This window comes from Calonectris borealis, chromosome 1, assembly GCF_964195595.1.
Source record: "Calonectris borealis chromosome 1, bCalBor7.hap1.2, whole genome shotgun sequence".
NCBI lineage: Eukaryota > Metazoa > Chordata > Aves > Procellariiformes > Procellariidae > Calonectris > Calonectris borealis.
In genome coordinates, this window is record NC_134312.1 from 185,895,973 (window position 1) to 185,959,770 (window position 63,798).

The 63,798-nt window shown below is 48.8% G+C and overlaps 2 protein-coding genes across 2 annotated transcripts; both read left to right on the plus strand.

The window, feature by feature from the left end:
• Positions 1-20,382: 20,382 nt before the first annotated feature.
• PCDH8 (protocadherin 8) lies at positions 20,383-25,793 on the plus strand. Its single transcript, XM_075139811.1, has 3 exons — positions 20,383-23,861; positions 23,992-24,202; positions 24,652-25,793. The coding sequence occupies exons 1-3, from the start codon at positions 21,450-21,452 to the stop codon at positions 25,023-25,025; spliced, it is 2,997 nt and encodes a 998-aa protein (XP_074995912.1). The 5' UTR covers positions 20,383-21,449; the 3' UTR covers positions 25,026-25,793.
• Positions 25,794-47,154: 21,361 nt separating this feature from the next.
• On the plus strand, positions 47,155-60,516 carry CNMD (chondromodulin). The gene is made up of 7 exons (XM_075139148.1): positions 47,155-47,277; positions 47,854-47,991; positions 50,409-50,549; positions 53,184-53,297; positions 56,056-56,209; positions 57,455-57,657; positions 60,080-60,516. Exons 1-7 carry the CDS (start codon positions 47,206-47,208, stop codon positions 60,293-60,295), a joined length of 1,038 nt encoding a protein of 345 aa, XP_074995249.1. The 5' UTR covers positions 47,155-47,205; the 3' UTR covers positions 60,296-60,516.
• The last annotated feature ends 3,282 nt before the right edge of the window (positions 60,517-63,798 follow it).

Genomic DNA, 63,798 nt, shown 5'->3' on the forward strand with positions numbered 1-63,798 from the left:
ACTGCTGAACACAAAAATAAAATTATAAAAAAAAGGTTGAAACACAAAAGCAAGAAACTAATGAACACAGCTGCCTGGCTTGGCTCAAGGGCCTCTTTGAACCAGTTAGAAACCCTTCAGCATTTGGAAATCTGACCAAATTGATGCAAATATCAAGAAGCATAAAATACAGCAAGCGATAGGTAAGGAGTGAATGAGAAGAGGCTGAAAGGATTTCACAGAGAAGCAATACCTAAAAGTCATAGAAGCTGCTTATAAACAAGAAGACTGTTTGGGAAAGTGCAATGTCCATTGGATTGTCAGGGATTAAAAAGTGGTTGTTAGGCAGAGCCAGAGAGAGCAGGAGCCGTACAAGGGATCTCTAAGTTATCGCATGGCTGATTTCCTTCGTAGATGGATACTTTTAGCATTTCAAGGAACAGTCTGTCATTGTCATTTTTCCAGCATGTTTTAAATGGCTTTACGGATTACATGCCCAACTCCAAATGCTTGGGCAAGATTTACAGAAACCAGTTATTAGTTATTATTATTGTTACATACACCTATTTCCAAGCCACTAAATAATTACCATCAGGTTTCAGTGAAGAATATTTCTTTACAATCTGAAAACATAATGGCACCAGACACACTGAATAGAGAAATGTATTTTTGATTATGTCATGGTAATAATTGCCTTCACTGCTTTATATGAACTGAATATTTAAAATATCATCATAAAAATAGCAATCCTTTAATAGGTATTATCCTCTCCCATAATGGAAGCACAGGTCACAGAACACCTTCCTTTCCTCGTTACTGACGCTGCAAGAAACCAGGCTAACAACTTCATTGTCAACGCAACATTTCTGCAAGGTTTTGCATGTGTCTAAAATGCAGATATTAACCCCTGCTTTAAACATTCATTCACCAGCATACGACTGGTGTCTGCCCTGAAATAAAAGAGCTTTTCCAGTTTCTTGGTAGGAGAGAAAAAGGGAGTTCTTTATCAAAAGCATATTAGCATATTTTGCCTCATTAATAACTTCACTGCAGCATTAATTTGCTTAATTATTGCACTTAGAATTCAACATGGTAGCTAATTAATTCAAAGGCTGAAAAAAAAAAAAAATTTGGAATCATAAAACATACACACATAGCCCTGCTTTGTGAGCACACTTTTTTGGAAAATCATTCTTTTTTGTTCTATTCCATGAAACACTAAGTCTGTGGACACAGTAAGTCAAAAGTTATCTTTTCAATGATTTATTTTAATACATTTTCCCAGGTTTGCCCATTTAGGCTTCTCTCCTGATGAATCTCCCTATAATAAATGGGGTTAATGCATCTCAACAGCCTGCTATCAGGACTTCCAGCTCCATTACCCACTATTAAGATCTTGTTCTCTTTCCTCTGCAAATCTTTCTTTCTATTTTACTGGCAATGGCCAACAGGCACACTAAATTCTTAGCAGGTCATTTGAAAGCAGGAGTTCACTTCTCTCTAAACAGCCCCAGAATTACCTTCTTATAGCCAAAAAGAGACAAAAAGAGACAAAAAAAAAAACCAAAACACCAATCCCAAAACACTACTCTCCGTTTCATAAAGGCTTTCATTGTAACTGAAAAAGAAAATCTTGAGGTATTTGGGTCACCCCTAAAATTCTCACTATCAGAATTGGGAATGATATTCCAATACAGCATCTTCTTAACTGCTTGCTTACCAGGCTTACGTCTTAGCAAGACAAAACCAATGCTCCAGGGCTAGTCTGAGCCAACTGTCTCTCACAGGGTGCTACAAAGGCTGCCCAGTAACGCAGGGGATGCTCACAGTGATGCTCCAGTGATGCTCACAGAGGCAGATGGTCCATAGCTGTGTTAACAGAAAACCTTAACTGAATACAGCCACAGCAGAAAACAACTATTTCCAGCCCTGCTACTCAAGCTGAAAAATATTGGTAAGAGGCTGGTGTAGCTGGACTGGTTGCCACGCTCTATTTGGTTGCCGGGGCAGCTTACTTCCCACTACGAGCATTTTGCTGGTTTAGTCTCTCGGTGTCCTCATCCATTTATGCTTTGGTATGTACCAGCTTGGTGAGACAATGGAGGATTTCAAGGTGCTGGCCTCCACTGTCCACAATTTTATTCTCTTGGGTTGTTTCTATTTATACAACAAGCTTGCTTACCCTCAGCTGCACTTTTGAAAGAGAAATACCAGGAATGGGGATTGACAGAATCTGCTGTAGATGGCCTAAACTTTTTCAAGCTCAGTGTTATAACTCACGTTACTTTGCAAGAGAATTGTGTTTAATGAGTCTCTCTGCTTTTATTGGCAATATTTAAACACGGACCAGAGAAGTCCATCAATACAGTGGTCATTTTCTTAGGGCTTTGCATATCTAAAATGGGACTTCAGTGAAACTGAAGCGCTTAGATCCAAATCACCCCATTCAAAAGCTATTTAGCCCTGGAAATACCTAAATACAGTAGGCATTCTCTTTCCAGTTGAAAACATTAAAAACCATTCTAAAAATTAGAGTTCTGCTTCCTGGCAAGCCTAGATCTGCTCCGGGCAGGGAGCTCAGCCTTACAGACTGTCAGGATGCAGAAACGAAATATACGAAAAACTAGGTTGCCTGCACAGCCCTCTCCAAGACGTATTCTCAGAGCACACCTAACACTGATTCAGTTCAAGTCCTCACAAAATGCACCCTGAGGCCTCTTACTTTTAAAAAGGGTCTGGAAAACAAGATGCTGAGGGTACCATTCTTCTATATAACAGCCTGAAGAGGCTTTTATAGAGGTTCACACAATTATCTTGCCTCTTACATTCCTGTTCCTTCTTCCGTCCCTTCTCCCTGGAGTCATGTATAAGGCATTTTTTTCCCGCACAGTGTCCCTCCCCACCTCATGAGCCCACCACCTGGTAGTTGTGTCTTTTGTGACCTGTGGATTCAAACCCTCTCCAACAGAGCAGAGAACAAACCTGGGTCTTTAACTGCTTGGATGACTGCCCTAACCAGGAGGCAACCATGCAAGAGACAGACTCCATCACATTCCAGATGTCTCTTGCAGCAAAAGAATGAGCCTTGTGCCATCCTTTAAGAAAAATTTAAATTAATGTTTGGAAAGGTCCTACCGTGAGGTAAGAGATGCTCCTCACTACAGCCAGGAGGTGGAAACCTCGGGGCTGCAGGGTGGGAGGATTTTGGACACCGTGCAATCCTCTGCCACCCATTCCTAGCTCACAGGTCTGGTCAGCCCTCCATGCCACAGACATGCCTCAAGCCCGTAGCTGTGCTTGAGAGCTCTGGCTGGGCAAGTGAAAGATGGGATTTGAGAATGTCTTCCAGATCTTGCCTCTGGTTTTGGTGCACTGCAGTGCCCCGGGCTGGAAATTCTGTAGCAGCGACACATTCATTACAAAAATGAAGGATGTTGTTCAATTAAATATGAGGATGAATAATGAGAGCACACACTCTGTTATTTATCTGACTTTTTAAATCATTTTACATATTTTATATATCAGACCACTTCCAGAACAGAATGAGCCATAAATTTTTGTGCAGCTAACTCAGTGTTTGCATCACCAGAATTGCCAATGCACCTTCCTGTGGGATAAACCGGTATCCAGGAAAGAACGGCGTAAATTTGCTACTACCTGGATGTCTCTGCTAAGAAGTAAGCATCAAAAAGAGACAGTTTTGCCATGTGAAATGTTAACTTTCAGTTGCTGCATTGATCCAGTGTGTGAATGAAGCCATTCAAATCCCTTTAAATGAAAACTATGGCTTGAGGCTATCTGCAGTCACTTAGAGATAGTCTACTTTTTGGGGGCCTTCCTTTTTGGCTGTTTGTGAGGGAAGCTAAAGTCCCTGGTCACAGTTCTGGGCCAAGTTGTAGCATCCCCAGCAGCGGAATTACAGACCGGACACCCGGAGCAAGCAGAGAGCCAACGCTGAGCTGAATTAGCAAAAGATCTATTTAAGGAAACACGCTTAGTATCGTTTTATCGAGCATATGTACTCTGCTCATTGCTGTGCACCATTAACACTTTTCATGCAGAGATCATAAGACACACGTGAGCATTGCAGAAGCTAGGAGACTGCTATTTTTTTCCTTCTTTACTTTGCCTCATCAAGACTTCATTCAGGACCACTTTAGCCTAAATCACCCCAGTGGTGAAAAATTAAATCCTCCTGCCAATGATCTGAAGGACAAGGGGGCATCAAATACAGAGGGAATTTTCAGATTGATTAATAGACATCAGGGACATGACCTTATTTCACCTACAGGAGTCTGGATAACCGAGGACAGACGTACTGCGTTATACATGAAAACACAAGTTTAACCACTGTTAGTAATGACAGGATCCAACAAGACAGGATGCTCTGTCCTCTGGCTGTGTTGATCCCGGCAGGCGAACGCCCTGAGCCAGCTTGCCCTCCCAGGGTCCGAGGGAGGACAGTCAGTGGGAGAGCAGTCACCTCTTCCACCATCCCACGTCCCCTGGACAGCTGTACTCGGGAGCCCCTTCACCAAACACAGAGCCTCTTCCCCATCCTTCCAGCTGTGGTGGATGGGACAGAGGAAACCCTGTGGAGCAGCCCTCTGGTCCCCGGTTCCCCAAGCTGGGAGGACCCGGCAAGGAGCCTTTCTCCGGGCTTTCTCCCAGACTAAAGCATCCCAGCTAGAATATGTGGAGTCTGAACCACCTGAAGACAGTGGGTAGGTGAATGCACTACAAGGGCAAAAACAACCCTGCTCAAGCATTGCACAGCCTCATTTCTGGTCTGGAGACCCCAAAAGGCACCCAAAAGGCCAGAAGGTTAATCTAAAATAACTGGAATATTCAGAAGCTGACGGATGGATCTCCTTGGGGCTCACAAGGGGCAGATCAGCGTCTCGTTGCTTTCATTATCTGGATTACAATGAAAAGAGAGGAAAGAGGGTAGAGGCAGATGCTTCCCTGCAGACTCCTTGCCCAGATGTTAAACCAGCTGGCTGTGAACCCCACACAGAGGCTTTGATGCCAAAGCATCAAAGCTGACGACAGGAGATGGAGACATGGCCTCTACCTTTCCCCTTCATGCCAAAACAGACCGAATGATGCGTAGCACAGCCCAAATTCCCCACAGCAAACGCCACCCAGGATACCGCTCTGCAGAGTCCCACATCTCCGCTGGTACCATGTCCCTCAGGGTTTGGAGAAGACCTTCGTCACCTGCACCAGCTCTTGCCAGTGGACCTGGAGGGGCAGTCCCATAAGGACCACAAGCTGTGGGGCCGTGGTGCCCATACCTTGCATTGCCTTTACCTTGAACCTCTGCAGCACCTTGCCCGCCCCCATCCCCATTCACATCTCACAACTCCTAACTCCCCACGCCGCTGCTTCAAGCTGTCGCGGTGACCCGCCTCCAAAGATTTTTCATCCTCCTTCTGTTAAATCTTCTCCTTCCCTTTAGCCCAGCGCACATTTCTAATTTGTATTTAAAGTTCGCTTCTCATCAGAAATGCACTTAATCCACCAGGCAGGGCAGGAGAGGTAGCTCAGATAGACACCTGCATTGGAGAGAGAATAGCTCTGTCTTCTGGTAATCCATCATGTTCTGGGCCACATGCAGGGAATTCAGCAAATCCTCCTTAGGAGAAGTCCCTCGTGTCTCTGAACTGAACGGCTGGCACTCCGCACCCTGCTCATCCACAACATGCTGGCATTTGTAACAGGTAAATAAAAACATTATTGCCAAATGCTTCTCCCTTCTCGTTTCCAAAAAAACAGCAATCTGTTGATAGAAAATTTTGATTTACATAACCAGCAACTATCAAACTGATAACACGGAGCAGCCAACACTGATAAGCAGAAATTAGGACATTTACTAGCTTCAGCATGCTTAAAATACCGTGTTGTCTCTTTAAACACAATGAAAAACCATTCTGGATGAAATCTTTCAGAATGTTTTATTTCCTCAAGAGAACGGATCTCTCTTCTTAAAAAAAAAAGACTCACTAATATTAAAATATACTGAACCTGATAGAACAGAACGTCTCCTTTGAAGTTGTTTCAATCTTTTTAAATATCTAAAGGACCTAACCCACACAGGGCTTGCACGTTTTCAGCCTGAAAAAAAAAAATCAAAGCTTTCTCCCCTTTTTTCCCCCATGTACACCCGCTTGCCAATTATGGGAATTGGAAAAAAATCAGTGTCTGAAAGAGGTAGAGTTTTTTACACTTTTGTAATTATGCACAGGATTTAATCATTTGGGGAGACGGACTGCTTGGGGGGAGAGGAGGGTTTTATTCCAAGAGTTATACACGCACTTTCATCCTGGATCAAGTGTCAACCACCAGGTGATTTTTCATAGGGATCGCCACGCTCCTCTGCTTAACAGCTCATCTCCGATTTGCTCAGACGATCAACAGCTCCTCATCTTCTTTATTAGTCTCTCTGATTATCTGCCCAGCAATGAGCTCCAGCTCCCGCAGCCAGAGAACAAGCCAAGAATAGCCAGATCCAGAGCTGTGAAAGATATTCTTCCAGCGTCATCTGGCTCCTTGGCAGAGTCCGTGGGCAGCTGCACTCACAGCCCCGTGCCTGCCGCTGGGTATGTCGTGTGGCCGCGCCGAAGCGGTACTGGCGGAGCGTCTCTGTCCTCCTGGACACAATTTTCCTTTGATTCACCTTGAATCCCAGAAACCCATTATACGACCATTGTCTCAGATTTGATAAATAAGGGCTTTTTTTAATGACTGCCCGTAAAAGATAGCCAACGCATCTTATTTCTGCTGTCATACTTTATAAATCTATGTACTGCCTTTAAGGACCATTCCCTTTGCCGTACAGGGCACACTTTGGCAGCACTTTTTCACAGCACACGAGCAGGATCTTTTCCAGCTGATTTGTAGCACAGGGGCTGGACTTCTTCTCTGATGGATAAACAAAAAGCCTGAAAAAAAGGCATGGAGCAAAGGACAGGAGGGCTACCTCAGGACTGCTCTGCATATTAAGGCTACATCAGCCAGTCTATAATTTCCAAAATGTATTTGCTTATTTTTTTCAGGAAAAACACACCAAAAAAAAATAAAGTGAGCAAAATGTTATCCCTGGTATAAAGGATGCAATCCTACATGGCTATTGCCTTGTGCTTTTCTCTTCCTTCCTTCCTTCTTCCTCCTTTTCTTCCTTTCACAAGAAAGATCAGTAAAAGCTCTGTGTATATTAGCTACAAGCATCATCTATAAAAAGCCTGTCTTAAAATATTACTCATATCACACTGTTGCACAGTCAAATTTCATAGGAAACAAAGCACTAAATGCAACATAAATTACATCAGCATTACAACTTGGGCATAAATTATCTGAACTAAACAAAATTTGACCGTGCTTCTACTGGTTTGGCCAGTGTCTCCATTTTAGATGCTGCAGGTCATCCTTAAACATGTTTGTCCTTTCAGTTGATTTTTACATTTAAATTGGTTTAATAATTCATGACATAACAAGCATTAAAATATAAGCATTTTCTACCTAAGGAACTAACAGTCTGTCAGCCTCAGCAAGAGATGTGACACAGCTGAACACTTGAATGAAAAAAAGAGAATATTTCCATGTACTGCGACTGATGCAATTGTATACAGGCGTTTATTTGTCTGCTCAAAGTTTCAACCTCGATAGTTTTTTTCTTTCTTACTGTATTTGTCTAAATCCAATTGTAAGTTCTTCAGGGCAGCAATCTGTCTCCTCGTATGTTCGTAAAGCACCATGTACACCTATGGCACTCTGTAATAAGTAATTTCCTATCTGCTTATGATTAAAGAGGGATTTCAGGTGAAATATTGTAAATTGAAATGGACAGGCTAGGAGGGCAGCTTACATTACCAACATCATTAGGTCGGACATTGTGCTTCAACACAGGATGGCAGCCAACGTGCTATGCACGGTTTGAGCTTGCCTATCTGCAGCTCTAAATGCTTTTCAGAGCCGTCCTACAAACATTCCCCATGTCCTGACCTATGCCCCTAAAACAACACATTGTGCAGCGTAAGAGAGCTCTCCATTAAATGCTTTGTACTGCGGTACACATTTGTTTGTAAGGGTATTTATTGCTTTTTCCAGGGTTACCCTCTGAGAGCAAGCTAGGCACACCTTGGAGCGACTGGAAAGACAGGAGTGCGCCGTCCCGGAGGTGAAAAGAAAGTGGGATAAGCCACACACGGGGGAGCAGAGAGAGAAAGTGAGAATTTGTTATATTAATAGGATCGCTCAGTGACTCACTCAAGGCATGGACACATCCAGACAGGCCTGCTCCCCACTTAATGGTAATTGATTTGTGCAGGTGATGTAGCAAACATGAGAGTCCAGCTGCATGATGCATGCATGGATGAGGTTCCCAGCATGCTTAGGATTACCATATTTTTGACAGCAAAAAGGCATGCGATAGCCTTCTGGAAGCAGTCGCCAGCTCATGACCTTGCCTGCACCCCAGGACACTACGATGCCTATTGGTGGCCATCCCAAAATCCCTCCTCTTCCAGAAACTCAGCCCTACATATGCCCTTGCTGTCCTCTAAAAGCAAAGCCCCTTTCCCCCAGCCTTTCCCGCTCCAGATCCCTCAGCTTCCCACAAAGTGCCTGTACTCAACCTCTGCTGACCCAGACCTCCTAAACCATCTCAGAGCTCAAATTCCCCAGCTACTCACAGACCACAGCTCCCAGCCTCCCCCAATCCAGCTGCTGGCCCCAAAGCCTCTGGGACCCCAGGATTCCCACCATGTCTCCCCCATCACCTTCACCTCAAGCCCTCAGCTCCCCTGGCTTCCTCAAACCCCCTAACACTCCCCAGCCCTGCACCCCTGACTTTCCCATCTCACATCCCCCTTTCCTCCCTCTAGGGTCTACCCACATTTCCCCCTGATTCTTTCCCTTTCAAATCCTCCCACCAACTCCCTTCACCACCCAGTCCCCCCACTTTCTCCCCCTCTCCCACCTTTGCTCACTCACCCCAAGTTTTCCCACCCCACCATCTCCCCGATATGTTCTCGCTATACAGACAGTCCTACCTGCCTCCATCCCTGCCACTCATATCTGCCACGTCGCTGACAGCCCTGACGTCCCACGGGGACAGACCTTCAGCTTCCCCCACAGGTTGAAACCCCACGGCCCCCTTTCCCTACCTGCATTCTCTCCGAAAGAGTCATTCTGGATGAAATTCCCATCAGTAGTGACTTCACTGAGACTTTAGGTATCTGGAAGGGGTTTAGAAAAATAAAATCAGTAGCTTTGATTTTTTTTCACTGCAGCGTTTCTAAGGGACCTAACCATAGACTGCCCTCTGTGGAGTATTATTTCAACTGTAAGACAAGGAACTGTCTCGCCCAAGAACACACAGAGAGGCCATGGCATGGCAGTATAACCCAGATCTTCCAACTCACGAGGCACACCTTAAACAAACTGTGCCTGAGCATCATTTTTGGCTGCCCAGAATGAGTTCCTCACAGCCTCAAGGTTCACCTGGGTCTTCAGCCTTTGACCACCTTAAAAGCCCAGCTTCCTCCTCAAAAAGCTGCATCCCTCTACAATGCTTCGGTGCTATTTACTCTCAAACACCACGTTCCTGAGTCAGCACAAGGAGGGACCCCATGCAGCTACCTCACCAAGGGGAGAGCGGAGAAGGTTTACAGCTGCAGGGAAAAGGAAGCTGAGAAGGTCACTGCGTACCTGGAGGACAGTCAACAAAGAAGTCACCACCTGGGCAGCCAAAGTTTGTTGCTTAATGAGCAATCACTGATCTAAACCCCCATCACGCCACAGGCAACTTGCGTGATTACAGGGCATACAGGACAGGGTTTTCCCTCCACAGACCTATATATTTCAATGGCTATGACACCCAAGGGAACTGCACTGGAAGTACGTTAGTAAGACTGCAAAGTCGGTCACTTAAACTAGGAAATATGTCACGCTGTGATACAATCCTTATTTGCACAGTGAAGTGTTATTTCTCCACCGGCCTCCTGCTCTGCTCCATAGACGAGAGCCCTCGTTCCCTTCAGTGGCGTGTCCTGGGTCCTTGCTTCTCGCTGCAGTTTCCTCACACCACTTGATTCCTGCTCGGGATGGAAGCAATCATTTTCTCACAGACTTTTCTTTGGCCTTTCCCAGTCTTAAATTAGAGTGATTCACAGATGTTAATTATCTTATTTCCATAATGAACCCATGGAAGGAGGGTGTATCATTAACTCCGCTTACAGCTGGTGAGCTGAGACACAGAGGGATGCAGGTTAGTAGATTAATATCCACTAATTTTGCACAACTAAGCTGAAACACTCAAGGCCTGCTTTCCCCTCACTCTGAAGGGCCTGACATTGCAAACCCCATGATGCTTTATGCATATCTCCCTAGACTTTAAGGTACAGATACTGGAGAAGCATAACTTCACCACCAGCTCTCCAGCAGTTGTCCCCAGAGTTGCAAGCCTTAAGTCCATCGCACAGACCGTGCCCCGTTTGAGGAAGCACAGAGCCAAGACCAGCGTTGGGCTACCACCGACAACCTTCCTGAAATCAAGAGGGTAAGGGGTGTTTCACTAGTGGGTTTTGACGGCTGTTGCCTGAGAGCAGAGGAATAGTTGGCTCTGTCTCACAAAAACCCGGAATAGCAATCCAAGTTTGTGGCAGACCAGGAAAAAAGGTGCTATGATTGGCACAAACTCTTCTGACTTTTCTCTCCCCAGACCTTCATCCCTGCTTCATTCAAACCCAGCCCCACCTGCCTGAGACCACAGAGAGATGCAGACTGCTTTCAGGCCTCTGCATCTGCCCAGCCTGTACTTAAAACAAAAGCCAGTCCCAGCTAGGGTCATGGTGTACTCACTGCAGGTAGAACCCTGGGTGGGGATTTACCTGCTTAATCTCTACTCTACTTAACGCCTGCAGGCTACAGCATTTCAAATGTATGGCCCAGTTTGCTTGAATGCTCATAAAAATGGTACAAGTCACTTGCCTGCTTTAGCAGAGGCATCTTCTTCCAAAATTTAAAGTCCTCAAATGAAACCATGAAAACTCCACGGTTTAAAAAAAAAACAGCAAACAAACCAGAAAAGAAAAAGAAGAGAGCCTGGATATTTATCCCACAGGCAAAACAACCATAAAAAAGCCTAGGATAAATTTATCCTAGCCTCCTTTCTGGAGATAACTGAACTGCTTCAGCTGAAACTTTCTCTTCGAAAGAACCAACAGCCTGAAGCAGATACCCAGCACGGAAAATTTCAGCTTAACCAGTTAATACTTGCTAAAGAATAAGCTCCTGGAGACAGTCTTCTATACCATGTAAGTATTGTTATTACAGGACTCCCTATAGGACACAGAGAGCCCTGAGTGCCTTTCCCCAGCGCACCCGCTACCTCTGCCCCTGCTCCCCTTGCCAGCCCAGCTCTGCCAGCACCCGACTCACATTGCCACCCGTATGAGCCAGCCCAACACCCATTTCTCACCCCGGCTGCTCTCTCCAGGGTAAGATAGCACAGCAAACCCGATACTGGGGAGTCACTAATCCAGCACCTTCAATCCAAGCTGCAGGTCTCCTATACATACTTGCAGTTCCTCATATTTTGTACTTTTTGCTGTCCTTATCTCCTGTGGGTCTGCCACATGGTTTTTAACTGGTTAATGCCTTTATCCCCTGAGCTGAGCACACAGTCTCCAGTCATTAGTGAGCATCATGTGTTCGTGTTGTGTTATGTGTCTTGCAAAGTTGCATCTGGATACAGTATATCTTCCTCTTTGCAATGCCAGGGGTGTCTTGCACAAGCCTCCCTTACTCTTTTGATGGACTGTAGACAGCTTGCTCATTAGCCTGGTATCTAATTGCTTATCAGTCACACTCTCAAGCTCCTCATTACTTCACCTACACAAGCTACAGTAATTAGATTTCACATTTCTTTAGACTCTCATGGCATTGTTTTAGCCTACTGAGGAGGCACTCATATATAATACACATATATTATAAATTATATCTCCTATAATTATCATATTCATTATAATATATAACACACACATACACATACATAATGCTGCTGAGGCAAACTCAAACCTTTCCAGTTCTAAGTGTTCAGGATGCTCCAGGAGCATCTCCGAATGCTTGTTTGTCAGTTTTAACTTCTGTGAGGCTTTCCCCCGTGACCCTTCGCTTACAAGCTGTGCCTGACTGCATCATTTTCTACCTCTCACCCAGCACCACATACCTCTCCCGCAAAACAAAGCTTTCAGATCTGCTCACTGCAGAGATGCAAATTCTTTTAGGCAGAAACATGAATTTGATGTTTAGTACAGCAGCAAACAGAAAAGTCACTTGAGCCATCAGCCCTTATTTTTTGGGGAAACATAGATTTTATGCCTCTTTTTTGGTCTAATTGGATGCATTTCTTTAGCACCTATTTTCTAAGCCTCAAGCTTTTTTGCGAGATCATTCCATACATTTATTACAGCACTTAAGAAGCGACAACAATTTATTTAACTTTTCAGAACAGAATTCTGCAGACTTTGGGGCCAGATGAATTTTTTTCCTGGGGATCACGTGTGAAATTCATGCTGGTGTCTGTATTTCCAGATGCAAAAACCACAGACACTAGGTGGCATGTGAAATTGTGCACCTCTTTTTAAAGTGAATTAAATAAGTGAATGCACCAGATGGTTAAACTTGAAAAGGCAAACAGGTGATTCCCCCCAAATTGGAAAGGGGCCATATCATCATAGACTACATCTGCAGAAATAAACTAAGCAGAGCTGGAGTATGGAGTGTTTTACTCAGTGTTACAGATGTAGCCATAGAGACTGCAGTGGTTTCCAAATCGCCTCCTCATCCTGCCGTGGTGCACATTTACAGGTGCAGGAGGGACAGGTGACATTTGGGGACTGACTGGCTATCTCCTAAAGACGGACAAACACCACGCTCTGGATGACAGCGCGGATGTGTCCCTCAGCCATGGCAAACAGCTCTGCTCCTCTCCACTCTGCCACCAGCTCCAGTCCCAGGTCACATCACCCAGAGCCAGCATTGTGCCTCCTCAGCTAGATCCCTTCAGCGAGGCGTACGTGGAGAATGAGCAAACACCGTGCATGAAAGACAGGCGGTGAGTACAGGAACATTTTGTAGCTCTGGAGGTCAAAATCCTGGGGACGTCAAAGAATGGCAGGTTCGGACAAAAAAAAAGGAGGGAAAAGTCTTCCCATGGCCTCGTAAAGCAGTCTGATGTAATCCTGACCAACTCCCCAAACTCATGAAACGCAGCAAAATGCGGGAGTAGAAAACCTTAAAGCAAAAATCCTGGGTGAAATACTCAAGAGTACCTAAATGATTTAGGAACCAAATTTCCACTAGTCCCCAAGCTTCTGAAAAGTTTACTTCTCGTCGACTCGGTATGAATAGCTAAAGCCTTTCCAAATTGCTTGTAATGGGATGTGTTTGCTCTCCATCCACCTCTTTACTGTTGTGTGTCATTTCCCTGCCTTGCTCTGCCCAGAGCCGGCTGCATGTCAGGCAGCAACACGCTGGCAGTTATCGAAGCTAAAATCGGTCCTTATGAGAAATGCAGCACGTTAAAGGTGGAGACAGAAAGGGGTGTTGTCCTGGTTTCAGCTGGGATGGAGTTGATTTTCTTCCTATTAAGGTAGAGTGCTGTGGTTTGGATTTAGTATGAGAATAACGTTGGTAACACACTGATGTTTTAGTTGTTGCTAAGTAGTGCTTACACTGGTCAAGGACTTTTCAGCTTCCTGTGCTCTGCCGGGTGCGCAGGGGGCCGGGAGGGAGCATGGCCGGGACAGCTGGCCCAGCTGGCCAGTGGGCTATTCCATACCATATGACGTCATGCTCAGCATATAAGGCTGGGCAAAGAAGAAGGAAGGGGGGGGATGTTCAGAGTGATGGCGTTTGTCTTCCCAAGTCACCGTTACATGAGATAGAGCCCTGCTTTCCTGGAGATGGCTGAACACCTGCCTGCCGATGGGAAGCAGTGAATGGATTCCTTGGTTTGCTTTGCTTACGTGCACGGCTTTTGCTTTCCCTATTAAACTGTCTTTATCTCAACCCACGAGTTTTCTCACTTTTACCCTTCCAATTCTCTCCCCCATCCCACCAGTGGGGAGTGAGCGAGCGGCTGCGAGGGGCTTAGTTGCCGGCTGGGGTTAAACCACGACAGGTGTTTAACTCTGAGCCCCACCTGCAGATAGGAAAGGGCGATGATCCCAAACTCAGGAGGAAGGAGAGCGGCCTGATCGAACGTACCAATGCTCCCCCCCGCTGCCTTCGGTCCCGGGGGGGCTTCTCGCCATGCCGAAATAAAACCTCGGGCTGGGCAGACTGCGGGCCCCTGGAGGCGGCCGGCTGAGGGAGGATGCTCGCCCGCTCCCCGGGAGTGAATAGCGTTCCTGCCCTGGCAGGCGGCCAAGCGCGGCAGCCGCCTGCGTCTGGGCTCTTCCCCTGCTCTCACAGCCTCTTCAACAGAAGTGACACGAGGCACACTCTTGCTCGCAGCCTGCTGCCGCTCAGGAGGTTGGGAGAAGAAGAGACTTAGTCCCTCACAGCTGGGGGGCTCTGACTTTGCAAGCTGAGGCACGATTAAGATGGAGGATGAGGGAGGGGAGAGGGGGGGAGAAGGAGAGGTGAGATGGAGGAAGGACTCTCCTCTGACTCGCAGCACAAGGCTGAGTCCCTGCCTCTCCATCGCGTTTTTCCCCCATGCCGCCCCTCACCGTAATCCTCCAGGAAACAACAAGGAGCAGTTTGGGGCACGAACCTGCAAAGCCCCCGCAGCCTGGGAATCAGAAGCTGTGGTGCTGTGCCCAAGCTCATTAACCCCGCTGTGACACGGGGCTAATTAGCTCGAGCATGGCATCACGCTAATGCAACTTCTCTGTTTCCAGGACCTCAAGGAGGATGGCTTCCCAGTGTCCTCTCCTGCCCCGTGGATGTATCAGCGGGGGGGGGGCAAGAAACCACATGTGTGGGGTAAGACTGAAAATATAGAGACAGCAGAAAAATGGGGAGGATATTTTTATCGGCATAGTAACAATATATTGGCATGTATGTAACTATCCTTGTGCTTATATAAGGATATTATCTTACTGGGAAGGACTTCAGAAATGGTAGGAAAGAGGCAGAGCCTAAGGAGTGATGTGGTCGTGCTTGTTTAGTGCGGCACTGGGTGGGTGGCACTGGGTGGGTGGCGCTGGGTGGGTGGCACTGGCTGGCCAGGGGCAGCAGAAGGCCATTCAGAAAGGGACCTTGCATGCCAAATAGCAAGGGAGCTGCCTCTCAGAGAAATCAGTGGAGCCCATCACAACCGCCACACGTAAGTATTCACAGAGGACCGTACATCTTCATGGTAGCTGAGAGATGGATTTCTTCTGCCCATTCATCATTCATAAGAGTCTGAAATCCCAAACAGTCCTTCAAGGAGGAGAGTGTGAACGAGGCCCAGGAGGAAACAAGGAGCTGCTGGAGGAAAGCCAAATATACCAGCCTGGACACCTTCAAAGTGGTATGAAAGACATCCCAGCCAGGTGTACAGCAGCAGCCACGGACGGGGAGCACCAATTCACAACAGCCAGGGAGAGAAGCCATGCACCTTCCCTCTTTAACATCCCAGCGATCTGACCAGACCCCAAGCTATGGAGAGGGTAGGCATTTCCTCAGGTCTACATCAGAGCCTGGCGTGAATAACTACTCTGTTACCTGCACCCCCTAAAACCAAAGGCACCGAGGTAAAATAGCCAGAAAGGACCTGCACAATAAAGGTTGTTCCTTCCAGGGGCATCTCTGACCTCCTAATGGTCCTGATGGTGGGCAAACAGAAGGACTTGGGCTGTCATCTGTCCAACACACCCGCAGTCTGCAGTGCATTTGTCTTCACAACACCGCTGTGAGGTACAGAAGTGCTCTGTGGACATGAGGGGCTGAGTCTGAGAGAGCCTCAAGCCCTCATCCAGGCTAAAATATGTCCAACTCCCATTGCATTCAATGGCAATTGAGCACCTAAACGCCCCAGACCTTGGTGGGCCTGAGCCTCATTAGCTTGCTCCAGATGACAGAGACAAGAACTGAACCTGGGCACCTGCCTAGAGGTTTAACAGCTGAAAAGCCTATGTCTTCTGTGGCAGAAAAGGTAGAGAGTAAAGAGAGCTGGAAAAGGGGGGGCAGAAGAGGGGAGGGACACCAAGCGGTAAGGTTATGTGGAACCACAAGCCGGGTTGTGGAATAGGAGGGAAAAACTCACATCTAGCCACCCCACCTTGCAGGCAAGCCACACTAGGGAGCACCCCAAAAAGCCCACAGTAGACCCCGGCTGAGGGCCACATGGGGGGGACCTTTAGGAATGCACAGCTCCAGGGATACCTCCGGGCAGCGTGCACGAGGCCCACGCTGTGTGGGAAATGCGAAGAACTGGTCTTTTGTTTCACACCCCTTTGTTTTAACCTCTTGAATCAAAGACCCCAGCTGCTACTTCGGGAGAGGCTAGAAATTAATCCAATTAAAAAATAAATTCCCTGTGGAATCAAAACTGCTTGCCGGGTGGGGGGTATGGGCATGCGATTTCTTTCTTCTGCAAAACAAACTCTTTCTTCTAACCCACATTTCACAGAGGGGAGATACAGGCAGGGAAGCATTTGGAGCAAACATAACAAACAAATGATCGGGGTGATTTATAACCCTGGTACCAACCCGCAGCTCACGGGAAGGATCACAGCCTCTGTCTTCTATAGCCTGCATGGCCAGAGACAGAAGCACAATGCTGCGTGCTACCCTCCAACACAAACAGTCATAGAGCAACAAAACCCTTTGCCGCTTCGTTCCACTCTTTTGTTTTCCAGGGTTTTTGGTCAGCCGGGGCTTGTGGAGCTTGACAGGTTAACCCACACTTCCTTGGTTGTGGCAGAAATGATTAAACAGGGGGGGATTGTTTAGGCCGTGAAGCAGAAGGAATTCCTTTGTTTTTGCAGATCACTCCAAGGCAGGCGAGCCCGCCGGGATGCCCAAGAAGAAAGAGGCAGGGGCTGAGTGTGGAGACGGGTTTCCAGGGAGGGAGGTCATGCCAGCTCTCTGCAGGCTCAGAGATGAGGACATGTTGCATCCCAACTTCACGGCTGGAGAGAAGTCAGCCAGACCCTCTGGCTGTGTGGGTGAGCAGGACCAGCTGGAGACCGTGCCCAGATAGCCTGGCTTCTCCCTGCCAGCCTCAGCAAAGCGCCGGCAAAGTTGTACCACCCAGGGCTTACGCTACAAGGGGATCCCACCCCACCGCCCCGAGAGCATGCAGGCACCATGCAGCATATGTTGAGGGGAACCAGGGCCAAGGGGAGAGGGGGACTTTCAATAGCCAGGGCTTGGTGCCCCTAAGATCTCCTGGGAAAGGGGAAGCACATGTAACACACCCACCTCTTCTTAAAGCCTGGCTTGCTTCCACCACCCCGTGCGTTCATTAAGCTGCACATCCTCCCTCAAGGTCTATGTGGTCCTGAGGTACTGGGCTGGATCTCTATGGGAGCCTTACCTGCTCTCGCAGCCCTAAAATGTACCACCTCCTGGCTTATCCCCATCGACAGAGATCCCTGAAGAGAATCCCAGGCACCTGCTGAGAGGAGGAAAGTCTTACCCTGTTGCACCAGGGACACCAACACCTTGGGACATATGCAAACTCATTGTGCTGTAGGTGATGGTGAAAAGGGCCAGAGCCGTAAGTGCCTGTGCTCAGCTGGAGGAGTGAAGGGAAGAGGAGATCCTGGTTTTTTGCTACCCTCCGTGAGCCAATAACTATCCTGGGAGAGGGGAAGAGCACCCACAAGCTTTATTTCTAAGAGCTGGATCAGAATCGGGGGAAAAGTAAATTTAAAGCTAAAAAAAAAGTACCTGGAGTCATTTGCTGGCCATCACTGACTTGGTTGCTGTTGGCCTCAGGCTGGTGTCCTGGGGGTGCTTTCACTCCTTGGGAGCAACACATTACCCAGGGATTCGAGTTCACAGGGACGGGTGGGGGAGTCTTGCTTTTTCCTTTGCCTGACACCCACCTCTTCGAGCAGCTTTGATTTCTGTGTCTAAGAGGAACAGGAAGGAGCTTGGCAGCAGAGATCAGACCTCCGGACACTGAGAAACACCTCCTTCTTAGCAGGCTCTGAGTCTCGGCAACAACGCTAAGTGCAAGAGAGCCGGTAAATTATTAAAACAACCTTGCAACAGCTCCGGAGAAACCACCAGTGCCTCAGATTCAAAGGAAAGGCTGTGGTGTGAGAATCCCCATTAGTAACAATACGCACAGTTTGCAAGAACATATGTCCCCGCATGGAGCAATCAACCAATCTGGGCTGTTTAACCACAATATTTCAAAGAAGTGCTTTTAATGCAGCTGATCCGTATGTTTATTTTTGAGCTGTAAAACGGGATTCTTCACTAGCCTTTCAGAACATTTCTGTAATGGACTCTATCCAAACTATCGGGGAGAAGGCTTTGCTCCAGCAGAGTGACTGATAGGTTTTTTTTTTTTAAATCAAAGTCTCGACTGTGGAAAAAGAATAACCCAGGCAGACAGAAGTGCATTTGCCCTCTAAGAAAAAGGCAAGAGGAGCAAGACCCCACTGGGACCCTCTTAAGAATGGGTTTGGATCGAAAGTGCGTGAGACGGGGACCGGGTGAATGGGAAAGGGGAAGGATTTCCAAGCCTCTTCTGATGCAGATACTTGAGCACACATTGAAAATACAGCCCTTTGCACCCTTTTCTCCTGCAAAGTGCGTGGGAGGTGAACGCAGGTCCTGTTTTATCGATTGATTGATTTTTTTATAAAGAATAAGAACTCCTCGTGGAATAGCTATGCCTTTGCAGGGAGGGGGAGGTGAGGGAGGAGGAAAGGTCTGGTCTCCTTCCCTGCTCGATCTAATCCTAATTAAAAATAAATTACATGCTGTATGGAACTTGAAATGGCAAAGATAATCCTGTTACACACGAGGGGCCGCCCCGCTGCCCGCTGCCCGCTCCCGGCCGGCGGCCCCGTTCCCAGGCGCGCAGCCCGCCCCCGGACCCCAGACCCCGGACCCCGGCCCGGTCCGGACCCCGGCCCGGCCCAAGGCGGCCCGGCCCAGCCCGGTTGCTCCCCGCCCCGCCAGACAGCCGTCTGCGGAGCCCCTGCGGGCGGGAGAGAAGAGCCGCGCGGAGGCTTTTCGTATGGAAACCAGGCGTTTGGGGAGCTTTTGTTGGCGGCAGAGCGTGCTCCCCTCCCCGCGCCCCCGCAGGCAGCGCCCAGGCGCGATTTAAATCCCATTTCCATAAGCCGGCGCTGCGGGCAGCCCGCCGCCCCCCGCTCGCGTGCCGCCCCGCGCAGCGCCCCGCGCAACGACCCGCGCAGCGCCCCGCGCAGCCCCCCAGTAGCCCTGCTGGGAGGAGCGGCCCCGCACGGAGCCGGGGATGGAGCCCCCCGCGGTGCTGCGTGGCTTGGTGTGCGCAGCGGAGCCGAGCGCTTGTACCCGACGCTTCCGAAGGAAACCGGGGCGGGGGGAACGGGACACGCGCCATTCAGTTTGTCCCCCCTCTTCCTGTAAAACGCATCCCTTGGGTTCCCGGACACATGGAAAGAGGGAAGGAGGAAAGGGAAGGAGGGAGGGAAGGAAGGAACCAAGGAAGAGGGAAAGGAGGCAAGGAAAGAGGGAAAGGAAGGAGGAAAAGAAAGCGAGAGGAAAGAAAGATGAAAGGAAAGAGGGAGAGGAAAGAGGAAAGGAAGGAAGGAAGGAAGGAAGGAAGGAAGGAAGGAAGGAAGGAAGGAAGAAGGAAAGGGAAGAGGACAGAAGGGAAAGGAGGAAGGAAAAGAGGGAACGAAGAGGAAAGGAGGGAAGGAAGAAGGAAAGGAAAGGGAAGAGGGAAGAAGGGAAAGGAGGAAGGAAAAGAGGGAGAGAAGAGGGAAGAAGAGAAAGGAGGAAGGAAAAGAGGGAAGGAAGAGGGAAGGAGGGAAGGAAAGGCATACAGTTTCCCGGAGAGTCCCATGCTCATCAGGACCCCCAGCTTCCCCCCACATCGGGCCTCCTCCCTGCGGGCCGGGGCCGGCGGCCGCCCTCCCCACGGCCGCCCAGGCACCGCGGGGCCGGGAGGCTGCGCCGGGCTGCGCGCGGGGCCTTGGTGCCTTGCGGGGCAGATGGTTTCGTTCCCCCCAGTTCGTGCCAGGTTTCAGCCTCATGCTGTTATTTTGTTCTTCTGGAACGAGACTGGTGTTGCTTCCCAGAGAGGCCCTATTAGGACAAAAAGAAAATCCTGTGAATAGGCGTAACAGGGCACCAGGAGGGATAGGTCTTAAATGTATTTTAATATGAGCAGGGCATTGTGTGTAATTCAGCGCTCATCATCGTTTAGTCAAAGAGTTATGGCAGTGATTGGGAATGAATAGAGGGACATAATGGATACATGTGGCGTTTGCTCATTATATTCAACTTAGTCCAACTCCTCTGTGGAAACTGTTCAACTTTCTCTCCCTTTAGCCTGTCATAGTGAAATAATACAGACATTGGTTCCTCGAATGGGATAGCCTGCCATGCTATTATATTTCTACAGCTAACGAGGGCTTCATAAGCCTTTGATACAGCCTGATCTTTGAAACCTTTCCAAATCTCCTCAAGCTTATGCTAAATCCTATTTGGAACTTTTTTCCCTTTCTTTTTTTTTTTTTTTCCCCTCGCCTGCTAGTGCCCCAGGCTTAAGAAACCCGGGCGGTGACATGCATACTAAAGCATGCGGGGACACCTCCTGAAAGGCGACTTACGGCGCTGATCACAGGCTCTCACGCGAGTAACACACCACTCCGGGCGCGCAGCTGAATGCCGCCACCCGCCCCCGCACCCCGCTAATCCGCGCCCGCCGCCGCCCCGCGCCCGCGCACCCACCCGCGCCCGCGCGGCACGCCACGACACGGCGCGACATGCCACGCCACGACATGCCACGGCACGACACGCCACGGCATGCCGCCACGCGGCACCTGTCCGACCTGTGGCACAATTAACAAACCCCGCCGTGCGTTTTACTCCCCGCGCCAAGCTCCGCCGCCGCGCCGCCGGAGAGAGAGAAAAGGCGGGAGGGGGAGGAAAGAAAGGAAAAAAAAAAGGAAGAAATAAAAGGGGGAAAAAAAGGGACGAAGCCGGAAAAGCAAAGGAGAAGCCCCAGACCCCGCAGAGCCGCGGAACACAAAGCCCGCGCCCCGCGCCCCCGCTCCCGCCGGCTGCCCGAGCCGCGCCGCGCCGCGGACCGCCGGGGGGGCCGCCCGAGCCCCGCCGCCTCCCATTGGCTCCGCCGCCCGCTCATTTGCATACGCCGTCTATTAAAGGCCGCGCGGAGGCGCGGAGGGGCGCAGACGGCGGCGGAGGGTGCGCGGAGGAGCGCAGCGCCGCGCGCATCACCCCCTGCCTGCCGTCACCCCGCGCCGCGCCGTCGGGCTGAGCCCCGCGCAAGTGCCATGAGCCCCCTGCGGCTGCTGGCCGCCGCCTGCCTGCTGGCCCTGTCCCGCTGCAAGACGGTGAGGTACCGCACCGACGAGGAGGGCGCGCCGGGCACGGTGATCGGTACGCTGGCCGACGAGATGCCGGTGAAGGCACCGGGGGAGATGAGCTTCCGCCTGATGCGGCAGTTCAGCAACAGCTCGCTGGTGCGAGTGCGGGAGGAGGACGGGCAGCTGACCGTCGGCGAAGCGGGGCTGGACCGGGAGCGGTTGTGTGGGCAGGCCCCCCAGTGTGTCCTGGCCTTCGACGTGGTGAGCTGCTGGCGGGAGCGCTACCGCCTGGTGCACGTGGAGCTGGAGGTGCGCGACATCAATGACAACGCGCCACGCTTCCCCCGTGCCCAGATGGCGCTGGAGGTATCAGAGAGCGCTGCACCCGGCACCCGCCTCCCGCTGGAGGTGGCCGTGGATGAGGACGTGGGCTCCAACTCCATCCAGAGCTTCCAGGTCTCCCTCAACAGCCACTTTGGCGTAGAGGCACAGACACGGGCGGATGGGGCACGCTGCGCCGACCTGGTGCTGCTCCAGGAGCTGGACCGTGAGCGCCAGCCCTCCTACACACTGGAGCTGGTGGCCAAGGATGGCGGCAGCCCGGCGCGCTCAGGCACGGCCACCGTGCACGTCCGTGTCCTCGACGCCAACGACAACAGCCCTGCCTTTGCCCAGAGCTCGGTCACGGTGGAGCTGCCCGAGGATGCGCCGCCTGGTTCTCTGCTGCTCGACCTGGATGCCGCCGACCCTGACGAGGGCCCCAATGGTGAGGTGGTCTACACCTTCGGCAGCCAAGTGCCCCCTGAGGCGCGGCGGCTCTTCCGCCTCGACCCACGCTCGGGCCGCCTCACGCTGGAGGCTGCCGTGGACTACGAGCGCACCCGCACCTACGAGCTGGACGTGCGTGCCCAGGACCGCGGCGCCAGCCCCCGCGCTGCCACCTGCACTGTCATCGTGCGCCTCACCGATGTCAATGACAACGCGCCACGCATCAGCATCAGCGCCCTCCGCGGTGCCGCCAGTGCCGCTGGCGTGGCCTATGTCAGCGAGGCGGCGGCCAGCGAGAGCTTTGTGGCCCTCGTCAGCGCCTCAGACCGTGACTCGGGTGCCAACGGGCAGGTACGCTGCAGCCTCCACGGCCATGACCACTTCGCTCTGCAACGTGCCTACGAGGACAGCTACATGATCGTCACCACGGCGGCACTGGACCGCGAGCGCATCCCCGAGTACAACCTCACTGTGGTGGCCGAGGACCTGGGCTCTCCGCCCTTCAAGACCGTCCGCCAGTACACAGTGCGGGTGAGCGATGAGAATGACAACGCACCACTCTTCGCCAAGCCCCTCTACGAGGTGGCCGTGCCAGAGAACAACCCCCCAGGCGCCTACATCACCACCGTGGCGGCCCGTGACCCCGATCTTGGCCACAACGGTAAGGTGACCTACCGTCTCCTGGAGACACAGGTCATGGGGGCCCCCATCTCCACCTACGTCTCAGTGGACCCCGCCACCGGGGCCATCTATGCCCTCAGGACATTCAACTATGAGATCCTCAAGCAGTTGGACCTGAGGATCCAGGCCACTGATGGAGGCTCCCCACAGCTCTCCAGCAGCACCCTTGTCAAAGTGAGGATGGTGGACCAGAACGACAACCCTCCTGTCATCATCCACCCAGTGCTCACCAATGGGACAGTGGAAATTGGCGTGTCCAGCAAGACCTCCCGCGACTCCCTGGTGGCCCAGATCAAAGCTCGAGACGCAGATGATGGAGCCAATGCTGAGCTTACCTTTGCCTTCCTCGAAGAGCCCCAGCAGGACCTTTTCACCATCAACCCAAGTACTGGGGACATTGTGCTGAGGGGCGACCTCACTGAAGAGCTGGGACAGCTGTTCAAGGTCATCCTCACTGTGACAGACAACGGCAGACCCCCCCTCGCCACGACTGCCACAGTCAACTTCCTGGTGACCGCCACTGCTCCTTCCAGTATCCAGGAGATAGCCAAGCCCAGCTCCTGGGAAGGAAAGGCTTTGCAGTGGGACATCCCTCTGATCGTGATCATCGTCCTGGCAGGCAGCTGCACCCTCCTCCTGGTGGCTATAATCACCATCGCCACCACCTGCAACAGGCGCAAGAAGGGGAACGAGATCAAAAACAATGCTTCCTTGAAGGAGCAGATAGACATCTCCCACCTGGAGAAGGGCCGGCAGGAGGAGGGCAGCCAGAGGGGGAATGTGTTTGAGGTACGAACCTTTCCCAGCAAAACCCCTTTCACCAGCCCCGACCCTTCTCCACCTGCCGAAGAGATTTCCACCGCTGAGAGCGGCAGCGACAGCACTTGCCTCTACGAGGGTCAGAAGAGGCTCAGAGGACCGAGTGGGGAGGTAAGATCCTGATGCGGGGAAGGGGGTTGAGGTGGGGGGGATGTGAATCGCAGAGATGCGGTTCTGACGTCGGTTTACCCTTCATTACTTCCCCTCTCACCTCTCCTTTGATCCCCCCACCCCACTCCAGCAGGGTTTTGCTGCCGCTCCGAGCTACGGCAAGGAGCCTGCTCCCCCCGTGGCCATTTGGAAGGGGCACTCGTTCAACACCATCTCCGGCCGAGAGGCAGAGAAGTTCAGTGGCAAAGACAGCGGCAAAGGCGACAGCGATTTTAATGACAGCGACTCAGATATCAGCGGAGATGCCCTGAAGAAAGATCTCATCACGCACATGCAGAACGGTAAGGGCTCAGCCCCTGCTCCCAGCTGGCCCCTCCAGACAGACGGATGGCTGGACAGAGGGACCCATCCCCAGGGCAGAGGAATTAGGCAGGGCAGCTGGAGGGGGAAGCCTGATGCTGCGTGACCCAAACTGTCTGTCCCTTTGCAGCAGGCTGCGAGAGGCTGGTTCCCCTCTGCACTGAGTGCCCAGCACGAATTAGCAGGTGCTGGAAGTACTGTAGGATTGGGGTTTTTTTCTCCTCAAAAAAGTTAGGATTGTGAGGAGTGTCCCTAGCAAAACGACATAACCTTCCCAAGCATGTTTTTTCGTTGTGCCGTAGAGCATCGCCTCCCAACTCCCACTGTCAGTGCATTGAATCATCCCGTGACTGACAACTCTGAGGATTATGAATTATGTGGATTTATTCCTGCAGTAACGACAGGTTTCTCCTTCTCTCTCTCCCTTTAGGTCTGTGGGCATGTACGGCCGAGTGCAAGATCCTGGGCCACTCGGACCGCTGCTGGAGCCCCTCCTGCGGCCGAGCCAACCCTCACCCCTCTCCCCATCCCTCGGCACCCCTCTCCACCTTCTGCAAGAGCACGTCCTTGCCCAGGGATCCCCTTCGCAGGGACAACTTTTATCAAGCCCAGCTGCCCAAAACAGTGGGGCTTCAGAGCGTCTACGAGAAAGTGCTGCACAGGGACTTTGACCGGACGATCACGCTGCTCTCCCCGCCGCGCCCCGCACGGCTCCCCGACCTTCAGGAGATCGGGGTGCCCCTCTACCCAGCCCCCTCAACTAGATACCTGGGCCCCCAGACTGACACAGCTGAGAAGATGTAGCCCAACACGCTCCCCGCCCGAGTACACACGTCCCTGCGCGCACACGACTAGGTCACTCCCAAGAGCCTTTAAGTTATTGACCAGATCCGGTGTCGTACATGTAAATATGCAAGATGTGCCTTAAAAATGAAGTTGTTGGGAAAGATTTCCAATCACGTCAGTACTGTTTGATATTTGCAAACAAAAAAAAATTGTTTGTAGTTAATGTAATTTTTATGAAATGTGCAGTATTTAAAATTTTTTTCATGTTTTCTACATTTTTTTTTTTTGCTTTTGGTTTACCCATGGCCTGCCATTTTTTTGTAGTGTTTTTAACCTGTATATTGTGTAATGTAATGTTTGTACATAATGAAAATTGGTTATATTTTTATATAATAAAAGCTTAAAAAATGGGAATTTTGCCAAAGGAACTGTCTGAAAGACACAATAATAATAATTAATCATAATATCCTGAATATGTAGAACCTTGTAAGGGAAATTCCTCCTTCATGGTGTAATAATAACCTAAGCAACCCAGTGTACTGAGAAGTTTGCCTTGCCAAATGTGACTTGTATTTCTTGAGTCTGTGGTCAACTTAAATGTTATTTAATTGCCTTTGGTTCCTGTAATCTGTGTCACTGATAAACACTAATAAAGGTTTTGTGATGTGTCGGAGGGATCTGTTCATGGATTTCATGTTTCAGAGCATAGAGGTCTTTACCGGTCAAGAAAAGTATTTTGTGCAGAGAAACGCAGTGGGGAGGAGCATGGACCATGCTACTTTTAGTCTCACCTATCCTTCATCTCCGGCAATACCTCACTGGAGGTTTAGCTCCAGAGATCTTAATGATGGGTTGCAGGGTGGAAGGGAGGGTTGCGTGACGGAGCTGGCCTTTGCTTTTCACTACCCAGTCTGAGCTCTTCCAGCCCCATCCTTCACTGGTGGGAAGCGGTGTAATTGTAGTGAAGCAAATGAAACTATGTCCATCAACTGAATTGTTCGTGCCGTGCAAATATCCTTGCATCACCAGGCACTTGAGCACTTTGTTTTCTGATCTGGCTGAGACGTTGATTTGAGTCAAGCTGCATAGGTATGCGCTTATATGTTTATTCCTTGTTAAGGCAGCCTTACTAAAGGACAGTAACTTGCATTTTTGTACATATATTTCTACACCAGGAGAAAGGATAGGTTTATGTTTGTGCATAAAACAGAGAAAGAATAGTTGTTGATTATGTTGAGATTGTCTGTGCTGCTGTGGTGGGTTGTCCTTGGCTGGACACCAGGTGCCCACCAAGCTGCTCTATCACTCCTCAGCAGGACAGGGCGGGGAGAATATAAGATGGAAAAAAAAGTCGTGGGTCAAGATAAAGGCAGTTTAATAAAGCAAAATCAAAGGCCACGCGCAGAACAAAAGATTTATTCTCTATTTCCCATCAGCAGGTGATGTCCAGCCACTTCCCAGGAAGTAAGGCTTCAGTATGTGTAGTGGTTGCTCCGGAAGACAAATGTCGTAATAACAAATGCCCCCCCTCCTCCTCCTTTCTCTTAGCTTTTATTGCTGAGCAGACGTCATATGGTATGCAATATCCCTTTGGTCAGTTTGGATCAGCTGTCCTGGCTATGTCCCCTCCCAGCCTACTGGTGAGGGGGGAATGTTGGAGAGACAGCCTTGATGCTGTGGGAGTACTGCTCAGCAGCCGAGTCCTTGTTTCAGCTGGGATGGAGTTAATTTTCTTTCTAGTAGTTGGTATAGTGCTGTGTTTTGGATTTAGTATGAGAAAAATGTTGATAACACACTGATGTTTTAGTTGTTGCTAAGCAGTGCTTACACTGGTCAAGGACTTTTCAGGTTCCCAGGCTCTGCCGCATGCACAAGCAGCTGGGAGGGAGCACAGCCAGGACAGCTGACCCAACTGGCCAACGGGGTATTCCATACCATATTACGTCATGCTCAGTATATAAACTAGGAGGCGTGGTCCGGGAAGCAGCGATTGCGGCTCGGGGACTGGCTGGGCATCGTTCGGCGGGTGGTGAGCAATTCAATTGTGCATCACTTGCTTTGTATATTCTTTTATTAATATTATTATTATCATTATTACTACATTTTACTTGATTTTATTTCAATTATTAAACACTTTTTATCTCAACCCACAAGTTTTCTCACTTTTACCCTCCTGATTCGCTACCAGAATCTATTCATCCCACCAGTGGGGGGAGAGTGAGCGAGCGGCTGTGTGGTGTTTTGTTGCTGGCTGGGGTTAAACCACGACAAGCAGCCAAAACACTGGTGTGTTATCAACACCTTTCTAGATACCAATACAAAGCACAGCACTATGAGGGCTTCTATGGGGAAAATTAACTTCATCTCAGCCAGACCCAATACAGCTACATATTTTGCCTCCTCCTAGAAGTGACAAAGGCCTGAAAAAAAAATCATATAGAGCTTTGAAATTCCTCCCCGCCCCCCCAAGATTTCAGGTTAAAAGCAGATTTCAAATCCTTCTGCTGAAATCAGGTATAGAATAGCATTGAATGAAACAAACTAAGCATGAGCATTTCTTCCTGCGTTCAAAAAAATGTTTATAACAGAGATAACGCTTATATTGGAGTTTTAATGTTGGATTGAACTTTTCCAAAAGGAAGAACTGCTGCTCACTTGGAGGATATAATTTTGCATTTTGTACAAATCAAGAATCCAGAAATTTGCACATGACAAAGCTTTTGGTTTTTATCATGAATTCTTCGATTATATGTCTAATTAGTATGGTACCTATATATAGAAGATGACTGACAAAGAAAATATAAAGCCTTCTTGGACATAAACAGGACCCTGTTAGACTTTGTGTCTCAAATTGTAGGTAGAAAACAGTATCCCTCCTGCATCTCCCTTAAATGAAAGAAATTCCCTTTCTCCCCTGACTTTCAGCTTTCTCAAGCCCATGTGGCAAGAGTGGCAGAGCCTGACCAAGTTTTCATGCACACACTGTCTGAGTTTTAACAGGGGCTTCATAAAAGCCACTGCGTGAAGATTTGTGGTGGGCAGAGAGCTTCAGAGCCTGTAGTTGAAGGGAATTGAAATCAGGCTGATGCAAGACTCAACCGGGAAGCAATGTCTGTGATACGGCTTTTATGGTCAGGAAAATAGGTGAGCTTCTCTGGTGATTCATCTAAACCTGGTAGTAAAAATCACAATGCATCTAATGAACTAAGAGGGTTGTCTTGGTTAAATTTAGGGCTGAAGTTGGGGCTGAAGGGTGGGTGCTGAGAAGGAAGGCTGTGAGCCTCCCTGCTGGCTAATCATCAGTGATGCAGAGCAGCAAGCCGGCATGTGAAGTAATTAGTCATAACTCTTGAACGCGGGGAGGGAAAGGCTCTCCATCAAAAAAGCAGGGCAATCTCATAAGCTGGTTCTTTGTCATCTAGTTTGAAAGCCTGGGATACGTACTGCCAGACCTGCACAGCAGGTCCCTAGGCTCTCCTGGGGGAGGCTGGCAGGAGGTAACCGCAGCCGAAGGGCAGTTCATCGCGTTGGGTTGAGGTGCCGAATTCACGCTGTTGCCTGCAACAGAGCCTGTGCGCTTCTACAGGTGAGTCGATGCTCATCGCAGCCTAGCCAGGAGTTCGGACCACCCCGATGTGAGGCAGTCTTGAAATGGGGGGAAAATAAAGTCACCTGTTCCCATTCTCAGAGCAGCTTTCAGCAGCAAGCAGCTACAGTCTCCTGGGGTCTGGGATCTGTCCCGTCTGGGGTCCTATGTGCTGCCAGTAAAATCCACTCAGCACTTAAATCTGAGCCAGTTGCTTTGCAGGGACTCTCTGGTTAGCGGAAAGGTATGGACCTCGTCTGAGAGCTTCTCGTCTTGGCTTGGAGACAGGCAATGGGGACAGCTCAGGTGAATCACTGAAGCTCCTGATCTCCCCTTTGCCTGTAAGGGCAAGGGGCAGCAGCCCAGACTCCTTTAACTTTTAGATTCCTAAAACTAGGTGAGGGAAATCCCAAAGCTCCATTAGGTAAGAGCACACATCATCCAAAGTGCAGATGAGTGGAGAGGGGACCCCAAGGCTCAGCTGCCGGGCAGGGCCCCTTGAATCAAACGTTTGTTCCATTGATGCTATTTCTCTGTGTATGTCCTAGTTTTTTTCTTTTATTTTTTGATTAACATAATGGAGATTTTTGCCAACATACTTCAGAAATTAATGCAGAACTATCAATTAAATTCCATTTATTTGCCAAGCATGGTGTGGCATCAGCCCTGTGTCATGTGCGGTGGACGAGACTGTGCGGCCACACCACCTCTCCATCGCGGAGAGCTGCCCTCTCCTGCCTGCCTTTCCCTGGCTCAGGAGGCAGAGGTGAGGAGGGGGAGCAGGGGCACGGGACTGGAGGCAGCACTTTCACTGAGCCTGCGTTAATTCCACGGCCCAAACTGGCTACAGCAGCTGGAGATCACAAAAGCCCTAACACCAAGCTTGAGCCTACTCCTACAGAAGCCTCTGGTAGTCACCTACGATGGCGCAAAGCACCCTTGGCTCCTTCACAGTCAGTGGAGAGAAATAGGCACTTTTAGGGCACAAATCATCTCCTCCTGAACCAGCCAGCTAACATAGGTCTGGTGTATTGCACTCAGAAGTTCCCTATCCCTCCCTACATGCAGCCTGTAATGGTTGTAGATGTTTGCACTATGGACATCCAACATCTAGTGAACCGAATGTCACCCCATGTGCTTTCAAACACTGCCAGGTAGTTTGCTGTTAGCAATTGCCACCAGACCATCTGATCTGAGCATACTGACAGGGTGGCAAAATGAGGGAGCTGAAACCAAAATCGTTTAGATGAAGGTGAAGATACCTAGTAGCATCAGTAGCATCAAGCCAGGCCGTGGGAGACCCGCAAACTCACAACCAGGTGCCAGTGTCCAATTTCTTTGGCATCAAGGGAGAGGACTAAAACAGCACAAACACAGAAGTGGGTAATTCCCACAGACTTTTTTCCAGGTGTATCTGTACAGCCATGAAGACGTAGCTGCAATACCCAGGACACACAGGAGTGATGCTACAGCAACACAGCCATGAAATGCCTTGTCTCCTGAGCATCCCAGAGATGTTCTGGGACTGTGGGCTTGCAACTCTGCCACCCTGGAGACCCAAATCTGTTTTAATTGTTAATAAATTAAATTCATTTTCCCAAAGCTAAGTCTGTTTTGCCTGTGACAGTAATTGGTAAGTGATCTCTCTATATTTATCTTGACCCATGAGCTTTTTCATCTGATTTTCTCCCCCTATCCTGTAGAGGAGGAGGGCGTGAGTGAGCGCTGGGTGGGGGTCTGGCTGCTGGCCAAGGTCCACCCACCACACACACCAAGGAAACAAGGTCCCAGAGATGCCTTCTGTGGCGCTTTAGCCAGAAAAATAAAGTCAAATTCCCACTGACCTGCTCTTCTCTCCTGTGTCTCTTGAATGCCTTCAAGGCTGTTTTATGTCAAATGATGTGTGATGGAGTCAAACACCACCGTGAGGTGCCTAATTCTGGTTTCTGCAGCTCTGAGTTCCTAATTCTGGTTCCTGCAGTTCTAGATGCAGGACTCCTAGTAAAATGGGGTGGCAGCACTCATGCTTGTAAGTGGATATGGCTGTGACTGGGATGGGGGTTTAATCCTGTGCTCTCAACACATGTGAGAGATGCTCAGAAAATGCTGCCTGGACCAGGCCCTGAAGGCAGAGAGACACCAGGGTGGGATTTATCTGAAGATTCAGACAGATGTGCTTTTTGTGGCCCATGCGTAGGTGTCTGCATGCACAGCAGGCATCTACGCTCCTGTGGCAGACAACGAGGGCTGGTCAGGGGGGTCTAGAGGGCTATCTGGCTCATCTCACAGTAGGCACCTGCACTGGCTTAGCAAAATTGCTCTCTAGTCTCCCATAACTGCATTGACTACCTTCTCATTGTATATGACAGCAGGTTAAGCACCTGCCTTACACATAGACACACACGTTGTGGATATAGAAATTCAGGTGGGTGCACTGTCACAAAGGGAATGGCCCACCCTTCTCTCCATCTCCAGCTTCACGTTCCCATGACTCCTTTGCCACTAGCACCCAGAAAAGTCATCTGCCCATGGGCAGATGTACAAAAGCACCAAAACTGAGTAGAGTTCTGCAGGTTTAGCTCAACCAGGGGTCAGGCAAATATCAGACACTGTCAGGGAGGGGGCAAAGAGGGAAGAGGGCCCCAGGGCCTGGGAAGAAGGCAGGACTGTGCTTTTGGGCAGCAGCCGACAAGTAGATCAGCCTATATGTAATGTAAAACCTCTGGAGGTTTCTACGCGATTTCAGAGTTGGCCGAGGAGGAACCTAATGCCTTTTGGATGCTTTGAAGGCTTGGCATCACTAGTGATAATGCCAACTCACTCCTCAAATGTCACCTAAGCCCAAATTTAGGCTGAAGAATGTGGACTGGTAACTGGGGAGAAGTAAGTGTTACCTCCCACCTTATATGCCAAGGTCTTCAAGCCTTCCTTATTTAAAAGGATACTTTGGAGAAGCTCACTGGAGTTGGGTTTCCCCCTCCTTAAGTAGTGATAAGGACCCCTCCGCTTGCCCGTCCTTCCTGATGGATGCAAAAAGCTGGTTTCGCACTTATGCCCACGATGCCTGTGGCAGTGGGATGCCCACCACTCTCAGGACTCCTGGGGCGTGCTGCCTATCCAACGTTAATCATATTGGGACAGTTCACAGGGAGCCAGGGACCCCGCCGCAGGCAGGGAGGGATGCAGGGATCAGGAGCGGGGCTGGTTCGGTAGGTTCCCCCCGCGCCACAGTGCCTGGGGAGGGTTAAAATCCTGGGAGCTGAATTGGAAAGGGAGCAGATGGCCATCAAGTTGAGAAAAGCAGTGACTTAGCCTGGCTGAGAGAAGCCAGTGGGTTCATTCAGTTGGTAATTATTAATTATTTTTGAATGGACATTAGCATCCTCGGGGTCACAGGCAACATGAGCACCCATTTTAGCCTGCAGCAGGCAAACCCCGCTTGCCCGTCAGCTCCTGCTGCGGTGGGCAGCCGGCTGCTGTGCCCTGCTGGTACTTTTTGAGTAAGGAGGACCTACCCACCCCGCACACGAGGCAGGGAAGCAACGCCATGTGGTGCTATAGTCGAATGCTGTTTAAGGATGCAGATGTGTTTGTGGCAACTCTATCTTTCAGATTTGAAGGCAGGTCTCTGTTCCAAGCCCAGTTGGGCTCCATTGCCTTAATCTATGCAGGGTGAATGTGCTGGAGGCCAGAGAGGGGAACTGCCTCCTACCCATTCTCCCCTCCTGGGCAACTGCTTCAGATCCCATCACAACGTCCACTTTCCAGTTACCTCCAGCCATGAAACAGTTGACTCACAGTTTACGGGTACTTCTTAAGTCAAGGTATTGGGCCTCAGCAATAAGGTTTTATGGTCACACTTGTCCTGTGGGTTATCTGAGTGCCACGAGATTTGGGCATTTCTGTCCTGGCATGAGCACACAGGTGGCTGCAAGAGCTCCCAATTCCCACCATAGCAAAATCACCTCTAGGCTTTCTTCCAGATCTAAAGTGGACATATAGTGGGAACAGCCTCTGCGCCCACCACAGGCAGCTGGGCACCTACACTTTCACAGCTTCCCAAGGTCTTGGGGTGGATGGCCCAAAGCCGGGTGCAAACAATGACATTTGTCCCTGCAGCTCTCTGCCAGGCAGCCCCTGCCCACCTTCGCACCCAGTTCCTGGGATCCTTCGCCCACCTGCCTGCTAGCTGTAGCCTTCTGCCAGGGTGATGAGCCCTGGCCCTGCCTGGACTGACTTCTCTGCGGACAGTCATGGTAACCCCAGCCATGTTCTCCATCCCCTTGGGATGGGGCAGCTCACCAAAAAAGACCAGCCCAAAGGGTCCTGCAGACAAGATCTCCCTTTCCCCACAGGCTCATGTTCTGTGTAGAAATACTCCTTATGGCTTAAGCAAAATGGCGCAGGGATAACTTGAATTTGCTCCTGCAAGTAGAGGGGAGTTTTGCAGGAGGTCAGCAGAGGCCATGTTGGTGGACAACTCTGTAAAACTCCATCAGAGGACAGAAAGACACAAAGAGAAGAAGAAAGGGCAACAGCTTCCTCTCTTCACCTGGAAAATTCTTCTCCCTCCCACTCACAGTGAGAGGAAGACAAAAAATCAGGGAGTTTTGGGGTACCGGAGAGAGGGACCCACATGACGTGGGGCTAAGCTGTCTAGAGGCTGCAAATACACAATGGTTTTGGAGGACAACACCCAGTAAAATAACCAATTTCATGTATGTATAGGGGATCCTCAGCTTAATTCATCCTCTCTTTTCATTCAAAATATGTTCAGTGGGTTTGGAAGAAATTCGAGAATCTTGACCTTCCAAAAATCCTACAGCAGACACTAAGTCCAGTGGACAACTAGCTAGAGAATAGCACGAAGAGGCACCTCTGTGGATCAGGATCTTAAAATTGCTTTTGCCTACAAATTTGCCTGAATCTCTGCGTGTGGGACAACGGTGCATTTGGCGTGTGCCCCCTGAGCAGGGGCATCCCATCCCCAGCGCTTTGCTGTAGCTCCCGGAAAATAATTCACCAAGGTCTCCTCCCTCTCCAGAGTTTAATTTCACTGTTGTATCAAAGATGTTCCTCCTCCTTCCCTTGGGGGCTAGACCACTTCAGAAACGGGATTCAGCCAGGGCTGGCAGCCTGCTGTGACCTTTGCCTGTTTAAGTAATGCACGATAACGAGAGATCTGAGATACCTCCGAACACACAGCTTGGCAGGATGTTAATTAAAACAGAGTAGCACTACCTCTACCGTTCGCAGGGCTGTAGCTCAGAGCACTTTATGAATGCCCAGGAGGTAAAGGAACATGTTCAAGGCCACACAACACATCTGTGAGAGAGCTGGGAATTAATCCAAGTGCTTTTTGTTTACGTATCAGCGTACAACCTGGCATATACAATGAATCCAGGACAAGACCAGCTGGATGCACCAGAGACCGGTGGCATGAGAAGGCAGAAGAACTGCTTGCAATCACTTCGCTTGAAAGGGAAAGAGCATCTTGCCTCCATCCTCTCTCACCCACACCAGCAATAAACTATCACTGTCCAAATTGCCTTTGTAAAGGTCCCCGTGGTCCCTTACTCCCCTGTCAGACGATAACAAAGAGGTTCAGCCTGTCACTTCCAAGTTCACGCCTCCTTTGGACCCCAGGATGGCCGGGGTTCTGCTTCGTTTTACCACCCTGACATGACCTGGGTTTTCTTAGCAGTTATTTATTTTTATTTATTTAACTGTGTAAACTGATTATCCATATAACAACTTTAATCAATTATCTGTGGCAAAGAACTTCTCTGCAACTTAATTAGCAAAGTTCTTCCCTGACCTAGCAATATCTGATTGCATCATATAAGAGCTTAACTTTGAAATGGCAACACAGTTCATTAAAAATAACTAATAGCTGCAGGGTTTAAAGATGTAAATGTTCATTTTCTTAATGAGAAAAAAAAGGGCATGCAGACTCTACCTGTCTATATTCATTATACTGTGTCCACATGGGATGACTCACATTTGCAAAACTCAAGTTTAATTAACATGCTTATTTTTACAATGATATTTCTCATTATAATAAATTAAATGTTTAAACAGCCAGTGCAAACATTTTGATCCAAGACAAAAATGCTTGCATAGTGTTAGTTTAAGCATTTAATTTATTATAATCCTTTCCATAACAAATGCCTTAGAAGTTGATTTTTTCGCTGTGAAAGGCTATTAGTATTATTTCCTCTGGTAATGTTTAATCCAAGACAATCAAAAACGTAAGGCGTGAACAAAATTGGACTGGAAGCAATGATGATAAATGAGATAGTGAAGGAATCTGCCTCCGCCGGTAACTGCGCCGGAGCCTGCAGCCGGTGCCAGCTCTGCGGCGACGCTGCGCCCTGGCAGGCCGCCTTGCCATTAGGACTCATACACCAGTTAATCAAAGCGCATCAACTAATCCAAAGCGCCTTTGGTCCCCGAGAGCGTTTACCCCCACCCTATCCGCCGCCCTCCGCCGTGCCCGCGGCGGGGGGGCTTTCGGAAGCGCTTTTAAACCAGCCCTGCCGCACCTCCCGGCCGGGGAAGGGGGGTGGGTGTGGGTCCTGGCGGGTGGGGGGCAAAGCCCCGGGGAGCCGCGCTGCCGGCGGGACCCCCGCACCCCCCGGTCGGGGTCGGGGCCAGGGCCGCCGCTAGATGGGGGTGCGGGTCCGGCAGTCCTCGGCCGGCCGGCGGCCGGGGCAGGGACCCAAACCGGGGCTGGCGGGGGGGGATTTGAGAAACGCGGGTGGTAAGTGGAAGCAGCGGATTCGGGAGACTCCAGCATCCTCCACCGTGAAAGGGGAGCGAGGGGGTGTTATGCTAAAACCATGATGTCTTGCAAGATTTAGGAGCGCTCTGGTGAATGTAGCTCCTTATTTTCATGGGGTTTCCAGCCGGGGGAATTCGTGTGGGACAGGAGGCTCAGCCATGAAATCGGCAGCCGCTGTACACCCACCACAACAAGGTTCAGCTGCTAATTTCTAAAAAGCTTCTGGCCCAGCTCCTGCATGGCCGGGGTCCTGGGGGCAAGCTTGGGCAGGGAGGGTGTCCTTCCCCACTTGGTGTAAATTCAGCAAAGGCAATGTTATTCCCCAAAGGGATGCCAGCTGGGTGGGCTCCATCAGCTCCCACCCAGGACCGGGACAGGGCATGGCGGGGCAGGCCCAGGGCTCAGGGGGGGCACGGGGAGAGCAGAAGGGATGCTCAGCCTGGCTGGGAGCTGGGAGCCAGCCTCCAGCCGACATTCCCTGGGTTTGTGCTCCCAGGGGACATCTCCTGCACCTCCTCAGGGGAAATTTCCACCTTTGATCTGGAGCGGTGTCTGCGGAAAGAAATGGGCCAAAACTATGTAATTTGAATTAATAAATAAAGCCCTTTAGGGGATCTCATTATGCTGTGAAGAGCATTAGCAAAACACAAGTTGTCAATCAGTTTAGCCAGCTGACGAGCTAGAAACCAGCCAATGGTCCAGGCTGAGCCAAATCAGCAAAGGAGAAATCTCTCCTGGATTTACCTTGGACGAATGACCATGACAGTGATTTTTTAAAGAAACAGGCATTAAAACATTCATGGACAAATTACCAAGTCTCCCCAAACCACTGAATTAAATTCAGGGGTTGCTGGCGGTCTGACAAACGTCCTGCCAGAAGGCGATCATTTATTTTTCGTTGCTTGCTGCTTGACAAATAGCTGCATTCACAAAAACTCAGTGGATTAATAAACTGATCCCACTGCTTAACTAATTGCGAAAAGCCAAAAAGTGATTTGAGTAGTAGTACGATGGTCATTACAAAAATATCCACTGACTTTGGAAAATTGAGGGCACAACATTTTTACCTCGGAGGGCAGCTTTATGTAGGCCACAAAGTGCCTTGGGTATTTCTTAGAGTCCTCGAGTTTATTCATGTATTATTTCCTCAGATATTCAGTATATTTTTCCAGCAGGCAAGAAACTGAGGCTTCTGTGTATGAGTTTCATCTGCTCAAAATGTGAAAAAATATAGATCCCCTTAGCACATTCTGCTACAGTAGAAGCAAAGTGTAAAAGAAAAATCCCAAATATGTAGATTTAAAAATAAAAACACAGAACTCTTTCCTCCCTGAAAGGGATTTGAAGCAAAAAAATAAAAACCTGGGCTACAGATAGGTCTAGACTTTAATTGTGGAGTTGCCTAAGAAGAATTGCCGGCCTGAGGTCATTTTAATCAGGTTGCATGTCAGCTTGCAAAATCTCCAAATTAGCTTACAGCTTGGGGAGAGAAAGATGTTTTTCTTTCCTGAAGAACGCAAACAGATTGTTGTGACATGTTCTCAGTCATCATGACAGATCAGATCCCTGCCTTGCGCTGCGAGCCGGGAAAGAAGTCAGCCGCTCCTTCAGAGATTTGGGCATCTCCCAATTTGTCAGAGCCGGGGATGGAGTTTATAGAAATCCTTCTGAAAGTGAGGTTTATATGCAAAGACTCTGATAAAAGAGATTGACCTTAATTGGGAAGCAAGTTTCTTTCACATTTTTTAACAACCTCCAGGCCTTCCTAGCAGTCTGATGAAAGGGAAGTTGTGAAAAGAAACAATCTGTATTTATGCAGCAGGAACTATCTTATCCTGAGCTGCGCGGAGAATGACAAGAAACCGACTCATCCTTTTTAAAAAAAGGATTAATTTGCCATTTTCTTCCCGAATTTGTAAAAAGTAAGGCTGTGGGTGGATTTCAAAACAGGCTGAGTACTTTAGTTAGCTTTACGGCAGGCTCTGAGCCTGTGTGAGGCTCTTCACGTCGCTGACCTGGGATGGTGTCCCTCCCAGGTGTCCTCAGCCTATGTGTCTAATTCGGTCCCTCGGCTCTAGCAGATTTGGATGCTTTTTTCTTTTTTTTTTTTTACTTTTCCATGTTCAGTTTTTCATCTGCATCAGCAAATGGCTCCAATGGGATCACAGGGAGAAGAGGAAGCAAGGGGACAGGAGCTGGGGTGGTGACTTGGTTTCATCTTGACGGACTACCAGAGGGAGGGGCAAGTGCAAATTCATGACAACTGGCTGATAGTGGGAGACATCTCACCTACCTGGTGGCCCCCAAAGTCTGCATCTGGACTAGTAACCAGCAGTGTCTCCTTCACAGGAAGAGGGAAAGAGATAGACGTCTCCAAATGGCGATTCCTCTGACTTCTAGCTGCTGCCTCTTACCTAGTTCAGGCACCTTATTTAGGGAAATTGAATCTGTCTGTGCCTGGTAGTGGCCAAGGGCTCAGTATTGCCTACAGCTGGGAAAGGATGCCGGCAGAAGCAGGAGCCCTCCCCTGTGTCTCTTGAATGCCTTCAAGGCTGTTTTATGTCAAATGATGTGTGATGGAGTCAAACACCACCGTGAGGTGCCTAATTCTGGTTTCTGCAGTGCATGCTCTAGATGCAGGACCTGGGACTGCTTTGCTAAAACAGGAGGGATGTGATGTGCAGCAGGCGAGTAGTTGATGAAAGACCCCCAGGCCTTTAAAATTGGATGGGAGAAGACAGTGGGGGATCTCTCTGTCAGGACAACCCCGGCAGCAGCCGAAGAGACTGTATTTCCCTGTCCCTGCTTTTTCCTTCTGTGATTCTGCAAGCCAAGAGAAGTCACAACCGTGTGTCTCTGGGTAGAAGCTGACAGGTTTTTTCTCCCAAAGGCCTCTGCATTGACAGCAGAAAAAAAATCTTCATCTTTCCTGTTGTATGAGTTTGAGGACTTTTTTTTTTTTTGTTCCCTGGCTCCCTGCCATCAGCCCTGGTGGGACCCAGGGCAAGGCAGCCGTGCCACGTAACCCAGATGTCAGCAAACCGTTAATCCCAAGGGACAGACCCCTGGGGTGAGATTCCCGCTGCAACTTCTCCAATTAGACGGCTTACCTCCTGCTTTGCCTCTGCTTTAGCCATTTCGGACCTAACGTATTTTATTGTTCAACCTCCCAGTTAAATGGCTGGGAAGCTCTGGATGTAAGCATGCAGAGATTACTGGTGCAGTAATAGAGTCGGGCACGTTGGCTTTACTTCGTTTTGCTAATAAAGCTGCAAAATAAAGCTGTTGACTCTTCTTTCATCAGCACCAGCCCCATGAAGCTCTCCCATGTCTTGCCTGGTGATTAGAGCAGAGGGCTGGGAATACTGGAGTTCAGTTCTGGAGTTCAGCCCTTAATGAGCTGCCCGTTCAGTGTGTTTCACTCGGGGCTCTTGCCCTCTTTGCACCTCGGCCAACTCAGCTGTAAAACTGACCTCGTGGAAACCAGCCGCCGTGCCCCAATTGAGCCTCGAGTCCAGGTTTCATGGGTAAACACAAAATACAAATCAACAACAATTTGAATCTGCGGTGACCCAGCTCAAATGCCACGAGGACGTCAGGCCTTGCCAGTGTAAACAGCGTCAGTCCCTGGGGTCCCCCATTACAATGTCAGAGCAAATCTGAGTAGTGTCCCTGCGATTTGTGCTGCGGTGAAAAAAAAAAAGGTGCTGCAGACACCAGCACAGACAAGTCAACGTGGTGCCAGCTCCGGTACCCAGGTACATCAGCACCCGCAGCACCGAGCGGTGCTGGGAAAACCTGGGTAGCGTGCGCCCATCCAGGCGGGGATGCGGTCCCCCAGCCGGGGGGAGCGGGGTCCCCGTTACTCTCTAAATCTCTGAGCTGTGGGACAGCCCACAGCCCATCCCTTCTCCGGGAAGGCTCCTCATGGAGAAACCAGCATGAACCATGCCAAAGACAGGAAAGCCCTAGCGCTCTCTCACACCAAGTCCCAAACATGTCCAACCTGCCAGGATGGCTGCAGCTGCTGGCACCTCTGTTAGCACTCATTGCTCAGTGTAACAGAAGGAGATGAAAGGAGGAGCTCTTGTCTGGTACAGCTTGTTTGCTGTGGAACACCTTCTAGGTACGACGGGGATGCTGAAGTCCTGCCTCAGCCATCTGACCCTGCCCAGCACACACATGTATCTACTCACATGAAACATGGTGGTTTCTCTCAAAGTTGAGAACAATCGAGAGCTTTTTCCCTTCTAAATGGGAGGTTGCAGGTCAGACTCAGAGGTGGCATAGAGGAGCCTGAGCTGCCAAGCTGGCACTTCATGGGGTGGGCAGTGAAGAAGGGAGAGGCACCATCCCCTGGGATTTCAGCAGTGTGGGGTCAGCCTTGCATGTGCTGTTTGTCACGGCAGGCTTAGTAAAATGGGGCAAGAAACTGTTTTCAGGCAGAGCAAGAGCACCTGGGATCCAGTCAATCCAGTACTGTGGCAGGGCCATTTGCTCCCACACCTTCTCTGCACCTCCTCACACAGTCCTCCACTGTGCAGCCATGTGGAGTTGAGACTCCTGAACCAGAAAGTTCTTCCTTGGGCATCAACAAGAGTCCCAGATGTACTTCTCCGGATATCTCAACATTATCCCACCTTGCACCGTGCAGACATAGCCAACCAAGCACAGCCTTGGAAAGGGCTGAGATTGAGAACTGTCTTAGAAAGCCTTCTCCATACCAGGTACCTACAATTTGTAACCCCAGCTGCCCAACAAAATGCCCTTTAGTGACCGGTGACTTGTAGGTGTGGAGAAGAGGCTGGCATGAGGCGTCTTCTGGAGTTGGGAAGGTGGGTATTTGCACGGTGTTTCCACCATACGTGCTGGGATCGGTGCGGGTGGCTGGGTGTGAGCCCAGACCTTCAGCGTACAACAGAGATCTCTGTTCTTATATAAGGATCCTTTCGCTGAGGATTTTCCATCCCTTGAGGAAAATACGCTAACAGGCTTTAAATAATTAAACAAATCACATTGCAGGCAAACCCAAGCTGATCTTTAAAATGCATTATCCTCAGAAGGCGAGAGAAATGCTCAGTGCTTTACGCCTTCCTCCGACCTCTTCACACATTAACTAATTCATCGCACGAGGGACCACCCAGCTGCATCTTGACCACAGAGCAAGGGCTATGCCAGTCACCTCCATCTTTAAACCAGTATTGCCACAGCTGGGGGCCAGGTTTCTTCAGTGCCAACAAGCGCAGGCAGTGGGGGAACAAAGCTCTTTTCATCAGGCCAAGCTTGCACGGAGGACGTTGCTCTCACAGAGCCACTTGCTGGTCTTGGCTGGGAAGGGCGGGCTTCCCTTACGGCAACCAGATGCTCTGGGGCAGCTGCAGCCATCTCCTTGCAGGAGGGGGGAGTCGTGTGTGGTCACGACCGGGGACAAGTTTGGCTTTCTGTGGGCAGAGGCAAGGAAATCGGCTACCCTGAGCATCTCCTCTGGGCCACTGAGGCCATGTATGGTGGACACCTTCCAAAAGAGGAAGGCAGAGCAGCTGCGAGGCAGTTCTCTCCACCTACTGTAATACTGCAGAATATTTATATAGCTCTCTGCAAGCTAACTCTTCTTCTTCCTCCAAAACAGCCCAAAACCTGCCTGGAGACAAGTCCTTACTGTCTCCGCCAGACTGTGCGAGGACAGGCGAGCAGCTTGAGGCAGCAACCAGAAGGTCTGTCAGCAAGGAGAAAGCCTTGCCGGCGAGGAGCAGGGAAAGGCCAAGTCCATCACTCAGTCCCCCCAGCCCGGCGGTGGGGCTGGGCTTCGCCCCTGCACTTGCAGGACCTCATGGAGGACAAACCGGTGGACAGAGGCCACTGCCATCTCCTCTCTAATTAGTCCAGTTTCACACAGTGGCGTTTTCCAGCTCCTCAGCTCTCCCCCATACCGTGTATGGCCCAGAGCAGCCGGGCTATAACATGTGGAGCTTAAGTTATTTGACAGTTCCCCTTTTTGGGATTAGGGGACGCCATGGAAACGGCTGCTCGTGGGGCAAGCCCTGAGAAACAGGGCTGTGCTGGGGGTCCTGGGGGCAGCCACGGCTGTGAGCCCCATGGCAGCCAGGTCTTCCCAGGAGCTCACCATCCCTTCTCCCACCTCACCTGGCCTCCAGGTTCACAGGCTGCCATTCCTCCCTCCATCCCTCGCTCTTTCAGGCTGTCCAAGGTGAAAGGTCCCCAGCTTTTTTCATGCTATTTCTCAAGCATTTGCTCCCCTCAGCAGCCCACACCAGACACGCGTGAGGACCCCGCTGCTCCGGGCTTATCAAATCACATCTTCGGGAAAGGAGATTTGGTCCTAGCCAGGCCAACGAAATTATTATCGTTGTGGTTGCTAGAGCTTGATTTCGCAAGGAAAGCCACGGAGGGAGGACAGGGAGTGCCCAGAAATGATGATTGCTCTTGGTCTCTCTCTACCGTATTTTTTGTCTCTCAGGGAAATATTTATCCAAGCGGTCCGTGGCTCCAGTTGAGCCATGGCACTGTCTGCTGGATTTTCCAGCGAGAACTTTCCATTTTCTCCATCGTGTCCCACCCTAAGCACAGAGGTCCTTAGAGGGAACGCAGCGCTCACAGCCTTCAGTGGGGAACAGAGGGGCCCTGGACCACCTTAATGGACATGACACAGTCTCCATGGTCATTTCTGAGGACCAGCAATCTCAAGAAAAGGGATGTGAACTGACAAAAAAAAATCAACGTAGCGCTAAAATTTAGCAGAAGACATGTTGTTGTTTATTGGTTCTTTCACTCTCCCAGGTTTAGTTTCTTAAATCTGAGGTGAGGGAGGGTTTTTTGGAAGAATTTTTTTAGAGATCTGAAGCCGGGGGAAGAAGTATTATAGATTGGATCAAAAAAAGCCTGATGTAAGAGGCTAAATGAAAGAACAGAGTGTAGGTGAATAAGGATTAAACTTGCTGGAATCAACCTGCGCAAATGTCTCACAAAGGTAATGAAAGCAAAAAAAAAATGTTTGAAGTGTTGTCGGAAGGGTGAGTAAAATATACGTTTCAAGAGATTGGATTTGTGAAAAACATTCTTGGACAATCTCATTGGAAATATTCTCTAAAGTCGGGTCACGAAATTATTAGAACAACAGTGCATAGATCGAAAAAGAGAAATATAGTTGATTCATGGGTGCTCTTGGATGAGCGGAAAATAAAAAAGCCAGGCTTGGCCTTTGCTACAAAGCAAAAAGAAACTTAGCAGATTTCTCATCAAAGTGTAAAGAAGCCTCTGGGAAAGAAACAGATTGATGCTACCAAGTTGTTTAAGATAATAACTACCTCCAAAGCACAAAGCCGTGGTTGGAGGTTAAGAAAGAAAGTAGCCTATGAGCAATTTGCACAGAATAGCTACAAAAGAGACCACATCGTTAAAGGTAGGAATGAAAGCATGTCATGACAGCTAGTTATTTTATTTTATTTCTTTAATTCAAGGAAAACAGAAGGCACAGCCACTAGCTAAATTAAGAAGAATAAGATGAAGACATATGGATAGATGGGATTCGGCTCTGGGGAAAAACAAATCAGCCTTCAGTGTCCTGGGGTGAAGAAGAGCAAACCGCGATGGGCCATATGTCCTCACCAAGGAGGAGAAGAGGAAAGGTTTGGGCTGAGCGAGGTCCTGCACCGAGCACGTTTCGGGCCATCCTTTCAAGCGGGGCCAGCACAGCTGCGCGGTGCCGTCCTGCTGGGGATGCACCCCAAGCAGAGCAAACGGGGATGCCCGTCTTCTCCAGAGAGTAGCATCAGAGCAAGGGATGTTGCAGGGCTTTCCAGGGGGAAATCCACCAGGAAAAGCAATGGTTTCGGTGTTTGAAATTTCATGCGTTGCTGGTCAAAGAAGGGAGGACGGCATCGGCACACCCCGCGCACGGGGCAGGGGGGAAGAGGAGGGAAAGCGAGTATCCCAGGGCCACCGCAATGTCTGGGGCCACCGCAGAGACGAGAGCTGTGGTGATGAGATACATACGTGGGTTTTCATCCTTTGGTCTCACTGCCAGCAAGAATCCTTAGAGTTTCTCAAAATCCTCAGGCTGTCACAGGTTAAATACCAAACCCAGGATTTTCTTTTTCTGTAGGACTTTTTCCCCGAAGGACTTCGGTTATTTTGAAAAGAAAGTACGTGGGACCTGAATCAGCACCGTGTTACGGTGGTGTAAACCATAACCAAAGCAGAGCAATGAATCAGGTGCCCGGTCTCAGTAGCCCTCCTGAATTTCTGTTCAGGCCACCACGGAGTTCAAATAACTATTTGGGACACTTAGAAAATGAAGATAAAACGCCTAAGGCACCACAAGAGACTTAGGGAAAGGCGCACAGCATCACCAAATCCTTCTCATTTTTAATATTTCCATTTCTCCTTCTAAACTTTTCCTTTAAACTGAAAAATAATGAGAAAATGTGCTTCCTTGAGACAAGCCAGTACTATCAGCTAAGCGACCTCACATTCATCGTAGCACTCCAAGTACTCTGGAATGCTTTTCAGCCCAGAGGATAATAGTATTAGACGACCAGAAAGGCTGTCCTGTAAAAGACTGTTATTATGATTTCAGTCTCAGAAGTTGGCTTAATCCAGCTGAGCACACACATGTTATTTAGAGAGGAGACTGAGCTCAGACACTGGTATCATCATCATCTTTATTGCAAATGAAGAATTCAGGCGGTGAAAGGCAAATCACATTTTTTTGTCCTAAGCCCTGCAAACACTGGCTGTTACACTCATCTTTGCACTCCGCAGCGAGCGTCTGGAGCTGCTGAATGCCGGGCTGTTTGTACGGATTTGCATCTGTCTAAAAAATCCCGTTTTCTCTCTTGTCACCTAATCAATCAAACGGCAAAAGATGCGCTCCCCGCACCCTCCAAGGAAAACAGATATATGCCCACACAAGCGTGAGCATAGGGGTTAACTAGAGGTGGTAAGCTGCAAACCGTCTAACAGGAACATTTTTTTTCTGTTCTGTCTGCTTGAAATTTCATGCTGCTCTTCCTCTGCCTGCGGTACAAAAGAAGAAGAGGCAGCGATGCTCTGAGTTGGGAGAAAAAAAAAATCTGGGCTTGTTCCCTGCATGAGAAAAATATGTTTGGAGAATTGCTCGGGGGATTTGCACCTTGACTTGAGGAGGAAACGCTGCGCAGCTTCCCTCCCAGGGTTTGGGCACAGCAGCTCCCTCCCAAAGGACCGGTTCCCCCACCCACACCTCCCCACGCGAGCAGGACCCGTCTCACACCCCAGCCCGCTGAGGACTGGCAGCCGGGCACCCATCCCTGCGGATCGACTCATGGCTGGCACCATTGCTTGGGATCGCGGGAGTCTGCCCAAGTCAAAACCTGCCAGGGCCACCGCTGCCCCACCAGTAGGGTGGGGTGAGCCCTCCGACCCCATCCTTCGTGTTCCCGGGGGGGATATTGCACTTTACCACGCAGCACCTGGAGTGAAGGTACCTCCGCGAATATCCAGCACGCATGTATTAATTACACCCATTCGTTCTTGCACCGATAGTGTCTTTGCTAACGCTCCTCCTCAACACCGTGCCCTCGGCCGCCCTTTTGCTAGCCGCAACGGCGCAGCCTCCCTCCGTCCTTCCATTCGCACCCCGGGGAAGGAGCCGTTGGGCGCTCAGATGGGTACCAGGATGCTCCCCCACCTCAGTCACAGGGATGCAGCTCGAGCGAGCCGAACCCAGGGAGCAGCAGCTCTTCCCGGGCAAGCGCTCCCTCTCTGGCACATTTTCCTATGGGATTCAAGCACAGGGGCCTTAAAATAAATCTGTCTTTTTAAAGCAGCAATGCTAAATGGAGGTTTGAGATCAAAGGCTGGGATTCTCACATTTTGCCAAGATAGACATATCCATTCACGAGATTTTTGGTGTAACAAAATACTTGCTAATGAAGAGGAGCATAATCGTATTATTAGCCCCAACCTACAACAGGATGTCACTCGAGAGCGGGCTAGAATATGCCCTAGTTTAGGAAGTTGTACAGTAGGCTTCGCTTTTGATTTAATGAGCTGTGATTGTGTTTATTTTCAGCGGCAGCTATGCCCGTTAAATTTTTGTTTAAGGTCTGATTGTTAACGACAGCAATTGACGGGAAGGTTGAATTTGGGTTGAAGGGAAGGAAAATGGGGATTGTGTCTCTGGGATTCAGTCCCGAAGCACGCGGAAGCAAGGCCATCAGCAGGACCTGAGTTTTCTCCACTTTTGTGTTGCTTGATGACGGTTTTTAAGCTACTGGTCACGTCAGTGAGGGGATTTAGAGACTTGAGAAACAGCAAAGGCTTTTGCAGTGATGGCGTGGGGCGTGGAGGAGAGGCGTAGGAAATCAACTGCAGGGGCCAAACCTGCCTCTTCGAGGCACACAGAGCTGCGATGAGCCGTGGTGGGACAGGGTCATCGCCTGGCCTCCGCTATCAAGATCCCAGAAGGTTTAAGACAGGGGGACATGCCAGTAGTGGGCAACAGCTGAGCAAAGAGACATAAGCCTGCCGGATAAGCAAAATGGAGAAGAGAGAGGAAGAGAAATGTAAACAGAGATAATATAAATACTCTGAAAAAAAAATTGCTATTGCAGAGCTGGTTAGCGTAGGCACTGCTCCGGAATGAGATGGGCCCCCATGTGCCAGGGTCTCCCCAGTTTAACAGCTCCCCTTCCAGTGCTCTTGCCTGTCTGGGAAACTGGAGCTGGGCCGCTGAGCAAGCAGGGCAGGGCAGGCAGGGCACGACCCAGGCTGCCCCCTTCACGCTCTTTTTGCAGTGGTTTTTTTTTCCCTGCTTCCAGCCTTACAAAGGATACTCTGCTCTGTGTTTGACAATACCAGCCCCAAAGGGGTCCAGTAGTATTTATTTTCCAGCAGCAAAGAGCGCACACAGGCGTGTGCGTGTATGTACAGGCAGGACGTCCATGAAGGAAACACAGACATGGACAGACACACATAGCCAGCTATAGCCCTGAGTTTAAGCTTCCCATGTACAATATTAGAAGGAGCAAACAGATCCCTTCCAACCCAAATTCCCCTATGATCCTGCTATACTTTAGATGCTCAAAAAACCATACTGAGCAGTATGAGTGATGAGGAAATGGGGGACCTGGGTCCCATTTTAGAGGTCAAGTCGCAAGTTACCCATGACCTTTTTAAACGAAAAGATGAACTTTCCCCCCACGCTTTGCCCCCGCTGGGCCTGCACCGGGCCTGGGCTGGCTGCTCCGTTTCCCAGGCTGTGCCCAGCCCCGACGCGGGGCTCGGCTGGCGGTGGGGCCGTGCGCTTGTGCCAGGCATCGAGGTGTTTTGCGGAGCAGACGCCGAGCAGGAGCTTGTCAGCCCCAGCGCCTATGAATTCCTGTAGCGAGTGTACAAAAAGCAGTTAAAATGCTGTTCTATCTTAAGAGCTGCTTTTTACGACGGCCGTCTCTCTGCCGGGACACCTCTCCCCTCCACAATGGCATGCGGGGTTGGGGGCTGTATCCCCTACGCCCCCTGACTCCCCCATCTCCAAAGCTGGAGACAAGCCCCAGGGGCGGGGGAGGGACGGGGCTGGGCTGGGAGGTCACAGCCCCGGGGAGCTCCGGGGCTGCTGGGCAGCTCAAGTGGCTCATTGTGCCCAGGGAGGGGGCGGTCCTGCCTCCCCCCCGCGTCGGGGCCGGGGCGGTGCCGCCTCCCCGCCGGCCGGGGCCGGGGCGGGCCGGGTCGGCGCTGGCCCCCCCGTCGGGGCCGGGGCGGGGGCCGGGGCCGGGGCCGGGAGCGGGGCGGCGACGGAGCCCGGGGCAGCTCTCCCTCCCGCGGCAACCATGGCAGAGGGCTCCGAGAAGGTGCCCATCGCCCGAGCGGGGCCCGACGATGTGGAGCAGTGCCTGCCCCCCGTGAGTCTGCCGGGCGGCACCGGGCGGGACGGGGCGGACGGGACGGGACGGGACCGGACCGAGCGGGTCGGGATGGGATAAATCAGGACAGAGTGGGACGGGACGGGACCGAGCGGGTCGGGATGGGATAAATCGGGACAGAGCGGGACGGGACGGGACGGGACCGAGAGGGTCGGGATGGGATAAATCGGGACAGAGCAGGTCGGGACGGGACCGAGCGGGTCGGGTCGGGACGGGTCGGACCGGGACGGAACAGGTTGGGACGGGACGGGACAGGACGGGATGGGATGGAGTGGGTCGAGACGGATCGGGTCGGGATGGTATGGGACAGATCGGATCGGGACAAAACCGGGTCGGATCGGATCAGGAGCGAGTGGATCGTCATCGGGTCGGATCGGGACCGAACGGGTCGGGTCAGGACCGGGACCTGGCGGAACGGGGGGTCAGGACGGGACGCCGCGGTCCGCACGGCCGGGCCGGGGACGAGTCGGGTCGGGGCCCGAAGGGGGTCCCAGGGCGGGGGTCCCTGCCGGCCCGGGGGTCCCGGCCCTGCACCCAGCACCGCGCTCTCCGCAGGCGTACGCGGCAGGGGCGGCGCCCCCCGGTCCGGGGCGGCTGCTGAAGGCGGGGGCCGCGGTGCTGATCGCCGGAGCCCTCCTGCTCCTGGCCGGGGCCATCGGCGCCTTCTACTTCTGGAAAGCCACCGAGCGGCAGGTGAGCCTGGAAGCACATCCTCGCACCGAGCAGGGTTTTATTTTGAGCTGGTTGCACGTAAGGAGAGGCATGGGCTGGAAACTCTTCTTGCGAGGTCGATAAAGAGGTCTTTAAGCAGATCTTTATTTTTTTCCATGCTTTCAAAAAAAAAAAAACACCAACAACAACTAAAAAACAAACCCATAATCATCATCTTTACTGGCTGTTTGGATGGAGACTCCTGGAAGGACATTTCTTAATGAACATGAAACGTATCTTTGAGAGCACAGACGCTACATTGATTTCTGCTCGCAAATCCTTAGCAAACTCAAACCCCAACAAGTCCCTGGGGATTCACATCCTGGGCAAACTCCAGCTCCCAGGACAAAAAAAGCATTGAAACGTGTAAATTCCTTTTCCACATCATCCGCATTCTTGGTCCAGCCTCTACCTGGACCCTCAAATATGTAATGCTATATTTAACCCATTAATAGGCACCATTATTTCACTCTGGTGGTTTGTATGGTTGTGCATACACATAGGCATTTATGGTTAGCAGCTGTGGGACAGTTTTTAAAGTCATGTAAGTTTTATTATTTACATTTTCTGGGGTACATGAAAGATCTGTATGCAAAGAACAGAACTGAGAAGCTGTTGATCAGTTTAAGAACCAAACTTCAGAGCATTAGAATATGTTTATATATTAACTTTTCTTTGTTTAGATAAGATTTTGGTTTAAAACATATTTTGAAACACGATGGTGCGCATTTGAATGTGCAATTAGTATCTTTGAGTTTACTTTGGAAGAAGTTTTGTACTGCCTCCAGCCACGCGCCGGTCCCCGTGAAGGAGAGCCTTGTGCGAATCCCAGCAGCCAGAGCAGAGGTCCCCCTGTGAGATACACCCGTGCACGTAGGGATAATTCAGATAATCAGAAAGAAAGTACAAGGTTTTACACCAAAAAGACAGGAGACGTTGCTGACCTCCAGGACATGCTGTAAGAGCCATCTGCTTCTCTCGGCTTTTGAGAAGGGAGAGGGACCCGAATGGGTAGGTAGGCAGGGAGGGGGTACAGCGCGTGCAACTCTGAGGGGTGGGTGCATTTGCAGAATACAGGACAAAGTTTCCCTTTTTTTATTGCTTCCATCATCTAAACTCTGCTTTGCAAAAGTATGTCACATTCATAGTTGTCATTAAGCTTTGAAGTGCATCTCCAGGTGAAGACACTGGGAAAGCTTAGAGTTATTTTTCCAAGCTGCCTTCAAACTCAGAAAGCTGTATTTGACTTCCAAATGTTTAGGAAGTAACTGTAAAAATTATATTTAAGGTCATTCATAAAAAAAAATAAGGCCATTTTTTAATTAATATTTTTATTTTAAATCTTTAAATTCTCCCATAACTGGCAGGGAGAACTCAACTCTAACTCAGCCGCTAGCAGGGAAGACCATGTACTTTGGTCTGGTTTCCTGGACCACGTTCAACAGGAGTCCTAGACAGTGGAGAATATGGGACTGAATCTGTATAACTGAGGAACCATAAATCTTTAGCACCGTAGAGCGGTGCTGAGCGAAGGTGAGAAGAAATTTGTCTCTAGCTGTCAGTGTAAATTTTTCATTAATATGCTGTAAGGCTTTTTTAAGACCAAAAGTAAACTGCTTGTGCAGCACTTTTAGCAGAACTGCACAAGAGCATCAAAACCCCCCTCCACAGCTTGTGGTCCTCCAGCAAATAGAAACCAGGCTGCAGCTTTCCTCATTGAAAATAGGATAAGAGCAAATACGCTGACAAGGAAAATACGAGTTTATACAACTTCACATCCAATTTAAACAAAGTTCACATCCATTACAAGCTGAGAAACATGCTCATATTCAAGAGGAACTCGCTTTCCTGTGCCTCAGCAGAACATCCCAGGAGATAAATAGGGGTTGGCCTCCTTTGCAGTAGGATGTTCGCTCCTGCTCTCCTTTGGGAATCATGCCAGCATAAGAAGCGATTCCTAAAATATGACCTAGAAGAAGGTTTTTAAGTCTGAGCGAGCCTGGATGCGGACTCATCCCACACTGCTTTTGAAGTAAAACTGTCAGTACTAATAGATCTGTGTGCGGCCCCTGAGGTCCCAGAGGAGGCACCTCATGAGGTCTCTAGTCCTACCTGCTGCTCAGAGCAGGTTGCTCAGGGCTTTATCCACTTGGGCCTTGAAAACCTCCAAGGATGGAGCCCACACAACCCCTCTGGGCAACCTGCTCCACTGCCGGCCTGCCCCAATGGTGAAGTGTTGCAGTAGGGTGGTGTTGGTTGTTGGAGGTTGTCAAATGCCTACAGAAATAAAAGTTAGGAGCTGAATAGGGATACGACAGTCAGATTGACCCATCACCTGGTGTAGGAGGAAGGCAATAAGCAATTACTGACGTGTGCTACGGCTCTTTTATCGGTTCCAGGTGTACAATGTTCACTATACTATGAGCATTAATGGAAAAGTACAAGATGGATCGATGGAAATAGATGCTGGAAACAACTTAGAGACATTCAAAACAGGAAGCGGGAATGAAGAGGCTGTTGAAGTTCATGATTTTCAGATTGTAAGTACCTCCACCCTTGTCCTTCATGTAACATGCTCCAGCGCTGGACTCTAAGGATACCCTGCCCTGCCCTGACTTCTCTGCCCCAGTGGGTCTCAGGTTCCAGCCTCCCACTATCCACACAAGCATCCATGCTCGCTTTCAGAGCGAGCTGGGCAGTTTCCTCCAACACAAAGTCTAAATGCCTTTCGGGGACAGGTCATGCCAGGTCCCACTCTGGGAAGCAGTATGGATTGGGCTGCATCAGATTTGGCTCCATATAACACTTTGCATTTTCAAACCAGTGAACAGAGCTACAAAACGTGCACTTGCCAGTCTTGCTAGAAAAACGTTCTGGCAGGCTGTGACACAGCCCCTGCATGATTTCATATGATTTGAACTGGAAAAACCACCTCCCCCTCCCCAAAGCATCACCAGTTTAGGAGCATAGGGTCAACACAGTAAGCCAAGTAGACACCAAAGGGACCACTATACAGCGCTGGACCCGGGCAGCTTGCTCTGCCCTGAGATCAAGGATGGGAGCTGCTCTCATGGCTTGGCCTGGCTTCATCCCCAGGGGAGAGGATGGAGGCATTTAGCATAGCTTACGCACCCGTGCACCGAACGCACAGTGCTGGGCCGCTTGGGCTGACAGCAAACACATTTGGGTACCCCAGCAACTTGGCTGTGGCTGCTCCACACAGAGCCTGGACTAACAGATGCTGAATCTCAGCAGAGCTCAACAGCTCGGATAGAGCGGTTCACTGAGCTGTACCACCTCTGAGCTACTAAAGGCACATCTCTGTGATGTTGCAGAAACCTATTTACAGGGCCCAGATCCTGCAATTAATGTTCTCGGATGCGAAACACTCTACTTAACTTCAGAGCTAAGTCCTCTGTAAATCAAAGCAGCACCTAAAATAAAGGTGCTGCTGCCAGGAAGACTTGCCCAGGGCTTCTAGAGCAGCCACCTTCCCCTTGCTGAGGTGAGGAAAGGTGAGGAAATTTGGCTCCTTTGCTTCTCAGCAAGTACAAACAAATCCATGCCAGGACACCCAGGACCGTGACTTTCCCAACAGCTGCGGTTCAGCCTTTACAAAACTCTCGTTAACACCACCATAGCAACATTGTTAGCAGGTGAATAAGAGCACCCACAACGAGCTCTTCTCATTTGCCTTCACCATTCCACATCTGCACAACAGCACCAGCCCACTGGAGAGATGCTGAATTCACGTTGCCTCCATGCATGCTGCTGGTAAGCTACTGCCTGTCGCAACCAGGTCAGGAATCAGCTCCCAACACCAACCAGCTAAAGGCACCTCTCAGGGACGGTGCCCGCTTCTAATTACAGCGGGCCAGGGACAGGCTCAGTAAAAGCAAAGGGATGCTGCCAGTTGGGTTTTTAGCCAAGAAGGCACATAAAGGAGAAAGAAACTGAAGAGATGCGCTTCCAACAGCCAAGTATTTACATTAGCAGCTTTGGATTGACTGGCTCCGCTCCAACGATTGCATGGTCGGTGAAGACTTGAATTTGGCAATATTAGGATGCTCCTAGCACACTCGGTGCACCGAAGTCTCATTCCCTTGTGCACTCATCCCTGCATAGCCATCCCCTCTCTCTCACTGCTTTAGAATTAGTCATTTTGTTTTGATGGGTGTCTGTCCAACTGTACAGGACTTGCAGGCACATGGGACGAGACTCAGGTGCCTCAGTACCATCCATCTCAAGCTGCACTAGATGCCTAAAGCATCTATGATGCCCATACGAGGCAGGTGAGAGGGGTCAAGATGACACTCATGCCTCTGTCCTGGCAGCTAAAAGCTAGGCAGAAAACCAGCACACCTCAAATGGTACTAGATAATTCTATTTAGGTGGTTGAATGGAGTTTGTACAACCCTATGAAAAACAGACGTTTTGCCATCTACAATGAGGTATCTAAACTCATAATGTAAAAGAGAGCTCTTTTATGGGTACCCAAAAACCTACAGCAGAAACAAAAACTACAGACAAGGTTCCCCTGCGCAAATGTTGGTGCCCAAGGCGCTGGCACATACGACCCTGGACTTGCAGGAGACTTGCAGCCCTCCGGAGCTGCTGGCATACCCTTCTCTTGCTTAAAACTAGACATCCGTGTTTAAGCAATTGCATTCACCCTCATAGGCCAGATGAAGGAAGTCCCACACACAGATTTCTGCACCACAGTCCCCGTCACAAGCTTCCCCTTGCTGTCACAGCCACTTACGTGTATAAATTGGACCGAGCTGCCCCTTAATTTTCTAAGTCTGTGTCATAAGGGTACCGCACCGCCAGCAAACATGATTTCGAGGCTGCCTACGTTAGGTGCTAAGTTACGGTTCAAATCGTGTCAACTAATTCCTTAACAGAGCTACTTCAAGTAGCCCACAGCGGGCATGGAAGCACTTACATAAAACACCCCCATCTTTCAGAAATCAAGCAAAAACTTCTAGACCCATTTGACCAAAACTGCAATGCTAAAATGATGAGAAAAGAGTGTTTTATTACATCTGTTTTTAAATAAGATTCAACCTTCAGACTAAAAATTCAGTGGCAATTTTAGCAGAGCTCGAGCGCTTTCTTGGGGGCGGTGGGGAGCTGGAGGGCTGTGCACAACCCCCTGCCTTCTGCTTTTGCAGGGCATAACTGGAATCCGTTTTGCTGAAGGAGAAAAGTGTTACATCAAAGCTCAGCCAAAAGCTCACGTCCCCGAAGTTGATGCTATGACTAAAGCAAGCCTCTCATCTGAGCTGGTAAGGGGTAATTTACCTATTTTTTTTAAAACAAATCTTTGTATGGAGAGGGACTTAAAGGGGTATTTAAATACAAATAAAAACATGGCATATGAAAACCACTGAAGAAGTCATAGAATCAAAGAATGGTTTGGGTTGGTTTAAAGTTATCTAGTCCAACCCCCCTGCAGTGAGAGCAGTCATCTGTGGAGAGTTGAGGGTTCATGGACCGATTGCAAGGGATCCCTGAAAGGTAAGAAAAGCAAGGTTGGTGTCAGAGGTTACTTATTACGCTGCGTCCAGGGGCATGGCGGGAGCCTGCAGACTGAGGAGTGGGGGAAGCCGTAGACCTAGCAGATCCATAGGAGACCTCAATGACAAGCATATCTGCCTGAGATTAGGCTGTGCACGAGGCTGGAAGGGAGAGCAGGGAAGAAGCAGCTGCTTTAGTCAGTGCAAAGAGGGATCGTGGTAGATTCCAGGAGTGTTCCATCAACACTCTTGAGCAGAAGCAGGGACTCCATCACTCAAGTCCTCCGAAATAGTCAACAAAGGGGAATTGTGAAAAACATTATTGCAAAAATTCAGCTAACTCAGAAGAAATAATAGTTACAAAAAATTAAGAATTTGCCTTCTTAGACAGCATTAAACTTCATTTTAGGACATCGTGTTAACTAAATTTCTTGGAATCTGCATCGCAACTGCTACAAAAGCAGCAGTTCTCACCCAGATACCACCAAAACCTCTCCTTACCTCACAGTTGTAAAAAAGCCTATTGCTTTAGGTGCACAAAGCCCGAGTTTCCCAGAGCTCAGACCCCCAAACCCATCGCTCACACAGGAGTGGCTCCGGTGACTTGACTACGGCCGAGCCTGGACACTGGCGGGGGCTCAGCCACCAGTAGGAGAGCACAGGAGATCCACAACCCCATTCCCTGGGTTTGCTCCGCTCCCAAGAAAATAAAAGGAGATACACTCAGCCGGGAGAGAGGCACCGATAAGGCTGCACCTACCTGCAACGCTGCTGTGATTACTGAACATCTACCTTAAAATGAAGGGAAAAAAAGATCTCTCTAAATCCAGTCAGCAAGGCACCGGCGATGTTACAAAGGCCCCTGAGGTTGGTGGGATTTTCCCTGTGATGGGGAAGAGATCTTGCCCAAATTCCAGGCAGAGACCTAGATCTTTCCCACCTTGCCTTATTTTAAAGGCAGGCTGGGCTTCTTGACTTCATTAGCACTATTGCCTGAAGTCAAGGTTTCAATTTTTCATCTTTTTATAAGAATAAAGTCACAGCCCTGAAGACATTATCCTAAAATAGTCAAAAAGTTATTTCTAATCTTCCACCTGGCTACAGCAAACCTCTTTCCTTGTCCTGTTTTCTGTGCATCTTCTCCAAAGATGCATCACCTACACAACCGCTGCAATAAATCGTATGCACCGAGGCCAAAACAGCTGATTTAGTGCTGCCATTGGGATATTAACCTTTCCCTGTTGCTCAGTTTTCCAGGTTAGATGTACGACAGGAATGGCAAAGTAGTATTTATTTTTCTAGTGCGAGTCCTCTCTCTGATACGCACGTATTTAGGAGAAAGCATGCGTATGCCATTTTCTTACAACACGTATCATAACTAACAGTGCCTATAAAAATGGTTGATTAAAATAAGCTTTTATAGATACCCAAACTCTGCCTGCTCACAAGTCAGAATCATCTCAAACAGAAACAAAGGATATTTTTATTTCTGTTTTCAGAAATAGATTCAGATCTTTCTGATGCTGATAAAAGCTTAAGTCGGAGAATATAAACAAAGAGCACTTCTCACTAGACAGATTGGATAGTGAACTTAAATGACTTGAGACCTACAAAAGAAATCAATAAACACGTTAAAGGAACAGTAACTCAACGGAATAAATTGATCTAGTCAGTTATATAACAAGTTTTGATGACTTTTATGGAAGCAATTTAGAATTTTAACTTTGAAATTATACTGGTTTTCATGATTCACAAGTTGGTTTTCTTTTAATATTTCACTGTTGCTACAAAATACTTATACATTTTATGTAAAATAATACTTTGAACTAACAACTTTAAAGAATCAATCACTGGCATTTTACTACATTACTTTGAAGACAGGAACCAAAAACCTGCAGGGTACACTTCAAAAAGGCAGGCTCCTTTAACTCACACTTCAAACTTTTGGTCAATTGAATTGCTTTTACCAAACGGGACCTTTAATCAGACCGATCACGTTGACTTAAAACTGGAAGCTGGAGCAGTTCTCAAGCTATAATCCTCTCTAAAACTTTTGCACAGGATTTTTCCTCCCTCTGTTGTAAATATAGTTATCACCTCTTGGGAGTACATCAAATTAGAATGGGGCACGATAAAAGATTAGGGTCTTGTTTTTAGCTGGCGTATTGCATTGCTGCTCTGCTGAAGGTGGTAAATCTTCACAGTTTCTACCACCTGAAAATCTGGCGCTTTGGGATGAAAGACCTCCGACACCTAGTCCTTGTACATGGGGCAAAAGCCTTCCAAGAGAGAGACAGGTGAAATCTTAGCCCCAGGAAAGCTGGCAGAAGTTGTGCCATTTATTTCAGCGGTGGCAACCTTTTCTCAGGCTTTGGCTCAGTACAATCGGTTCACATTCATGAAATACAAGGCTGCTTGGATTTAGCTGCAGCGGATGATTATACGGTTTGATGCTCAAGAATTAACAGCAAGCAGGCACATGACTGTTCACTGAGCTAGCAAAGGATTTATGCTCTTCTGTTTGCAGGAAGATGAAATCATGCCTGTGAGATTTGACGAAAACTCCCTTATCTGGGTGGCTGCAGACGAGCCTATCAAGCATAACAGTTTCCTAAGCCCCAAAATTTTAGAGCTTTGCGGGGATCTTCCAATTTTCTGGCTTCGACCAACGTATCCCAAAGGTAACACTTCTTGTTTTGAAAAGTAGGTTATCCCTCCCTTCATCTAAACACCTTCCCCCAAGTCAGGTTTGCCACCGAGACTTGCACATTGGGGAAACCAGGATCCTTTCCTCCCTTGCCCGGCCTGTCTTCCGAAGCCCTCGTGGGTTGGTGCCGAGATTGTGGCTTTGGAGTTCATCCACACTTACCAAGATATTTGGTCTTCCACACCTGCATTTCCTCAGACAATTTATACAGCCAACGTAAGTGACTTATTATGAGATGATGCATTGCCAGAGAGGTCAGCCTCCTTCTACAGAAGGACGAGACAACAGCTTAAACTAGCCTCCAAAATTTTTAGGTGGCTGACACCAGGTAGCAGGAATACCATACCTGGCCAATAGTTGGGGAATATCAAGCTCCTGATCTGGGACCATAACCTGTCCTTTTTCCCACCTTGCTCCTCCAGAGGATTTCACTGTAGTGGAGGGACAAGATACTTTAGCTAGGCAACTAGTAGATGAAGTTTATGAGGTCCTGGAGGCAGTCCTAGAACCGAAGTACTCCTGTCACCCAGAGCCAAGCTTAGCAAGCGTGTTTGGGAGTCAGCAGGGAGATGGTAGCTGCTTCACGTAACTTTCAGGCCTGGGAGGAGAGAAGGCGGCTTGAAAAGATTTACTCCTCCTTGGTCCAGTTAATATTACAGCACTAAAAGAGGAAAAAAAAAAACATTTTAGAGCACCTGCAGATCCAAACTGCCAATATTTTCCACTTTTCTCATGAGCTTTCATATCCCACTGGGCAACAAAAAAGCAGTATCAAAGCAGTCCAGAAGCTGTTTCCACCAGGTTCACCAGCTGCCCTTGGGAGCAGGGCACCAGTCTGTCACAAAAGCACTTTAAAAACAAATTAGATGTGTATGACTGGTCTCGCTAGTGCTGGCAACTGCTGCCGAGTTAACATCAGTGATGACACAGTGGGTCAAAAAGCACCTCCTCACACCCGTTTTGCTTCAAGGGGAGGAAGCAGGGCGAAAAAGGCAATCTCACACCCTTTTGGACTGGCACTGGCTGCAGATACAACACAGGAAGGCAAGCAGCTCCCATGGGGATGCTCATCAAGTCTGCCGCCACACAGTTTCATCTTCCCCTCTGCCTCCCCCTGCTTTTTTAATATTTAAAGAAACCACAGAAACCTTAGATAATGTGTGGATAAATACAAGGACACACTGAAGGTAAGATTATCCTCCCGTGATTATTTCTTCAGATAACCAAAGGAGAGAAATGAAGAGAAACAAACGCCAATCAGAATCAAACTTTGACACGGAAGACTTGGAAGCTGCTACTGAAGAAGTAAATACCAGGTCGCCCACCGCACAGCTGACTCAAGAGCTTGATCGCCAATCTAATGAAACCAGGCCAATGGGACAAGAAACTGATCAAACCCTTAATCCAGCCAACCCATATAATGTAAGTATTTGCACTGTAATCTTCTTTCAGGGCCCGAGACTGTTGTAGACAGGTAATACTGGTGATGTGGGGTTTGGTGGTTTGTTTGTTTTTTTTTTTTTTTTTTTTTAATTTGCGCAGTCTTTGCCTGTTTAGCTTTTCTCCAAAGTTACAGACTTGTAAAACACCTAAGTAGTTCAAAAAAGTCTTCCCTCATCCTCTTCTCCCTCCCTTACCCCAGTTTTCATTAGACTTCAGTCTGAAACAAGCACAAGTCTTGAGGTGGCAAGATTAAGGCAAGTTGATGCCAAGGTGCCTTTCAGGGTTCAGGTCCATATGGAAGCAGCACTAGAGAGATCCAACAAGCATAGCACCATCTGAAAACAAACCAAAGCTGCTCTTGATCAGACAGCTGATCCCCATCATTTACTGACCATGTAAAGAGAGAGTTCAGTAGCTAAAAACATACTTTGCCCTCAAATAGAAATTAGTATCAGGAGTGACTACTACAGAGGAAAGCAGTAGTAGTGTCTGTTTGCAAAGAGATTAGGGTTAGGCCAAATCTGTTTTCTCAGCCTCTTTGCTATGAGAGTAAATGGCCTTACTCTAGCAAGCAATCCACAGAGGAGAACCTGTTTAGAGACAGAAACAGCGGGTGGAGGATGAGTATCGCAAAACTTGTTCTCGCTCTTCGAGACGAAGCAGCCCACAGAAAGAGCACGGGAGCCGCCCCGCTGTGTCCCAACACCTCTGCCGCGCTGCAGGAGGACCGACTGTACAGTAGGCACCTTCCAGTCTACTGCACCAGCGCCAGACAATTTACACCCACCATTTGGTACAGCAGGAGTAAGTCATTTTAATACAACAGTGTCACAAGATAAATGCCTCCTGCTTTGGAAATAAGTCCCAGCTTTGACTTGACATTTATGCAACAGCAGGAGATCATTATACTGTGACAGCATTCTGCCGAGTTGACATCCCTTAATTAAACTTAATCACTCCAAATAAAGTGGATCTAAATCGACTCTCTCACGAGGTCAGTAAAACAGCAGCGGCGCTGGAATGTAACTTCTCCTCACAGCTACTAACGTGACCACGTCCATGGGGTCTGAGCAGCCCTGTCTCCAGAGGGCAGCTGCAGAACAACTGCCACAGGTCCGTTCTTCCAGGCAGAGAGCCCCTGGGCCAAACGGAGAATGTCCCGTCAGATACGGTCACCAGGCTTCCCTCAGCCTGTGGGGCGGGATTCACCTTCACTCACTGTTATTGCGTAGATGCCTATATCCAAGCTTTAAATTCAGAGACCAATTCATTCGATTCAAAAGGACCATTAATGATACTGTAGGTCTTTCCTGTAGGATGAAATGAATCCTCCCTAGAGCTATTTCTCTTCACCCACTATGAGTGGAGTCTGGATGATGAGCTCAGGTGTAGAAGTTCACACTGCTGCTATCTGAATTCAAGGGTGATGAGTCCTCTGCCCAAGGAAATGACACCCTCCCTGCTCTCAGGGCTGGGAATGGGTCGCTGGGGCCCGAACGACACCGAGCTGCCACTAGCGTCCTGTACAAGCCCAGACAAGAGATGGCGCCTTTTCTGTGCCTCACATTTTCCGTGTGCTGCTAGTTTTCTGAATGAAAACTGCTCAGGTAAAAAGCTAAGTGTTACTCCGGCATTTGCTCTTTGCTGCTGCTTTTCTTGAAATAACACCAATGGGAAAAGAACAAATGAGTTTCAGAAAGCAGAATATCCAGGTTACTTTCTTCCCAGAACGGAGGAAAGGAATTTTGAAGGGTGAAGGCAGCAGCAAGAGCCCGCTTTTACATATTTTATGCATGCCTTGCTCCATGTAACTCCTTACTGTCAGATACAGAACAAGCAGAATTCTCACTGTCCTTAATGTGCCTAAGTGTGGCAGAGGGGAAAATAAAGCAGACTGAAAGACAAGGGGAAAATACTCAGAAAACTCCAGGGTAATAGCTTACTGAATAGTTTCCTGGGAATCCTGTAAAAAGCATTAAAATACAAAAATTAAACCAAAACATTAAAAACACAGCATACATTTCAGACATTGTCATCTACATAAAAGACCCGGATAACTGTCTTGAAATCTTTTCCATCACTAATATTTAAAACTTGGGAGTTTGCTGGATCTTTTGCAAGGATTGTAGAAGAAAAATGAAGTTGGAGCTCCCTGTTGTTTCTTTCCATTTTACACGGGTGATTGCACCAATTCTACACTTCTACCAAACAGAGCAAGACAAAGGAAAGAAATAAAAAAAAAAAAAGCAAGATGCACAGGTCAGTCAGTGGGAGTTTTGTTAACTTCAACAGGACCAAGATTTCAGTTGTTACCCTTTGTAGGGTTAACATGACCATCAGTATATTCTACGTTCTTTGAGAATGAGGGCATCGGGATGACATTTAATATTTTACATTTCAGCAACTGGAAGGTGAAGGGATGGCTTTTGACCCCATGCTGGATCACCTAGGCGTGTGCTGCATTGAATGCAGACGAAGTTACACACAGTGCCAGAGAATTTGCGAGCCTCTCATGGGCTACTACCCATGGCCTTACAACTACCAAGGCTGTCGTACCGCTTGCCGAATCATCATGCCCTGCAGCTGGTGGGTGGCTCGTATCATGGGTGTTGTGTGAGAAAAAGCAATCAGAGCCTTGACAAAATAAGCAGGAATGCAATGACGACAAACTGGTAAAAGACTACAACCAAAGCAGCAGTGCCAATCCTGGCTTTTAAATCAAAGTGTGTGTTACTGCACCAAAAGCAAGGTCAGATATTCTAACTGTAAATAAAAATCTTAAGTTAATATTCCATTAGCTTTACAAATGACAAGAGTATACTAGCACTTACTGAATTCAAAAACTAAGACATCCCCCCAAAAAAGACAACATTAAACTTTGCTCACAAACTGGTTTAGCAGTCCAGAAGCTTGCTCATAAATCCAAATTCAGCCTTTCATAACAAAACCCTCTCTCCGAGCTAGCTGTGAAAATTTACGTTCCAATTAGGCAACTAGCTCAACTTGTACACTTGGGAATACCTTTCATCCATGTAGCTTACTTAAATAAATCACAAGTAAGTTGCTCCCCGTTGCTGTTCATACCAAGTTGCCAGGTCATTATGAATGGTTATAAACCAATTACAGCATACCTTTCCCACAAAGCTGCTCCGGGGGACACGGGAAAGCGCACATTGTGCTAAATCGGAAACAAATGGCAGGAAAACGGGCTGCGGAAGGGAATGTGCGTGGCCACAGAATCAAAACCTTTCACACATCCCAACATCAAAGAAGCCCCAGCATCAAGAATCTTGTATCCATGATACCACTGTAGTGTCTAACAAGTATCTGCTATCCAGCTACTACAGCAAAAGTATTTACATGCAGTTGCAGACCAAAGAGTCTCAAGACCCTTCAGAATCTACAACAGCCACTGTATTTATAAATCCTTGAACTAGACACTTTTGACACAAGATTACAACCCCTCTTTATTCCACATGGATAGCAGCCATTCATGCTAGTTCCTTTAGCTTCGCTGAAGCTAACCTCCGTTCCCCGCAACAGAAACTGCTTACCAGTAAGGAAAGGGGGGGGGGAAAAAAAAAAAAAGGGTTTCTAACCTCACCCTTTTTGCTTAGGCAAACTCTGCAATTATTGGGATTGATCCTATTACACATTAAATCTCTAAGGAAGGTACTAAGCTGAAACACTCACAAAGATGGAATGACTTAGGATTTCTAGCCTTGAAAAACAAAGATAGAGGTATTACACTGCCTTCATCCATACTATACATCTTGAACCCTATCACTGAGTTTACAGAGCCATCCACATGGGCTTTATAAACAGAATGGTCCAATTTTTCTTAAAGTTCACTTTCTGGAGCATTCATTTTTGTGACCAAACAGCTCTTGAGATGTTGCAAGCCTAGTAATGTTATTAACACTGCGTGACACACAGAAAAGAGGAATTAATTTGACATAATCGTGGCTTAAAGAAAATAAAGACAACCTGATGTGGAACGCTAAACTGCATATCTAAAAAGCAAAGTGTTAAATGAGAATAAGATGAGAATAGAATTCAGTATTTTGTTCTATTGTAGCTTTTTTTAATATAAGCTTCACCTTCCCTTAATCTGAAGAACAGACTCGCTTTGAAATATTTAAATTAAAACTTCTTAAAGTGCAATTTCAAGCCTGTTAAATTTGAGTTTCTGCTTTTTAAAATGAAAATGACCTCGATCATTACGTTGTTTCAGAAGTACGTCATTGATACGCTTAGAAAAGTCGGTTTTCCTTTTTTTTTTTTACTGCAGATTAAACAAATACGTTAAAAAATGGCCATCGCTTTCTCTGCTTTTTTCAATGTAGCAAGTGTAAGAGTACCTTTACATACATGTTCAAGAACTGTCTGGAGAGGAAAACAAGGGGATCAGCAAGTGAAACTTTGCCACTGAAGGCAAAGAGATGGAAATGTGACTGTATATACAAATTCGACTGTTGCCGTCTTTTGCATCTAAGGCCATCTTGAGGCAACTCATGACTTGCTTCTCCCTGTGTCCCCCCACTTAAAAAAAAAAGTTTTCTTCAGAAGACACTAAAAAAACCAATCTTGCAGGTGATTTCCAATGTCTACATGTTCTTAACAAAATTAACTTTTCCTAAACAAAAGCTTGTATCAGTGGTTTTCTACAGGCAATCACAAAGCATGCAAGAAGTAAAAAAAGCATCCTACTCGTGGATGCGTTAAACTGTAACATACAGCATGTACGTCTTGAGAACTCTTCTGTACACACCATGCCAAGAAAGCCCCAGTGATCATAAGAGAAGCAGATACACTACTTACTAGTAAAATTGCTGGAACTACAGTATTGCCTAACTACAACACAGAGGGCATAATTTATCCATTTCCAAAAGATACGCAACAAAATGCCTTCCCCAACTCATGCTTCAAGTAAGCAAATTTTTATTTACCTATATATCATATTCAAAGAAAAAAAGTAACGATCTCTTGCTGCGGCAAGGTTGAAAAATCTTATTTAAGCACCACATCTGATTTTGAAGGAAACGTTCTGAGGCGACATAGGAACAATAAACCCAATGATCCAACAGTATGAAAAGATGTAGCAATATTCCCCACAGTGGTGGCTCAGACTACAGTTCCAACTATCTGCAGTGATCCTATAGACTATTGTACAGCATTTACTACTAATGTTGAAGACAAGTTTTCCACTGCCACCACAAATATAATAGCTTGTGCACTAAAGAGGTTACAACAACATGTGTGCGTTTGGGGGGGTGGGGAAGGGGTTCCTTGAATCTGACCCTGCACAAGCAGAAACCAGGTGAAAACCTTGCTTTGGCCAAAGTTTAGGGGAGGAGGAAAGAAAGAGGGGTGAGCTTGTCACCAGCGGTGTTTCTCACCACAGATGGATGGATGTTAGTCAGAGCACTGTAACTCTACTATCCTTAAAACTTAATTACCCATGTTATTGTGTACTAGGACAATTAGGATGGCAGAGCAGATTAGAGCAGAAAAAGGTGATAAATTCAGACTGGTGGAAAAGAGAAGGACAACAGGCCACAAAGCCATAGGGTTAAAAAGACTGAAAGTCAGTGATGGGAAAGCAGGAAGAGTCTCTTTTCTGCATATACAGCCTCCCTTCTCCCCACTTAAAAGGAATGAACCTGAGTCTCTCCCTTTGTCCTTTTTGATATGGGAATCATCCTCCACTTGTATCTACACTGAGAAAGTGAGAAGCAGCTGGGGGGCATGGAAGGGGGGGATCTGTCTTCTGCCTCCCATTAACACTTCGCCCCTGTGGCAGCATGAATAAATTCCAATAAAGTTTCAGAGAAGAACAGACTAATCACTTGTTCCATGCAGTGCCAAAAAAAGGAAAAAAAAAAAGATGTAGAGAGGCATAAAACTACAGTTGGCAAAAAGTAGATTGTTGATTGGCACATCGGGGTGGACAGAATCTCTGCTCAGAAAGGGCAAGAGTTAGACTGAACCAGTAGCACCACCATCTTCTGCTTCTGAGAGGCTCAACTGATCTGTTACAAGCACTGCATGTATACCAAAGATGAGAGAGGCAGCCTTAAGCTACAACAGACAGGCGTTTCCTATGACCCCCAGAACAGC

Coding starts and splice junctions, on each gene's coding strand:
- PCDH8 (XM_075139811.1), top strand. CDS start 21,450: ATGAGCCCCCTGCGGCTGCTGGCCGCCGCCTGCCTGCTGGCCCTGTCC. Junction 23,862..23,991: donor TCAGAGGACCGAGTGGGGAG/GTAAGATCCTGA, acceptor ACCCCACTCCAG/CAGGGTTTTGCTGCCGCTCC. Junction 24,203..24,651: donor CATCACGCACATGCAGAACG/GTAAGGGCTCAG, acceptor CTCTCCCTTTAG/GTCTGTGGGCATGTACGGCC.
- CNMD (XM_075139148.1), top strand. CDS start 47,206: ATGGCAGAGGGCTCCGAGAAGGTGCCCATCGCCCGAGCGGGGCCCGAC. Junction 50,550..53,183: donor AAGTTCATGATTTTCAGATT/GTAAGTACCTCC, acceptor CTGCTTTTGCAG/GGCATAACTGGAATCCGTTT. Junction 57,658..60,079: donor ATCCAGCCAACCCATATAAT/GTAAGTATTTGC, acceptor TTTACATTTCAG/CAACTGGAAGGTGAAGGGAT.